This window comes from Pantherophis guttatus, chromosome 2 (genome assembly GCF_059756535.1).
Source record: "Pantherophis guttatus breed Tessera chromosome 2, ASM5975653v1, whole genome shotgun sequence".
NCBI lineage: Eukaryota > Metazoa > Chordata > Lepidosauria > Squamata > Colubridae > Pantherophis > Pantherophis guttatus.
The window spans coordinates 205,505,344-205,566,291 of record NC_142064.1 but is presented as its reverse complement, the minus strand read 5'-3'; the positions used below and the strand labels follow the sequence as shown (position 1 = coordinate 205,566,291).

The following is a 60,948-nucleotide window of genomic DNA, read 5'->3' as shown; positions in this document are numbered from 1 at the left end:
GAGGGCTGTAAAAGCACTATGAAGCAGTATATAAAACTAAATGCTAATGCTAATTTGTAGGTACGCATTTAATTACAGTGTATGATGCAACCTTCACACACATATATATCACTTTGCAAATTTAAGACCATATTGCTGGATCATCATCTGAGATCTTTTTTTCTTTTAATTTTGCCTTGTACTCCTTTTTCCTTACAGCAGCCTGACTGGACTATGGAAACTATAAATGGCTGAAAGCATATCCAACTACTGAATTGTTGGATCAACAATGCTGGATTTATCTGGACTTATCTCATCTTTGTTGTTATGTCAGAGGGTAATCATGGTACAGTATTTAACAAATATGCATTAACATACTTGACTTCATTTTTAGCATTCTCATGTTTTGTTACACAAAGCAGTAAACTTTTATTTCTTGCAGCTAAAATAAATGGTCTAGTCAATGCTTTAAAATTGTCAGAATATATTAACACAAATGGATTTTTAAATTTTTATTTTATTTATTTATTTTCCACTTTTACAAATAATGTAAGGCAGCAAATATATACAACGTATCTTCCTCCTTCCTATTTTCTCCATAACAATAACCCTGTGAGGAGGGTTGAGCCGAGAGAGTGTGACTGCCCAAGGTCACCCAGCTGGCTTTCATGGCTAAGATAGGGACTTGAACTCACTGTCTTAACCACTAGACAAAATTGGTTGTCTAATAATTTTGTATATCTCTTCTGAGAAATCTCACTGAGATAAATGAAAACTACCTTCAGGCATGCAGGCATAAGATTCCAGCTTTGGGAATCAATTTAATTTCAGAATGAGCTAGGTAAATGGCTTTTCCCATTTATATGTCCACACCATAGCTACATAATCTATTTTAAGTAACAAGGTAGATCTAAGAAAATCCATCTGTAAGAAAATGGTGTATATATGCCTGTATGCATTTATTTGGGCAGTTGACAATGACAACAACAACAAAAAAAATAACACAGAAACAGCAAACACATATAAAAAGCAAGGAAATTAAAAAGATAAAAATGGAGAAAAGTGTGGTATAATGATAATGTTTTAGTCTCTTGGGCATAGAAGCTGGATGACTGATTTTGGGCCACACTCTTTCTCAGCCTTAAGTAAATACAAATACATCTGTCTGTCTGTCTGTCTGTCTGTGTATCTGTCTGTCTGTCTGTCTGTCTGTCTGTGTATCTGTCTGTCTGTCTGTCTATCTACCTATCTATCTATCATCTATCCCTATCTATCTATCTATCTATCTATCTATCTATCTATCTATCTATCTATCTATCTATCTATCTACACACCTATCTACCTGCACTGGACTAGCATGTTAGATAAATTTTAATGAAGACAGCTTCATCTAGAAGTGGATTGATTTGGACAGATAATACAGTAATAATATATGCATATAAACATACACAAAGATAAATTCCCCTTCAAATTAGCCTCATAGATGCTAGTGTACCCATTATAAATACTGTGCATATTTTTTCTCTCCTAGTCTGGGCAGTTGCCAGGAATCAAAACTGACTTGAAGACATACACATAAAAAAGGGAGAAACTACTTTATCGGGGTATATTTAATACACTACTGTATCAATGCAATAATTACACATTCACCATTAGCTTTCACGTTAACACCATTAGAACAATCATTTAAAAAAAAAAAAATAAGCCAGGAAATAATTGAAGAAGAGTGAGTCTGCACTTGCAACAGCATTTGAATCCAAAATATGGATCAAAATCAGATCCATATTTGCTCAGCGGCTACAATGCTGAATAGCAAAATGTTCAAGACTTAATTTTTTTTTTCGTTCTTCAAGGATTAGAGCTGCAAGTCTGCACGCATTCCAATTCTATCTAAAGCAATTCTTCAAAAAATTGATTGGGGCTTGTAAGATATTTACTTCCATCTCTGAGATCAGGCTGTTGGCTCCTTCTGTCTTACTCAATAGAGATACTTTTTAAGTTACACAAGTAGCCAATTTTCAGTTCATGTCCATGTTTATACATGTTCATGTCCATGTTTATACATGTTCATGTCCATGTTTATATATGTTTTCTCGTACATGTTTGACAAGGCTATTGCTTAACGCATTGTAAGCCGCCCTGAGTCTCCGGAGAAGGGCGGCATATAAATCAATTTTAAAAAAAAAAACTAAATAAAATAAAATAAAATAAAAGCCTTGAAACCTACTCGACATTCCGATTCGTCTATAGGCCAACTATACGTGATATTATTGTTTCATGACCTCTGAAGCTACCTGTTACTCTCTGATTAGCAACCTTCGCAAGCAATTGCATTTTGGGGGGAAGAAGTTAAGCCCAACCCTTTCAACCAAAGTCTTTGCCATGATGACCCGACCGACAGCTCCCTTTTTTTTTTAAGAGCTTCCCCCCGCCTCGCGAAACAGTGTCAGCCAATCACCCTGCGGCCCATGCCTTCTATGTGGCTTTCTTTTTTTTTTTTTCTTTCGGTGACCAATGAGAAAGAAGGGCAGAGTGGAGGCGGGGGAGTTCCTCGGGCCATTTAGGGACCGATGCGGGCCATGCTGGCGCGGGGATTGGTCGGGTTGAGCAGGCAGTGGGCGGGCTAAGAATGGAGGTACAGTAGCTGGGTGCCGGACCAAGCGGTCGGAGGTGGGGGGGGCGGAGGTGAACGTGAGCGGTCGGGTGGGAAGAGGTTGACAGCAGCGGCGGCGGCGGCGGCGGCGGCGGCGCCTCGGGCTGGCTGGCCCCAATGGAGCTGGAGAATATCGTGGCCAACACTGTGCTGCTCAAGGCGCGCGAGGGTGAGGACCTGGTCTCGGTTGGGGAAAGGTTTGGGCATGACCGGGAAGGAACCCCGGGCATTCTCCGGACTGAACCAGGGCTGGTCCTTTCTGGCCCAGCGTCCCCTTCTCATGTCTGGGCACCGCGGTCCTTATGCAATGCACGGCCTCTTCGATGCAAGGGGTAGCCGGCGGAGCTGTGCTCTGGCCGGCCGGCTGGCTGGTAGGTAGGGAGGTAGGTAGGGAAGTGGGCGGAGGACCCGGTGGTCTTCAGAGGCAAGGCGGCTCTGGTGGAAGATCCCGAGGGCCAGCCCGGCCGGCGTGAGTGGTGAGGCTGGGCTGGCAAGGCGATGATACTTGTTTGAAAAAGCATCGGCGTGAAGGAAGTAGTGGCGCGGTGGCCAGAGAGCTCTTGCAACCTCGGCTGCCCTGCTGTCGGAAGGACGAGGCAGCAGAGCTTCTGAGTCACCAACTAGCAGCCAAGAGAGGTGGACGTTTCCTAGGCCTGGCGGAGGAGCTGTCCACGAAGTGGTGAAAACAAGTATAGATACTGTAATTTGAGAAATAGATCAAAGGGGCTGTATTGGTTATGGGGGTGGACCTGTAGTTTGGGGTGAGATACTATGGAGATGCTCTGACTGACTTCTTCTTTTTTAAAACTATGAACTTTTCTGGACTTTAATCTGGAGGCGAAGAGGGTCTCCTCAGAAGTCTTGCATCAACTCAAGAGTGTATTTCCCATGCTTGAGAGGAGCTTAGAAATGCCTCAGTGTACCACCCAATTCTAAGGGAATCCCTACAAGTTTGTTAAACTAGTATGCTTCTGACAGATAAGTTTCATTTTCATATAACTAACCCAGAATTTAATCATGTTTCATTGAACAAGCTATAGTAGTCTGACATACTATATTTACCAGATGAAACTTTTAAGGCTTAGTGATATAGGTGGATCAGGCCACAACAATTTCTGTGGGTGCCCTTGCAAATCTTATCATTATCCTTTTATAGGTATGATAGAGGTATATGCATATAACATATGTCCTCTGTAAAAGGTTTGATATGACTGTGAGGCTTTGTGTGTAAATCTGTATAGATCTATGAGTGTGGATTTACTAAACTGTTTCAGTTCTGCTTATTGTGGGGGAGGGTTTATTGACTTGTGAAATTCTTGGTTCTTCTGATTCAATTCCTATGGTCACAAGTAACACATTGAATGCCAGTTTGAATTCTGAATTTAGCAACAAAGTTCTTATAGCTTGATGGCAAGGGAGAAAATTTTTGGAATTAACTTCTATTAAGGCAGTGACTTTGCATTAAAGGCCATGTTGATGTTTCCTTTACAAGTTTATTGCTGGAAAATGTTTTTTTAGCATTCTGCCATCTACCCTTAAGCATATTTTCTTAAAGGTGCTTCTGCTTTTATATAGGATTTATATTGTCTTTATATAGGATTATTTTTCCTGTATGTACAATTTGTGGGCAATGGGAATCAGTTACTCAGACTAAGACAGCATACTAATCTTTATTTTATTTAGAAAATGTGCCACATATCATTGGGACTTGCTCTCAGGAAAGTATGGATATCATTGCAACCTAAGCAAGACTCCTCATACTAATTGAAAATTCCAAGTAAGCACATATAGGAAAGTGTCCAAAATGTTTTAATTATTTAAATTTAAAAATTTCATTGAAATACTGCAAACTATTGTGAAATAAAGGGGAACTTCTAAGACAAAATCTAGATTTCTTTTAATCAGAACAAGTATTTCCTCATTTGGTAGCTATTTTGATAGATAAGCTGTATAAAAATTAAGATTCTGAAGAAGTCTCTGCTTAGACTTTTAAAAAAATCTTGAAAATAATCATAAAATTTATAGAATTGAATATCCCTATTAATTAAACCACCTGAATCATAGGAAGGGATTGACATATATAATGAACAATTGCTGCTGAAATGCTTTGGGATAGTAAAGAGAAATGTGGAAAGTTAAAATCTGTAGAAAATTGAATTGGGATAAGAAAATGTCTGGGTCAGTGCAAGAATGGCTTTCTTATCAAGGTATAGAATTGTATAGTACATAATTTTAAGTTGATTATAAAGAGGGAATAGTTTGTATTATGTTTGAAATAATAGCTATGGCACTATAAAATGCTTAGGGTTTTTGTTTTTTGTTTTTTAAAGAAGACATCATGCTATTAGGTCTGGAAGATTTTCAGGCAGTAGATTTAGATTACTTCTTTATTGTCAGTCATTGTCCAAATACAGCTGGATATAATTTAACCTGTGTCCATTAAAAGTGCAGCAGAAAATGTCTGTGACTGACTAGGCATTTATGTATTTATCAAGACTCAAGACCTTAGTTAAATATGCAGTCTTATAAATATGTGTTTCATAGTAAATCCACTGAATCATACAGTTTGATAAGTGTATGGGGTGCAGTTTTTTATGTATTTTAAAGTTTCTTCTTTTGTGTAGGAGTGTCGTAACAATGAACCTTCTAAATTTGACAAAGGAAAAGATAGAACATTAGTTCTAATGGGGCAATACGTTTTATAAGACATAGTTTTCTGAAAAAGTATGGATGCATGTGAGGCAACCAGACCCGGCCCCTGCCATGTGCATAGTGTACTCTGCCAGGAGTTGTGTCTGAAATCCATAAGCTTGTTTATAAGGAGAGTTATAAAGAGTAATGTAGACACAATAACATTAGGTCTCTATGTACAGATTGTCTCATAGGTACAACCATTTATCTCATTGAAAAATCACCATGCTACAATTCTAACAGAAATCACTTTATAGGGCACAGAGATCTACTATTTCCATATGTTTTATGCAGTGCATTGAGATGGCTCAAGTAGTTATGTAAATAAGCTTAGAATCCTTAAGATATTTGAGAAACTCCAATTTCAGTCCAATATGAAAACTGGTAGTTTGTAGGAAAAAGCATCCGAAGACCTTGGAGGCCTGTTTTATTTGTTTATTTATTAGATTTATATGCCACACATCTCACTTTGCAAAGCAACTCTTTGTTTTGTTCTGTTCAATCAATACTCAATTAGAATAGAGCTGGAAGAGACTTTGGAGATCTTGTAATCCAGTCCTCTGCTCAAGCAGGAGACCCTATGCCATTTCAGACAAGTGACTGTCCAGTCTCTTCTTAAAAACCTCCAGTGATGAAGCACCCACAACTTCTGAAGGCAAGTTGTTCCACTGGTTAATTGTCCTCACTGTTGGGAAGTTTCTCCTTAATTCCAGGTTGCTTCTCTCCTTGATTAGTTTCCATCCATTGTTTCTTGTCCTGCCCTATCATGTCCCCCCAGTCCTTCTTTTCTCTAGACTAGCCAAACCCAAATCCTGCAATCATTTTTCATATGCTTTTTGTCTGAAGGCCCTTAATCATCTTAGTTGCTGCTCTTTGCGCTTTTTCCAAAGTCTCAACATCTTTTTTGTAATGTGGTGACCAAAACTGGATGCAGTATTCCAGGTGTGGCCTCACTAAGGCCTCACTTTATAAAGCGGTACTAATACTTCAGGTGATTTGAATTCTATGCCTCTGTTTATACAACCAAGGGTTGTATTAGCTTTTTTGGCTGCTGCCGCACACTGTTGACTCATGTTTAAGTGATTGTCCACTAGGGCGCCAAGGTCCCTGTCACAGTTACTGTTTTTGAGCCAGGTTTCGCCTAATCTGTACTTGTATCTTTGGTTTTTCCTGACGAGGTGTAAAACCTTGCTTTTCTTCACTTTAAATTTCATTTTGTTGGATAAGGCCCATTGTTCAAGTCTGTTCATTGAGCACAACAAACAGTAGTACTATACTAGTTCAGCTGGCTATAGTTTTTACGTACAGCAAAATAAATACATGTTTGGTTATTATATAAGATATACATGTAAATTCTTGACTGATTTTTTTTTCTAATTTAAAACATTTGTGTAGCTGCCCATCTTTCAAGTCCTGGTGGCTCTCAATCAAACTATTTTTCTGTATGGGACGTCTTTATTAAAAATAACCATCAAGGCTAAACACGTTCTCAAATTCTCTTTTGTACAGACATATTTTTAAGAAAACTAACACTTTGTTCTGTAGAGATTAACCTCTTCTTTACCTTTGGTGCTGGATCTGTATGAAATTTTCACCCTTTTATGCTAAAGTACCTATAATCTAATGTTCAATATTGGTCAATATTGTAGGTCTTGGGTGGCAGCAATTTTGCACTGCAACAAGGCTAAGCAACCTCTGAGTGTTGTATTTAATATTTTGATGAAAACAAAAGAATAAGATGGGATAATCATGCAAATAAAAAGGGGTTGGTGTTTTTTTCTTTCCTGGGCTTGGGAGGAAATTAAAGTTTGCCTATTTTTAAAAGTCAAAGAGCACCGTGAGAAAAATTAAATATGGAAAAAAAAATCAAACTAATGACAATAGATACAAAAACCAGCCTTAAAATTGACAATGAAGATGTCAAAAGGGTTGGATAGATTCTGCCTTGTGGAATCAACCATCAGCAATAAAGGAACAAACAATCATGAAATATGCCGTGTTCTGTCTATACCCGTGATGGTGAACCTATGGCATGCATGCCAGAGGTGGCATGCAGTGCCCTCTCTTATGGCATGCGAGCCGTCACCCCAGTTCAGCTTCGCTGCGCATGCGCGCACGCCTCATGCCGGCCAGCTGGTCTTCGGGTCTCTGCTGCACATGCGGGGGGAGCATGTGGGGGGCATGCAGGGGGCACGCATGCATGTGGGGGGTGCATGCACAGGACCACGCGCGCATTGCATTTGGGGGGGTTGGGCGCACGCATGCACTTTGGGCACTCAGTCTGGAAAATGTTAGCCATCACTGGTCTATACTTACAGAGCAAGCTATGGTGTTCCCTATGGCACTCTACGGAAGCAAAAGTTGGACTTTGAAGAAGCAGGATAGGTAGAGTATTGACACCCTTGTACTTTGTTGTTGGAGAAGACTCCTAAGAATACTAAAGACAGTCAAGAAAATAAAGATTGGCTCATTGAACAAATCAACCTGGAATTTGCACTCGAGGTACAAATAGCCAAGCTCAAATAATCTTATACTTTATGTAAAGACCTAGCTCACTGAAGAACACTGTAATAGTGGGAAAGATGGAAGGAAAGAGAAGTAGAGGACAGCCAGCAGTGAGGTGGTTGGACTCAATTACAGAGTGCGCCATCGGAAGAAAGACTGGATTAGGGACAGATTATTAAGGAGAAAATGTGTGTGGTCACTTAAGAGTTGACAATAAATCAAAGGTACATAATCAAGCCTATTATAGAGCTTACAGTAATATGTTTCCTGCTTCAAAATGGCAGATAATTACACTAGCAGCCATATCAGTGAAGACTCTGGGAGGTAGGGGGGAAAATTAAAATTCCCAACCTTGAGATGCAACAATATTAAGATGGAACTGAGGCAATGGCGTTCCAAACAGTGTAAGATAAGTGATCTTCAATATAGCACTAGTAAATCCTATAGATGTAAACCAACATTATATGATGGAATGTAGTGTAGATCCCCAGGAGGGAGGGGGGGAAGCATTGCAGAGGAGTAAGAGGCAACTCAGCCCAGATAGCATATGTGAGAGAAAAAGGGTGAAGACAGCCTTTCTCTAATAGTTAACAGAGAATATTGTAGATATAGCTACTAGAGTGCTCAGTCTGGCAAGATTTTGTCTATCGGTTTCAAACAATAAAGAATTTGGCTTGGGAGAGTTATCATGTCATACTTGGTTTTTGGCCTGATACAATCATGTATCTATAAACGTGCAAGGAATCACAATTTGAAGGAGACTTTATGATAGCTAAACATTCTACATTTTTTCATATATAAATATATATTCAGCAATATGTATACACTCTGATTTTACAGCATTCTCCTTCTGCTCATCAAAGAAAACATTAATTTTGTACATCGTTATGATATGCCTCTCTTTGGCTCTCTTCTCATAAATTCCCTCTAGACTTCAAAATAACTTACAAAAACTAAGCTGCTTTTATTCAGCTGTGCCTCTTTGCAGTTATGTACATAGTGAATCCCATTTGCAGAACAAATGTTTTCTAAAGAGAATTGGTAAGGATTTTACTAGGGGAGAAATTGGAGGACCTTTTCCCCTTTTTGAGCAATTCTGCCATGGTAGATGATTGTTCTACAGAGATAAGATGAATAGAATGGCTGAGCTGCTGTCTTCTTTTTTCTTTGCACTGGATTTCTCCTGTGGAAGGAAAAAATAATGATCGGTGCTGGGCTTCGGTAAATGATCGCACTGGGAGCCTTGCATTGGTAAAACCTTTACAACATAGACCTTTATAAGGAATATTTACTTCTGGTGCTAGTTAGCGTCTCCCTTCATGGAGCTGCAGTTGAGAATATTGTACAGCTGGCTACCCATTGCCTTGATTCACTTCCTTCCTAGATTTGTATAGTCAATCATATGGTACAATTGTTTTGTGCCATTTTAAGCAATGTTTGTTCTCTAATAAGAAAGAAAAGGGTTTGCTTCACATCAGTCTTTTGTATTCTTCTGTCCCTTTCCTGCTCTCTGTATTCCATGGTTAAGTTTCCAGGAAAGGTAAAGATGCCCTCAAGCTCAAATCATGGTGATTTAATTCATACATTTTTCTTAGCAGTGTTCAAGAAGTTATTTGTTATTGTTCCAGGATCTCTTTTTGACTTCCTAATCTAGCCAAGACTCTTAGAATTTGAAGGTAGTCCCCCATTTAAGCAATAACCAGGGTCAACCAATTCAATTCCTGAGATCAGCCACAGCAGTAAAATGAGTCTCAGAACCACGATGTGTTAATTCTAAATATCATCTCTAATGTCAACACTTAGGCTTCTCTTTTCAATATAATAATGTGATCTGTACTGTAACTTCTTTCAAACATGGAGCTTTATTTTCTAGAAATGTTGCTCATCTTCCATTCAATCAATTTCAGTTGATTACATAAGGGATGGACTGAATGCTGGTGGTACAAAGAACTGGTTTTTCTTTATAAGCTGCAGAAATAGTAAACACACAGTTTCTTCAGTTAACGAGATAGTTTCTAACTTCTGTGCAGCTGAGCTGACGGTTGTGTTTCTCTACTCTATAGATGCATTTAAATTGTCTTGTAAAAGAGTTTCACCGGAAATCTGGCCAACCTGTTTCAGTTTAACCATACTGGTTCATTACTAAAGGTTTAGGCTGACAGATATTTCTTAAGAGTAAACTTCCCTTTTGCTCCCTTCTTAGAAGTATAAGCATTGCAAGAGAAATTAATATTAGACTTAAATCCTGATTTATATTCTGATTACTGTGTTTCCCCGAAAATAAGACCCTGTCTTATATTTTTTGAACCCTGAAATAAGCGCTTGTCCTTATTTTTGGGGAGGTCTTATTATTTTGGGGCACGTGGAGCAAGACGGGGCTCCTCTTGCCTGATTTCCAGCTCTGTCTCCCTCACCCTAACCAGAGGAAATGGTGGGGACCGGCTGCGCATGCAGTTAAATATTTTTGGGGAGGGCTTATTTTTGTGGGAGGGCTTATTTTCAGGGGAGGTCTTATTTTCGGGGAAACATGGTAGATGGTCTTGCACATCAGTATTTCTCAGCTTCTGATTCCTTTGCTGTAAGAATATTAAGGCTATAACAACCTGTATAGTTTATACCAGGAGTGTCAAACTCAAGGCCCACGGGCCGGATTTGGCCCACAGGGTGGTAAGATCTGGCCCGCAGGGCCACCCTGGAAACAGCAAAGGACTGGCCCACGGTGCCGTTGCCAATGAAAATGGAGCTCATAAGGGCCACCTGCGGCCCTCCCGAGCTCTGTTTTCACTGGCAGAGGGTTGCAGGAGGCCATCACAGCTGAAAACAGAGCTTGGGAGCCCGTTTTCGCTGGCAGAGCGTTCGGGCCGCCACAGGCGCCTCTGACACGAGCTATGTCGAGCTGGCTATATCCACCCCAGCCATGTCCCCCCTGTCCCCCCAAGGTCAAACACAACCCTGATGCAGCCCTCAATGAAATTGAGTTTGACCTCCCTGTTTTATACTGTTATGGAGGTGTTGGGGGGGAATACGGGGGAGGAATCTGTTTTTCTGCAAAGCATCTGTATGGGTCAATGCTGTCTAGGTACTCAAGGCAATAAAAAGGCCTAAGTGGGGAAAAAGTGGTTGCTGGATACCTTATGACAAATTGCTGGTACATATAGAAACTTAAGTAGTTTTAAATTCCTATAATCCATCATAGCACCCAAGAGCATTTTAGAGGAATTCAGCAATTTAATTTCTTTTTATTAGCATTGTAAATTATATAATGCTACTTTGGTTTAGGCTTAGGCCATATCCTTATTTAATGTTCAGACTCAAGTGATCAATATATTGGTAACCAGTGGTGGGATTCAAGTAATTTAACAACCGGTTCTCTGCCCTAATGATTTCTTCCAACAACCAGTTTGCCAAACTGCTCAGAAAGTTAACAACCGGTTCTCCCGAAGTGGTGCAAACTGGCTGAATCCCACCGCTGTTGGTAACCCATAAATTGACTTCACAGGCTGTGCAAAACACTTTGGATTAGGTACCCTGAAGTATGTGACTATAGCATCAATCTGTAATTCTTTTAAGAAGTGGCATCTTTTCCCAGAATCATACGGCTTCCATCTGTGACTGTGCTACTCAGTCCTAGAGACGTGATTTATTCAAAGAATTTCAGATAGGTGCTATATTTATGCTCCTGTGCAGTCCACATGTGACCTGAAACTCTGCACAGCCCTATGAGGTAAAATCTTACAGGTTCCTGTCCTTTGGCACTTGTTCTTTTGTAAAGCAACGTCATTCGCGTATTCAGGACTTGGCACTGAGTAGAGTATATTGTTTACCTCCAATTGTGATATGGAAGAAAATCCTGGAGATCATATTTCAATGCATTGTGTCACTGAAGGTTATTTACAGGGATGATCCATGATCTTAATGAAGCTCTTCACAGTTGCACTTTCACCATTCACGTCTACAGAGAGTTCTTTGGAAATGTTATAGATAATATATTGCTCAGAAAAAATGTTGGGGTAGATTTGATCACTGATTGAGTTCTGATGGTGAGCAACAGTTCGTAACAACAGGATATGTATAAATAGTGCGTTCTGGTTTTCTCACTATTTTATTAGTGTTTTCTTTCTTATTTGTCTCACGTAGGTGGAGGTGGGAATCGGAAGGGCAAGAGTAAGAAATGGCGTCAAATGCTGCAGTTCCCACATATCAGCCAGTGTGAAGATCTTCGGCATACATTGGGTGAGGAGTAAGATTTTGCGTGTTACTTTCTTGACCCTACTTTACTAGTACAAGGATTGCTTGGTTGTAAGTGAAAAGACTTCAAATGCTTGGAACCAGTGGTGGTTCTGGTTCGGCCTGGTTCTCCTGAGCTGGTAGCGGTAACGATACGATGTCACCGAACCTGTTCTGCCCCCTTTTATTTGGCCCCACCCCCAATCTATTGTTGCCTCCTGAATCCCAGCTGATGGCTAGAGGGGAAAAAACTGTTTAAACTTTTGCCTGGGGGCTTCAAAGGGCCGCCCTACAGCTGATCAGTGTTAAAAGAAAACAAATAAGTAGACCAGTGCCTGCAAAAATACATGAGTAGATCAGTGCCTGCAAAAAATAAATGGGTAGATCGATACAGCTCTGCAAGCAGTTAAAAGCCTGGTAGACCAGTACCTCTGCTAAATCCTAAATAATTGTCACATGACCAAGCCACACCCACAAAATAAGCCACACCTGCAGAACGGGTAGTAAAAATTTTTAGAACCCACCCCTGCTTGGAACAAGATCATGCTCATTCATCCTCGGTGAACTGTGTTTGTTCATGTATTATTTGCATGACTATGTTGGATTTTATAATGGTGCCACTGTAATGAAAAACATTTCTGACATGGAATTATGACCTAACTTGCCTTGTACAGGTAGTCCTCAACTTGTGACAGTTCATTTAGTGACCGTTTGAAGTTACAACATCACTGAAAAAACTGATCTATGACTGTTTTTCCACACTTAACAACCATTGCAGTGTCCCCATGGTCACATGATTTGCATTCGGATGCTTGACAGCTGACTGACGCTGCAATGTCCTGGAGACATGTGACCTTCTGACAAGCAAGGTCTTTTGTGACCTTCTGACAAGCAGAGTCAATGAGGAAACCAGATTCACTTAACAACCTTGTTACTAAATTAACAGCTGCAGTGATTCACTTAACAAATGTGGCAAGAAAAGTCATAAAATGGGGCAAAACTCACTTAACAAATTTCTCACTTAACAACATAAATTTTGGTGCTCAATTTTTGTGTACAAAATAGCAGAATACAGGTAGTCCTCAACTTACAACAGTTCATTTAGTGACTGTTGAAAGCTACAACAGCACTGAAAAAAGTGATGTATATCCGTTTTTCACACTTAATGACCATTACAGTATCCCCATGATCATGTGATCAAAATTCAGCGCTTGGCAACTGACTCATATTTATGATGGTCACAGCAGCCCGGGGTCGTAATCACTTTTTGTGAACCTCTGACAAACAAAGTCGATGGGGAAGACAGATTCAGTTAACAATCCTTTACTAACTTAACGACGGCAGTGATTCACTTAAGAACTGTGGCAAGAAAGGTTGTAAAATGGGACTAAACTCACTTAACAAATATCTTAGCAACAGAAGTTTTGAGCTCAATTCTGGCTGTAAGTCGAGGACTACTTCTATAGGAGGGAATTGCAAAAGCAAAATTTGTCTTTCGAGGAAGAAAAAGGGCCTGGCGGCTCAGCAGACTGATAGCATTGTGCTTAACACCAGCTGTCTGCAATTACTGTAAGTTCGAATCTTGCCAGGCTCAAGGTTGACTCAGCCTTCCATCCTTTCTAAGGTAGGTAAAATGAGGACCCAGATTATGGGGGCAATAAGATGACTTTGTATAAATATACAAAAGTATGAAGGCTATTGCTTAACACATTGTAAGCCACCCTGAGTCTCCGGAGAAGGGCGGCATATAAATCAAATTTAAATATATATATATGGCGTTTCTCTTGTTTTGTCCAGAATACTAAGCCTAGAAAACCATAAACTGCTTTCAGAAAATCTCCAGACTATCCATAGTGTGGCTCAGTTAGCATGGTCCAGAAAGGAAATGGACCACTCCAGAGTTCTGCTTAATATTCTATTCCTGAAATGGTAAATTTCGCACATCTGTACTTTACGGTCCGCTAGATTCAGAGACAATCTCAAGTACGAAGGCTAGCAGGGGGAAAACAACCTTCTGCTTGAATTGTTTATGAACAACTGCCATTCAGAGTAGGCTCAAGCATGTAGGTTCATAAGTTAACTAAAAGGGTCACTGATCAAAGTGTCACAGTCACACACCGCCGTCTTCAAAAGTTCCAAACACAGCTGTAACACATTAAATGTGCATAATACTTTTAAGTTTTTACAGCAAACTCAAATAAAGACCATATGAGAATCAATGCTGGTAGAAAGTTTTGAACTTTTTGATAAATCTGGAGGATGTGGATCATCTTTTCAGACGTGTTCAGGCTTGGATGCAGCACTGGAAAACAGCATTGCTTCTGCTTGTTGAACACGTCTACTGGGACTAAAATGAGGGCAGTACAGTTCTCCTGGATTTATCTCTCATCAGCTTTCAGTGCAAATGCTATCCATCATGGTAACCTTTAGGATTGGCCTCAGGGATCAGGAGGAGAATTTATATTGCAGTGGTTCTCCTTCCTCTGTGGTCAGTTCCAGTCAACATTGGTGGGAGGGAGGGAGCGATTGAATCAATGTCCTTTGCTTTCTGGTGTTCCTCAGGGTGCAGCACTTACTTCTTGCCTATTTAACATTTACATGAGGCTGTCAGTCAAGGTGATCTGACAGCACAGTCACAATATGCTGAAGATGCCCAGTTATGTCTCTTGGCCTGTAACCAACCAAGGTCAGTCTCAGTCAGGGGTGGGCTGCCTGAGGTTCGCAAGGGTTTGGGAGAACCTCTAGCTAAAATTCTGTGCAGTTCGAAGAACCCCTAAATCCACTCCTGGCTGGCCCCGCCCACCCGGCCCCTCCCAGGAGTCCCCACATGGCCTGTTTTGGATGCAGGTAAGTGCAGGGTGCACACGGAGGCTTGGGGAGGGCGAAAAACGGGCTTACTGGAAGTTCGGGGAGGCCCGTTTCTGGCCTCCAGAGGGCCTCCGGAGCCTGGGGAGGACAAAAACGCCCCCTCCCCGTCATGGTGCAGGAGGCCAACTAGGCCACGCCCACCCAGCAACCGGGCAGAGAACCCCTTGCTAAAAAAATTTAAGCCCACCCGTGGTCTCACTGTTGGAGAAGCTCTTAGGGTCTGGGTGTTAAGAAACAGGCTTTAAGCTTAAGTCTGTACAGTTCCTTAAGGCAGCTTTAAAAATCTAGTAACCATTTCCCACTTCAATAGGACATGAGGTGGGCATTTGTGAGATGGGCAGTTATATAAATTTGTTAAACAAATATTTTTGATTTAAAAATTACTACTATTTTTTGTTTGAAGAAATCTATTACATGAGACTTGACTTTTTGTCCCATGTTTTATGGAGAGTTGACTGCTTACAGTGTGTGCACCATACTATTTTGATACTTTTTTCTCTAAAAAAAATTAATAACTTTGTAGTACTATAATTGCATTAAGGAAAATCAAAGGCACTGGTAGTTTGGGTGAATGCTGATCCTTAATTGTTGAATTGAATTTTTCCCCTCTGGCATACATAGAGTGTTAATGGAAGGAGGTTGGGCAGAAATTTCTTTGCACAGAGTAACAAAAAGAGAAAAATAATGTGAGCTCCTATCACTGCTCAAAAAGGAATTTTATTACTTGTTTGAAAACCGCAATCTGGTTAGTTTTGGGGGTTCTGCTTGCCTAGAATCTGAAAACATTCTTCCTGAAAAATGGATTCATGGATACCTGTATGTGAGGCTTTTTGAACCTCAAATAAGGAATCTGAAAGAAGTGGCACCAGTTGATAAATTTACATTGACATAATTAGGCTTTGGTGTAAACTTAGCTGAAAAGAAGAAGCTCATCCCCAAACTTGGTTTTTTAACACACAGAATAATGGCGAGTCTGTTTTTATTTGGAAGACTGATGTTCTGAATGATTCTAAATGATGTAGGCTATAGATTGAGTTGGATTGTTGTCCATCAAACTTTGCAGTGATTCTTTGGAGCTCAAATCAAAAAATTGAATATGGAACCTCCTGAATACAGATCATATTATTATACCACTGACTCATTAAGTCCAGTTTCTCTTTTGTTCCTGTTTAACCATTTTTCTTGTTGGTGTATTGAATTAGGGCTTCCGTGTGCTGTCCACAGTAATGTTTGAGCTTTTTCCTTGAGTGGTTTTACTTAATTATTCCTTCTGATGCATTATCTCGTATTTGATGGAAGAGGAAAATTTAGTTTTGGATCTCGGCCAGAATTTCAATGTTGACCCTAAAAACCTGAATGTTTTCTGCGTAGCTTAGCTATTTGTTCTCTTAGGAATTGTAATATTGACCTGAGTTAATTTGAAAAGTACACTTTTCTCTTCCCCATCTTGAAATTGGAGTAATATCTAGCTGACTTATAAAAGGCTTGTTTTCTTTCCAATTCTTTATAGCAATAGCAATAGCACTTCGACTTATATACTGCTTTACAGTGCTTTACAGCCCACTCTAAGTGGTTTTACAGAGTCAGCATATTTCCCCCAACAATTTGGGCCCTCATTTTACCCATTTTGGAAGGATGGAAAGTTGAGTCAACCTTGAGCCTGGTGGGATTTGAACTGCCAATTGCAGGCAGCCAGCAGGCAGCAGAAGTAGCCTGCAGTACGGCACTCTAGCCACTGTTCCACTGAGGTTCTTTTAATGCCCAATTTGCAGTTTACCAAAAATATTGATGACACAATGAATTATTGTGTATGTAGAGATGGTACACATTAAAACCTTGATGTTCACCTAGACCAGGGGTGTCAAACTCAAGGCCCGGGGGCCGGATCTGGCCCATGGGGCCGCCCTGGAAACAGCGAAAGAGGCCCTCCTGAGCTCCGTTTTCGCTGGCAGACGGTTGCAGGAGGCTGTTGCAACCGAAAACGGAGCTCAGGAGCTCATCTTCTCTGGCAGAGCACTCAGGCCACCAGAGGGCCCCCCGACCTGAGTGAGGTCAAGCTGGCCACGCCCACCCCAGCCCCCTGAGGTCAAACACAACCCTGATGCGGCCCTCAATGAAATCGAGTTTGACACCCCTTGCCTAGACAGATGCCTTAAAGATTGTGAGTTGGGCACAGAATACAATGTAGGTTTTCAAATCTCTGCAGATGTATTAACTAATGAGCAAAACTGTGTGAAATTGGCAACCTGTGGTTGAAAGATTAGAGAAAAGCATGAAATTTCCCATCTCACAGGAAATCTATTTTTCAACTATGATGTGTTAATTCCCCTCAATTCCACTATGGAGCCCTGGGGCCAAATCAACCTATAATATGAAGCTTCTGTCTAGCACGTAACTCTTGCCTATATTTGGCTTGACCATGTTCTTGAGTACTGAAGAAAAATCTTGCCAGGCTCTGAACCCCTCACCTTCCCTTATTCAATGCACTCATTTCCTATCAGAGGAAGAAATGGTTCGTTGGCATGCGGCCCCTCCCCCTCATGTTTCTGGAGTTGGTGTTGTTTTTCTTCACAGATCAGGAAACCACAGCTTCCTTAGAGAAACTGCTGCACAGAGAAGGAGAGTCTTACAACATGGGCCATGACAGGGTTGGGGCAGGCTGATTTATGGGCAAGAGGCTTCCTGGGAAATTATGATTAGTCCTGATTCCAACAATGCAGCAAGATAATAAAACAACACCACGAATTTGGGGGCTATCTGGAAAACAAACCAGGCCACTATGATTATTATGATTATATTTTTGCTCAATACCGACTTGAAAAATCTTTAAACGTTGTTTTACTGGGCACAAAACTATTGATCTGCCTTTACTGGTTTCTAACAAATTGCAATGGCTCTTTCTTTCCCAAAATCCCAGCTTGGAAGTGTATAGAGAAATGAGGTCCATTGCATAACTGTGTTAACATGTTTCTGAAAACCAATGTCCTCAGATAATGCTTCAAGCATAATTTGAAGCCGTTTGTTTGTTTATTAAATGTATTTGCCACCCAACTCATTCCAAAGCAACTCGGGGGGCCTTATAACATAAATAACCATTGTAGTCCATTCGCTCTTGATAATACAGTTATGCAGTGGTCCTCATTTATGGACTTCAATATAAAGTCTAATTACTAATGAAATGGAGGTACGTAATACTGGAGGAAAATCTCTTCAGATAGGATGTTGTACTGACCTTTGTGGAGAGAAAAAAAGTGGCAGAAAAGTACAGAGTTACTGATAATGATAGAAATGATGTGAAGGATTACTAATCACTTAAAAGAGGAATCTACTGCTATAAAGTACATACGGAATGTTTGATATATTCAAACTCGACTCTGTAATTGTTTGAATTTGTGGGATATCTGTAGAGTAGCTACTGTGTAATAATAATTAAGGTGTTAAGGTAGGACCAGGGAGATCTCAGTTCAAGTCTACATTCAAAGAAGTGCTACATGAGATCCCAAAGGATAGAGGATATAATTCCAACATATAAATTGATAAAAGTTGGAATTTCTCAAGATTATAAGTGTATTGGAACAATATTCTCATTGTCTATATATTTCAGTTCAGTTCAGCTAATTAGCAGGCATTCCGACTGGGAAAAAGTCTGAATATCTTCACAAGGATTATTAAATAATGTATCAGTCCCTGGATTATATAAAATCTGTTTCTCAACCTCATTAAGTTTTGTGTATCAGCAGTGAATTATCAAGCTAGATGGTGGGCTAGACACCTGTGAGGCTGAAGTATACACCTTCAGATAAAACTGTTTATTGCTCTCTGCTCAGTTTCATAGTAATAATCTTCTTTTTCTCACTTGATATGGGCAAATCATCATGTCATTGCCTAGTTAAACCTGATGCAACAGAATCTTCATTGAAAAGCTATCTTGTTGCCTTTTGATAAAAGTCACTCCTAAATATTTGCCTCCTTCCAGTTGTATTGACATGCCCAAAGCAGGAACAAAGACCTTGAGAGAACAATTCAACAAATGAACTGAATATTTATTTTTCTCTCCCTCTATGCTTTCTTGGATGATGGCAAAGATTGGAATGAGGTTTATCTTTGGAATTAACAGAGAGGAAGAGAGAGAGAGAGAGAGCTTCAATGTCTTGAGCGTAAAAATGAACTAAAGGGCAGAAAAATAATCAATGAAAATATGGTGGTTTAATTTTGGCAAGCAATTGAGGGAGGTAGACCTCTTTTCTATGGGTCTGCAATAAAGAAACAAAAGGAGAACTGCAAAAGTCATGAATAGAGATGAGGTTAGGGTCTGAGAAAGATCCTTTCCTCTCTAGCTGAGAATAGTCACCAGAAGGTTAAAACAAAATACCAAATCTTCCCTGGGACCAATTAGTTGAACTGATTTTCTCTCAAGGAAAGCCTGCTTGGAATCTTGTTAGACAAAGAATTATTTGACATGAAATGCAAGATTTCTTTCTTGGAAACTCTTCAGTGTGAAAAGAAAGCTTTTCCAGGACAATTGTGGATTTGGTTTTATTCTTGAAATTTAGAGGTAATAAATGATGCCGCACAGCCTCCTCAAAGTGGCACATCCCCCCAAGATGTATTCAGACAGCAACTTTCAAAATTCTCAGCCAGCAGGTCAATGTGTTGGAAAGTGTTTTAAGTGTTGTCTCATTATGAAAATACTGAAAGCCATATCACAATGAAGGAGGGTTTGAGTATTTTCATAATGAGACCATGTTTATTTTGCTTTCAGAGCAGGACTACCGCAGTTTGTGTGATAAACAGCCAATTGGACGTCTGCTGTTCCGACAGTTTTGTGACACGCGACTAGAACTCATGCGCTGTGTCAAGTTCCTGGATGCTGTGGTAAGCACAATTCAGTAGGAGTACCTGATGGGGATGGGGGCACTAATTGCACATTTTTGCACCTGGGGATCCTACAGTGCATCCATTTCAAATTGTGTGCATAGCCCTGTTGCTACTTCCTTGTTGTGCTCTCTTCAGAGCAGAGTCTAGTATTATCCCTGAAATGTACTACAATTTCTCCTCAAGAGATACTGGAACACATACAGAATATTCTCCCAAACCTGTCTCTTTGTACATAGAATGGCCGTTTTGAATCTTTTAAGCTGTGCTTTTATTTCTAAGCAGGGATCTGTAATAATGGTGCTGCTTGCTCTCATTTCAGGCCGAATATGAAGTGACCCCGGATGAGAAACGGAAAGAATGTGGGAAGCATCTGATTGAAACATATTTGAATCCTAAGGTGAGCAGCTTCTCGGGTTGTAGCAGCCAAGCAAAGGAGCCAAGGGCTCATTGTGAGTTACTCTAATAATAAGCTGAGCTTTGGGAAGAACAATTGCCTTAGTGAGAACTCTATTTGTCTTTTTTCAGGGTTTTGTGGTGTGTGTGTGTGTGTGTGTGTGTGTGTGTGTGTGCAGATTGTCAGGATGGTCACAACTTGGCAATCTTGAGATGATTGTGATCATGATGCAAGTAACTATTTCAGCCCTTCCTTATTCAGTGCCTGGTCCTTGTAAAATAGCAATCAAGACTACTAATTGTCAATATCATTCATTGCCAAAGTTCCTATCCTACAACAAACTCTAGCAATGCAAGGAGAAACACCAAGAGGCTACAGTAATTTCTTCCTGTTTATTCCTGCTGCTGCCCGATTCCATTCCCTCCAGCCCCACGATAATTCTGCCAGGGACTAGTGCTTCGGGAGGGTATTTGTTGCTTTTTGCAGAACTGTGAATCCTCATTTGACACTGATGCTTTGCCCTCAGAGTGCGGACCATGTCCCTGAAGTGCCCTTGGAGCTAGTGAATCTGTGTTCTGAACAACTGGAACAGGAACCAAGTGAAGAACTCTTTAAGGAATCTACCAAGTGAGTGGAGAGAATAGGTGGAATTTGATTAATGCTCTGTATATTTTTCTGGACAATAATTGGTCACCCAACAAGATCTAAGCTTGCTCTTCACCAAAAGCATGAAGAACTTGTTCTATAGCAATGGTGGAATTCAATTTTTTTACTACTGGTTCTGTGGGCGTGGCTTGGTGGGTGTGGCAGGGGAAGAATACTGCAAAATCGCCATTCCCCCACTCCAGGGGAAGGATACTATAAAATCCCCATTCCTTCCCCACTCCTGTGGGAAGGATATTGCAAAATCTCCATTCCCACCCCACTCTGGAGCCAGCCAGAGGTGGTATTTGTCGGTTCTCCGAACTACTCAAAATTTCCATTACCGGTTCTCCAGAACCTGTCAGAACCTGCTGAATAGCACCCCTGTTCTATAGTATCATTCATTTCTCTGTCACAGAAGAGCTGCTAGGCAACATAGAGCAAAACATTTTTGTGCACATCTTAATAAGTGATATTTAGATTATTAGCAGATATGTTGAAGTTTTGATAACCTGATGGAAAAGAAGAGATCCTAACTTCATGTTTCAGACCCAGATGTTTTCTTCTGGGTCATACTCTTTGTCCCTGGAAAACACTATGCCTTCATTAGATAGCTGAGAGTGTGTAAGTCAGTTGGCAACCGGATTAGTAACCATATTAGAGATTCCTTAGACACCGTGCGTCCATTATATTGATTTCAAGAGAGGCAGGGCATATAGAAATAAAGACGTTTTATATTTCAAACCTCATATATTATCTGGAAACAAGTACTGGCCCAAATTTGTCTAGCAAAGAATTTCTAGTCCTCTATTGCATCTGTCAAAAAAGTTTTATCAAGTGGGTAATGAATCAATGGACTCCTGCTCTTTCTATAAATGAGAATCACTTTCCTAGTGCTATCTTAAGTTGAGTATTATATCTTTGGCTTTCCTATAGGGTAATGTCTTTGGGATAGCCTTGGCCACATAAATTATGAGTTTTCCTAATTCCATGAGGGTTTTCCACCTTGTGTCCAGTCAATCTTTTGAACAAAGAAGCATCTGGCATCATCTTTATTTTTCTGCATGAGGGTGACTTCAATTTCCCTAAGAGGATCTAGTTCCTTTTCTAGGCTCATCCATGACTACCTTAGCGTGGCACCTTTTGCAGATTATCTTGACAGCGTTTATTTCAACCGCTTCCTGCAGTGGAAGTATCTGGAAAGGTAAATCTTTGTTATGGACTTTGTGGTACTTGTGATCCAGCTTCTTTGGGCCTTTTGTTTATACAATATATGATTTAAAGAGCCTGTTTCCTGCCCTTAACAATTTTGCTGACTGTTGGGTGGGAGCAGTGGTGGGATTCAATTTTTTTTACTACCAGCTCTGTGGGCGTGGCTTGGTGGGCGTGGCAGGGGAAGGATACTGTAAAATCTCCACCTCACTCCAGGGGAAGGTTACTGCTAAATCCCTATTTCCTCCTGATCAGCTGGGACTTGGGAGGCAGAGAATAGAAGGTGACGGGGCCAGTTAGAGGTGGTATTTACCAGTTCTCTGAATTACTCAAAATTTCCACTATCGGTTCTCCAGAACTGGTCAGAACCTCTGGGTGGGAGGGGAAATCTTGGTTACATAATGAAAATGAATGCAATCCTCATCAGGATTTTTCATCATTAGCCTGCTAGAAATTTTTTATTCTGGTTTATTGGGCTCATGTATAAAATTTTGCTTGCATGTTGTATTGATCAAAAGAGAATAGAATTAATACTTCATCTTTCTAATGGGCAACTGATCTTTGTTTTCTCTTAGGTGGCATATAACCAAGAACACTTTCCGTCAATACCGTGTGCTGGGGAAGGGAGGCTTTGGAGAGGTATGTAATTTAACCAACCCCAAGGAAGTAGCTCCCCTGCCTGCTTTTGGGAACCTACCTTATGGAATAATTTTATGTTTCTGAATGAGAATTCCACAAGAATGTGATCTTGGTTAATTGAGCTGCTGGTGATCACAAGTACCTTTCTGAATAGCATGATTGATATGCAAAGCATTTAAAGATGCAAAGCATTTAAAGCTCTTTCTTGCTACTTCCTACAACATTTGATGCCCCAAACTTTGCAGTCAGGGTAATACTAATGGCTGCAAAACATGAAAGGATTCAGCAAGAAGTAGACCTTAACCCCATTTATTTATGTTTGATTCTGAGCTCCAGGACTATCATATTATTCTCAGCAGAAAGGTCATGAACTCTCTTCTTTTCTTTTCTTTCTTTTCTTTTCTTTTTCTTTTTCTTTTCTTTTTTTTTTTTGCAGTAAAAGCCAAGACTTTTGTGATGGAGTCAATAAACCATTTAATCGCTAAGATATCACAGCATTTTTGCTTGAAGATATCAAAGTAATGACTTCAGGATCCAATAAACCACTTAACTGATGAAGCTGATAAAATCCTGTGAACTGCCAAAACCATCACCCTTAATTTCTTCTTTTCAAGGTTTGTGCTTGCCAGGTGCGGGCCACCGGAAAGATGTACGCCTGCAAGAAGCTTGAGAAAAAGCGGATAAAAAAGCGGAAAGGGGAAGCCATGGCCTTAAATGAGAAGCAGATACTGGAGAAAGTGAACAGTAGGTTTGTAGTAAGTACATAGGAACTGCTTTACTTCTGCCCGGGGCTTGAGAGGGCGTCGGTCATACAATTACTTGCTGTCCACTTGCTCAATCTCTGCTCCATGATGGGCAGGGGTTAAAGCAGGGCTGTCAAACTCGCTGTTCTGACCCCGCCTTAGCAGAAACAAGAAACAGACTCCTTGTCTCAAAAAACCTCTCTTTATTATCTCCTGTGGCATTCACACATCAAAAAGTCCAGGCAATAATCCTTCAAAGAGTTAATTACAGTAACAGACCTTATCAGTTCTTTGAGATAATTGCTAGGCTGGGAGCTTCCAGCCGCAAAGCTGTAAATAAAGTTCTGGGAAGCAGTCTCTGAGGCACGAAACACGATGAGCCAAATCTTCCGAAATCCGAACGATTGTCTCCTACAACCACCCATCCCCTTTCCTTCTATTTATTCCCCAGCCAGAGAGGGGCCATTCAGTGTCCACGTGTACCTTGCTTCCCGAGTTGACTCCTTGTCCTCAGTTGTTCTCCTCTCCTGACAGCTCTGTGTATACGCGCATCTGGAACAGGCCCCAGCTGTTCTTCCTCCCCACTTATCTCAGCCTCCAAAGGCAGCTGTCTCTCCGGTGGATGGGAAATGTCGGACTGCCCTGGCTCTATCTCTGCTTCCAATGCAGAGCATCCATCAGTGCCTTCCTCAGACTCCAAAACTGGCCCAAGTTCCTCCCCAACCTCTTCCTCACCTGAGTCTACCGCCACCTCCACTGGAAGCTGGCGGGCCACAACACTCGCTGCCTGCGGGCTGGATGTATCATGTGCTGACCACACCCACGCCCGGTTTAGCAAATGGAAAAAAGTCATGATACGTCACTATGACACGAGTTTCACACACCTGGGTTATAATAAGTGGGATTTCCTTAGCCAGGTGGCAAGGCTATTGGGCTTTCCCCCTCCTGGCCTATAAACCTATAATGCTAAACCTATAGCCGCTACAGAACTACTAGCATCAGTTTATATGGGATTTTGGACTACAGGACTATAGATATCAGTTTATATGGGATTTTGAACTGCCAGTAAATGTTTTGTGGAAGGTCTGAATGATAATGGGCAATTTTCACACTTACAACAGTTGCAGCATCCCCACAGTCATGAGAGGGCGGGCGAGGCAAAGTGCCTCTCGACGTAAGTGACATCGAGTTGGCCACGCCCAGCCAGCCAGCCATTAGGGCAGAGAACTGGTTATTGAAAAATTTGCAGCCCATCACTGGCTACACCTTTTTGGAATTGAAACATTAGGCAAATTACAGAAAAAGAGTTATAAAAAAATAAGCCAAAATAGTTAGGGAATGAGGTGGGAAGAGAAAAGGATATAGAGTTAAATCTATATCCGGACAACATGTTTAGTGCACCTCTATATATTTCTTGTTCCCTGAAAACCATGTCCATGCAACAGTTTGTATATTTTGTGTTTTAAGCTTCTTATCTCTCTATTGTGCTAAGAATCTTATCAACTCCATTTAACTATAATTTCCACAGTCTTCATCTTGGACCATTCTTTCTTCCTTCCTTCCTTCCTTCCTTCCTTCCTTCCTTCCTTCCTTCCTTCCTTCCTTCCTTCCATTTTGCACTTGTATTTAACAAAATGATGGCAAAACTCTTCAATGGCTTTACTTGCCATTCAATGTGCAGCACCTGAAACTTAGGCTACATAACAATAGCAATAGCACTTATATACCACTTTATAGTGCTTTACAGTCCTCTCTAAGCAGTTTACAGGGTCAGCATATTGCCCCCAACAATCTGAGTCCTCATTTTACCCACCTCGGAAGGATGGAAAGCTGAGTCAAACCTTGAGCCTGGTGAGATTTCAACTACCAAATTGCAGTCAACCGGCAGTCAGCAGAAGTAGCCTGCAGTACTACATTCTAACCATAGCGCCACCACGGCTCATGGCACATAGGTAGACTTAACTGCATGGGTCCTGTCCTTCCCGCCTGATTCTAAATCAGGCCATATTTGATGGGAGAGAATACACAATTGGCCTTGCCTGCAATCTGCTGGACTTTCTACTGATGCTTTTACTGAAACCAGTTCAAGATCCCAAAGGGGATACATAGAGATAACTGAGCAACCTTACCTACCTGCAATTGTTTTTGTTTCACTGAATAGAAACCAATTGAACAGCCTCTTATTGCAGTGACCTCATTGTATTTGGCCTTTTCACTACTCCCGCTGTTTCCTCTATTGCTTTTAGCTCCTCTGCACCACTTAACTTTACATTTAACTTTATAGCAGACAGTTAGCTACTAACTATCATTAATGCCTGCTTGAGTAACATCTCGTTTCAAGACCTTTTTCTGTCTCTGTATATCCAGAGTTTTTGTAAAGATGAATGAATAGTCAGCGCAGCTCTTGATATTTGAATCTGGATGCTGTGCTTTCTGGAGCTATTTTAGGTTTGTTTTAGTCCTGAAACAACCTGATTTTATTGTAGGTGAGTTTGGCCTATGCCTATGAAACAAAAGATGCTCTCTGCTTGGTCCTGACTCTCATGAATGGTGGAGACCTGAAGTTCCACATCTACCACATGGGAGAAGCAGGATTTGAAGAGCCAAGGGCTGTTTTCTATGCGGCTGAAATCTGCTGTGGCTTGGCAGATCTCCACCGAGAGAGGATAGTTTACAGGTGAGAATGCACTTACCTTCTGGGCACAGCTGGAACTCAGCTGGGGATCAACTCAGAAATACTTTGAGTGCTGTTAATGTGAAATTAACACTTATTGTTCAGAAACTGGGCAGATGCATTTCCTCCCGAAGGAAGTGAAAATATGTGTTGGCGAAATCTAAGGAAACTAGTCCTGACTGACCAATATTCCCTTTATCCAAGATATAGATAAATACATTGTATGAACATCTTGATGACGTTATTCTTATAAATCCATGTTCCTCTCCAGGGACTTGAAGCCAGAGAATATTCTACTGGATGACCATGGTGAGTAAATGTTTTTCACAGACCAATTGATCCCCTCCATGGGTAAGTTGATGCTACTCCTCTTTTATAGCAAGTGAGGGAAATCTGTAAACAAGACATTCTCACAATTCCTTTTTCCCTAACAAGGTCACATCCGTATTTCTGACCTGGGACTAGCTGTTCATGTTCCAGAAGGACAGACAATAAAAGGTCGGGTTGGAACTGTTGGCTACATGGGTAAGTATCTAAGAAGGGCTCTGGAGTGTTGACTGGAAACTGGAAATCATGAAGCCCATCAGAGCAAGGGCAGAATATTTTGTCAGAACTTAACAGGGCAAAACAGGTGAATGTCATCCTAAAGGGCATCTGGGCTTAAGTTTGAATAACTGGTAGAAAGTGGTCGCATATACTCGATCTGCAGGGCAGAATAAGGAAATGCATTTGTCGCTTCATTTGCTTCTATTTTGACAATAACTTTGCTTGATCCAAATATTTCTCCTTCAGGGTTACCTTTAGACTCCCAGTATTGTTTGTTTTGTGGAGCCAACAGAAATATTACAGTACTGGTAAAACAAATAAATCCCTAATGTTTCTGCAGATCTGTAGGCAGACCTGTTGAAGAAGCTGAGGCAGCTCCTTGGGAAGGTGTTTTCAGGTTGCCCAGAAATAAACTTTCATTTCAGACTTCTGACTGTGGAGGATTTTTAAATATTCAGCTTCAGGATTGTGTACAAATGTAGCAGCATTCCTTCCTGAAACATCAGTGCCCAAACCCAGATGCACTAAATTGGAGTAACTCAAACAAGCAGAATTCCATTTGCTCTCAACTAGTTTTTGCACATTCTATGTCCCAAACCATCCAGGGGTTGCAGATTAGAAATACAATTGTAGTTGGAAGAAAATATTCAAACAGTTCAAATTGGCTTGCATTCATCTTCTGAATATTTTCGTAGATATCCCTAAGAGATTGATTACCTTGTACTGCTTAGATGGAGGAGAAGGACTCAACAGTTTTGTGACAATGCTGTGCAAACAGTATGGAAAGGTTGGAGCCTGTAATTACAATAGGATGCAGAAAGAGATGGCTTACTCTTGCATTTTGTGTTACATCTCTGAATCCCAAGTAAGGGGAAATAGAAAATGCAAAAGTAAAGATTGTGTCAAGATCTGGTTCCAATGGTTCTTTTTGCAGCTCCTGAAGTTGTGAAGAATGAACGGTACACATTCAGCCCAGATTGGTGGGCTTTCGGATGCCTGCTCTATGAGATGATTGAGGGCCAGTCTCCATTCCAGCAGCGCAGGAAGAAGATCAAGCGTGAAGAAGTGGAACGTCTGGTGAAGGAAGTCCAGGAAGAGTATTCCGAGAAGTTCTCACCTGCCTCCCGCTCCATGTGTTCCATGGTACGTCTGTTGCCTCTTTGACCATCAGGCACAATTAAAATTTGCAACATAAACCCTTTCCTTTTCAAAGGGATTGGTGCTTGGTGGACTATAATATAACTATAATATAATTAAAACTGAATTTGCTGTGTTGGCTTACTCCAGAATGGGTTCAGCCAAAACAAAAATCAAAGTTTTTTACTATATGTGTTAAATTGTTTTTTTTAAAAAAAAACAAAAACAGGAACAGAAGTACTTTTGATGTAGTTTGGTAGCCAGTTGTGCAAGAATTTCAGTTTATCATCAATGATCAGTGCCTTGGTTTTTACCACATACTAAATCATGGATTATTGGTTAATATATTCTAAACCATTAAAGATGGTTTACAGAGGCTATGTATCACCCGTATAAGTTGAAGCAAAACAAACCATATTATATATTAAAGTTATCTGCAAACCTGTATTTAGACCAGTATGTAGCACAATCTTGCTGCAATTGTGCTGTACATCTCGATGTATCTATATACCAACTAATCCTACCTGACATCTACTGTACCTGTGAGAAAGCAGTTAAATCATACTTCAAATCCTTTGTATCCTTGTATAAACTTGTATAGATGTTTATTCTGAAACTTTCCTTTGTTTAGAAAGCAACTTGATTTCCCAGTTTATGAAGCAGTAAATAAATAGCCATTGTTTCAGATATTCTTTCTGCACAGTTTTGTTAGAGAGAGGCATGGAAGAAGGAAGGATATAGATCAACTTCCCATTATGGGTCTCAGTTTCCCTCACTAGCTTGCACATCTGCCTCAAATCAGAGGAAAAATGCTTACGTATCAGAAATCTACATGTCTCTCACTATGATAGTTTAATACCACCATGTGATATTAAATTAATAACCCCTTTCTGACCCAGTTTTATTAGATATCCCAAGAAGACATATAAGTGATCTTAATTTTGCCTCTTAACTGTAACTGCCAGGTATGAGGAAGACTGGAAAGGCTGTTAGCTATCAAATAGTGAGACATAAATGTTAGGAGGAAAAATCTATAAGCTAGTCCTTATTTAGCAACTGCCTCATTCCATTCACTAAAACTTATGACAGAGATGAAAAGTAATTTTACTAGCAGTCCTCATATTTATGACACAAGCCTGTAAAGCAAAGGAAAGCCAAAGTAAGTTCATAAGCGCAGTTGCCATTTTATTTAGCAATTGCTTCATTTAACAACCAAGTCACCCATCCCAGTTGTGGCTGCTAAATAAGGACTACCTGTATACTTCTGTTATGATCCATGAAGAGCCCTAAAAGACTACGGAAATAAAGCAGGCAAAAGATGAAGAGGATCATCTTCACCACCTGAAGATGATCCTCCAGCTATGTTGCCCTAGACTAGACAGGCAGTGTTCGGTCACCACGATTCACGCATTAGGGAAGGAGGTCTCCCTGGGATTGGTCCGAAGGCTATAACTAAAGCAGAATGAAATGGTTAGGTTCCTCATTGGGGTGCTTTATGTGTATGCGCCCCTGATTGCCAATGAGCCAGATTCAAGGGGCTAAAATTCTAAATAGGTTAGCTAAAAGAGCATCTCCTAATACATATTAGCCTTCAGATATTGCTCTGTCCCATGATTTGCAGATTAGCAGTTGGTGTCATTGCCAAGATGGCCTCTCTCAACAAGGGCTCTTGTCATGTATAGCCACTTCCCCTCTTGATAAGACAAAACCAGAGACATTCCTGCATTTTAGATATATTTTGGTTGTCCTTTAATTTCCCCCATCTGCTTTTGTGTCTTGTATTTTTTGCTGGGTTGTTTTAAGGTTTTTTTAAAAAAGTTAAATTTTATCTTGTGTTGTAGCATATTGTGTAATTGTTTTAAATCGTGTTGGTTTTTTTTAAAGGTTTATAAACATTTAATAGATTACTATATGGTGTGCCATTTTTTAAATTTTATGGTAAATAAATGGTAAGGACGAAAAAGAAAAAGTGCAGTTTGATGCCGATTTCTAATCGGCCAAAAATATAAAATAATATAAAATGAGTTTCGGGATTAGCAAAAACCAGGACAAAAAAACAGTCTACAAAGAACACTTCAAGTTTTATGTCAGTATCACCCCCCCCCCAAAAAAAAACCAGTTTTAACAGTTTAAATGTGGGTTAAATTTATTCCCCTTTTAATGGAAGCTGTGTAACCGTATAGAGCAGTGTTTCTCAACCTTAGAATTCTGGGAGTTGAAGTCCACCCATCTTCAAGCTACCAAGGTTGAGAAACACTGGTATAGAGGCAGCTTGTGTTTGATCTTCTTGTGCTGCATTTTAGCTCTTGTGCAAAGACCCCTTGGAACGGCTGGGGTGTGGAGGGTCCGGTGCTCAAGACGTGAAAGACCACCCTCTGTTTAAACATCTGAATTTCAAGCGACTGGAAGCTGGGATGCTGGACCCACCTTTTAAACCTGATGTGAGTTGAAAATGCACGTATGGTGCAGCCATGTTTTATGCTCTTATGATATTGTTTGCTATTTTACATGGAAGAAAATAACCCTTCCATGCATTATTTTTTTCTGTATTCCTTCTAGCCCCAAGCTATTTATTGCAAAGATGTCCTGGATATTGAGCAGTTTTCCACAGTCAAAGGGGTAGAGTTAGAACCAATGGACCATGATTTCTATCATAAATTTGCAACAGGAAGTGTCCCTATTCCCTGGCAAAATGAGGTAGGTTTTCTTCCGGGAAATGATGCTTCTGAAAGGAGAATTTGAAAATGGCTTATCTGCTTTTGCCACAAAAACTGGTACTGGTAACTGATTTTGGATGTGGGCAGCTCTGAGAAACAAGTGGGTAGCCATAGCAGAACTATAGTAAGTTCTGAAATTTTTGTCATTATTATTTTGTAGATGATAGATACAGAATGTTTCAAGGAGCTGAATGTATTTGGTCCAGATGGCATCATACCTCCTGATCTGGACTGGAAAGGGCAGCAGCCTCCCCTGCCCAAAAAGGGCCTGCTCCAGCGTCTCTTCAGCCGACAGGTAATTCATCTGACAGGTGAGAGTGGGATTGCCTGAGGTGGAGATCTCATTTGCCTTGAGACGCGTTTGTTTGGTATGGTCCCCTTCAGCTCTTCCCATTAGGTGTTTTCTATAGCTCTTCATCTCAGCTTTCCCAGCACATCCTGTATTGGAGCATCTCTAGGACATAGTTAATTTACGACAGAGGAGAATATTTGTAGCTCAGGGTTGAAATGAGGGGTCCTTGGTGCTCTCTGAGCTTGGTTGTTTTCTTGCAGATGTTTCATTACCCAAATTAGGTAACATCACCAGGGCAGTACAGTTAAAATTTAGTTGATTGGCAAGATCCTTAAGGTGTGAGTCCTTAATATCCAAAGCAACTTATTCTCTGAATGATCAGAAAAGGTTTAGTAAGCAACAGGTTTCAATTTGCAAACCTGGAAGGAATTTGAGTGTGACTGGCAGCAAAATACAATTATTCTAGGCTTGTTTGATTTGGGTTGGTAACTAACAAACGGATGTTCCTTTTAATTGTATTAGCCTTATGATCCTTGACAAACAAAAGAAAAATATTTATCTTATATATATATATATATATTTATCATTTTACCTTTCTGTTAAAAGCATTTTAAGGCAATGTACAACAACTATGAAAACCAATTAAATCACAGAAATATTGTCAGATTATTATACCAAAGGTATATTGCTAGTTGTTAACCATAAAGAGCCTTGGTGGCACAGCAGACTAAAGCACTGTTAAGTAATACCAGCTGCCTGCAATTACTGCAAGTTCAAATCTCACCAGGCTCAAGGTTGACTCAGCCTTCCATCCTTCCGAGGTAGGTAAAATGAGGACCCGGATTGTGGGGGCAATAAGCTGACTTTGTATAAAAAAGAACACCGCTTGGGGGGCCCCGAAAGCCCTACTAAGCAGGTATATAAAAAAGTATGAAGGCTATTGCTTAATGCATTGTAAGCCGCCCTGAGTCTCCGGAAAAGGGCGGCATATAAATTGAACCAATAAATAAATAATAAATAATAAATAAAATGAAATTGCTAAAAGCAGTTTAGCAAGCAGGATTGAAAAGATATTTCTCTTAATTTTTTTTCCTGAAAACTAGAACTAGAATCAATTGCATCTTTTAAGGAAGATCATTTCACAGTTTAGTGGGCAGCAAGAAGAAAACTCTTTGACAAGTATCTAATAAACAATATTTGCAAATTATGTCATCTCAGGGCATCTTCTGTATATACCGATAACTAAACAAATTTATAAAGAAGCAGGGCGCCCTTTAAATAGTCATTTCATACATTTTTAAGACTACTTTAAAGATGAATTACCTTGAACGGAGGACAGAAAACATAGAGCAATCATGCAGATTTTTCAATATTTATATAATAGAGTGCTAATATTAATATTAAGTAACGGTCAAAAGCCTACATGCAACCTTTTATATAAGTTTCTGAATGCTTTTCACATGTTGTTGTAAAGAGCATAAATCATCATGCCAAATTATACCAACCCAGTAAAGGTCACAGCTGGAACATTTAAATTTAATTGTGCAAACACTTCTTGCCAAAGTTACAAGTTTGCTCTTTTGGAGGGTTGCAACCTCTTTCAAAACAAGTCCTCTCTGAACCAGACTTCCTCTTCAGCAGCAGAACTGGACTTACAAACTTGTTCCTTCTTATCGAGCCTAAGCAGGATTGAAGGATATGAGCTGTTTCCTTCATACTGATAGTTGCCTAAGAGTGATAGAGCTAAAGGCCATCAACATATTGGTGATATCTCATTCCAGAATTCCAAGCAATCTCTTCCACCCAGTTTCATGTATAAAAACTATTCGTTGAATAAGGTGGGCCACATCACAATCCTGCACGATCATCATGGGAGAAAAGCTTTGTTTATTGCCTCCTGCAACCTTTCATAATCATCTTCATTTCCCATGACATTAATCTTTTTAGCTTATTTAATTAGCAAGGAGGAGCAACCTTAGATAAACATGTAGTAGCCTTCACTGCTGTAGATTCCCTGTTCACCTCCTTAAGCTCAAAGGGTTCCAAGAAAGCAGATAAGTAGTTGCCAGCTAATATAGTAAGTTATATTAATTTGACCCATTATTAATTCAATTTAGTAATGGAGTCTCAGTCAGGGTGAACATTTTTTCATCTACCAGGAATGATCTAATTCTGCCGTAAGGGGAAGGTCAAATTAGGACTGATAGGAATAAGCCATTTTCATATTCCATACGAGCTAGCTTTGACATTCTCTAAATGAGGCAGGAAATTTCCTAAGCATCTTCAAGTGGCCATTTTGATTCATTTGCTGTTCAGAGGAAAGTCGATATTAGTATTAAGTCCGGAACAAACCATTATGATATCAGACCATTAAACAAAGATAAATCAAAAGGCTTTTAATAGCACTTTTTTAAGCTAACCAATTTTATTAAAAGGCATAAACTTTTGTCAGCTATATCTTACTTCGTATAACTCTTCTTCCTTCAGAGTATCGTTTCCAGCCATCAGACTACCAAATGAAGTGGTGTTCTATTGCATTACATATTCATTACCACAAGTTGCTGATGGACATGAAATTCTGGGTTATTCCTAAATAGACTTGGACATTTTATAGTCCCTAGGCCACATCCAGTCCTTTGGCTGTCCTTGTCCGGCCCTCATGAAATCAATCAGAAATTAGAAATCAAATGTAAATCAGTGTATGCCATTCATACAATACAACTGCATTGTTTTTATTTTGAAGGTGGTTGCTATTTTTTTTCCAATTTACATATGTGTGTGCATGCGTGCCTATGCACCTTCACAGTTCTATTGGTTCAGGTGTCCACCACAGTCCCAGTTTCTCTTATGGGCCCTTGGGAAAATTAATTGCCCACCTCTGCTCCTAACTGAGCAAACTTGATGGGTTTGTTAAATTACTACGACATAGTAATCTGGGTTGGTCCAGCATGAACCTCCAAAGTTGTTCCATGTTGCTTTAGAATTTGAAACAATTGGGCAGCAGGTCATAAGGGATATCATTGTCACCTCATGTATCAAAATTAGCAGACTGTTGAATGGTTCATCTGACTATATAGACATTTAGCATTCCTGCACATTCCTGTTATTCCTCCCAGCCTTGCTTGGTATTGGTCAGATCTCTGGGATATGTATGAGGTTTGATTTTGTCATCAAAAATCAAATTTTGAGTGAGCGATGTCTTCCCAGTAACTGATCAGGAGCCTAAATGCAGTAAGGCTATCATAGCTGAATTAAAAAATCTGGACTGCAACTAGCTGGCTGCTAATAGCAATTCTTGACGGAGGTTTTCTGGTCATCCAGAGTTTTGCATCTCAAATGCAGTAATTCTGTCTTAAGGTCATGTGTACCACTTTGTAGTTATCTCAGTTTCCTTCCTGAAGTAGCAGTCTATATGGAGGAATACGTTTTAAAGGCTACCATCTGTTCTTTGCAGTGATGATAACCACTTGTGAAGTCATTTCCATGAAGGTCCATTTAACGTAAACATTCCATTTGCTCCTGAATACAGGGGATGTGCCCGCAACCAAATGCTTTTAAAGCTCTTCCGGGGATAGCAGCATAGAAGCAGGGAGGCCCCTTTGCAGGGAACAAACCTCCTGGGCCAGCAGCATCACATTTGTAGCCCCGTCTTCAAAGGATGATGAGTCTGAGGCTGCTGAAGTGCCTCTTAAGAAATGAGAAGCAACACTGAGTCTTCTAAAAAAACCTGTTGTCCATACTGGGGCCAGAATTTCTGTGTCCCATGGGGAAAACTCCAAGCCGGCAGAAGCAGGAGAGTTCAGAACCACTTGAAAGTCCCATTGTTTTCTCCCAGGGCTGTTCCTTCTCTTTCGCATGGCTTCATGATTTAAAAATAGAGCATTTTCCACAGTGCCCACAGCTCCCATGTAGTTTTAAAAACAATACTGTGTCCTTTATTTTAATTATTTATTTTACATTGCATAGATATAGTAAACAAGGGCACTTTTGAATTGGCCTCTGTGTTCTATGGGAACTTGCTGCTTTCCAGTAAAACTCCAGTAGCCTCCTCTAGTGGCTCTGTTTGATGGTGGAGCAGAGATCCCTGGTTGGGCCTCTTACAGCGTGTTCGCTTTTTTCAGAGGTGAGGAACCTCTTCTCTCCCAGCTGTTCCAGACTCCACTGCAGGCATGACAAGACAAGGGAAAGGAATGTGGACTCCTAACCCTTTCAGTTCCTCCCTGCCCCCTCCCCTGCCCATCAAGAAATGTTGCTTCTCTGCATTAATAATCCCTTGAGTCACTATTTCTACTTCCTGCAAAACACCAAGATTGCTTTATCTCAATCATTCAGTATGGAGTTTTGAAATATCTCCGTTTATTACGGCTCCTGTATCTGTAGTCCCATTATTTGAAAATGAAAGGTTTTTTTTTTTCTTTTTCATCTCGTACCAAACATCCTGGGGGATTTCTAAGATCTTGCTAATATTTTGGATACTTGAAACTTCCTGAATTTAGGTTCCTGTGTTAATTGCTTTAGTCAGTCCAATGGAATAAGTGGCCCATAGTTCTGTATTGCACATCTTCCAGCTGTAATTTTACTGAGCTGGGTTGCATTCTGATCTTTGGACTGGGTTCACTAATACACACACCACAATAACAATTGCTTTGTTCATGGCCACTAATGGCATTTATGTTCTCCATTAATCCATAAATCAGAGTTACCGGTCCATGGGAAATGCAAAGACTGGCCAGAAAGAAATGGAATGGAAGGTCCAAATAGTTTTGGCTTCAGGAGAGTAGTCCTGTACTTGGAAAGCAGTACTTTTGGCAGCCTTGTTTTAGGTGGGGCTGGGCCAAAAAGGATATTTCTGAGTAATGGAGTTTCTCTGTGGGGAATGGGAATAAAATCCTGTGGCTCCCTGCTTGTTCAATAAGTGGACTCACACTGTGCTTGCTGTGCGCTCTCCCTTTCTCCCTTTCACTCCCTCCCTCCCTCCCTTCATTCTCCAGGACTGTTGCGGGAACTGCAGTGAAAGTGAAGAGGAACCAACTCGCTTATGAGCTGATTCAGAAAAGAAGGCCCTCGCTTACAGTCGAACACATGCCACCACCAGCATGTGTGCAGCTCGTTGTTTCAGGCTGGCAGCAGATTCTCACCCCAGAAGGGAAGTGTTCGAAGGCCGGGCAGAAGAGGAACCTCTGCAGAAACCTTCCGTGTACTGCTAGGGAGCTGTCTGTCTTGCTACCACTCTTCCATGATGAGAGAGTGTTGGTGGCAGGAGTGACTATGGAATATCCCAGGGCTGGCCCTGACCCCAGTTTTTGACCTGCTCATCTGCTGGTGTTCGTTTGTTTGTTTGTTTTTTAAAAAATATTTATATTACTATAAATGTGAATGTATGTATAAAACATACGTACATTCTTAATGATTGGAAAAAGGGTCCTTCTGTATTTCTCTCTGCACTTCCTTCTCTAGCCCATCATCACTGCTTCATCTTACTGATGAGCCTGCGCCAGCCTTCCGCTGGACATGATGATTTGAAGATGCTAAGGTGTGGCAGGTAAAATGAGAGCGCTGCCATGGCTGTTATATCTGATCTGCAAGGACAACCATCTCTGCACATGTCTTCTTCTCTCTTAGCCAAACCCTCCCCCCCCCATTGTAAGCTGTTGACTTGGTATGTTATCCCAAGGCACTGTAGAAATGATGGCAAGTTTTAAGTTTCCCTTTGAATTTGCAGATACGTCTATCATTTAGGCAGCAATCATTGATTTTTCTTGGATGACAATCTCTGAATTTTATCTTGGGAACTTGGCTTAATGAGAATAACAAATTCTAGAATATCAAGAATAGTTCCATTGCTAATGGAAGTACACTGGTTTCTGGCTTTATTTCTGTTTTGGAACTCCAATTGGGATTGATATAATCGAATAGAGTGTGAAAAGTGTTTATATCTCCTCTTTCCAGCCTTCATGGGAAACTAAGCCCACCCTTTTTCTTCTTCTTTCTCCTTCCCTTTCTTGTAACACATTGTCCTCTTTCCCCTCCAGGAAAAAAAAATGATTCCATTAACGTTAGTCCTGATTGATTTGCAAATTGCCAGCTGTACTCATGAAAGCAAATACATATTCCTTAGCCTAGAAGCTCTTGAGCAGAGAACCAAGCTACGTTGAAGTGGGAGGTTTGAGATCAGATCTTTCGACATCTTCATCTGTCTTGGAAAGCAGTTAGAAGTCTTTAATTTTTGGAGCAACACTGCTGAGTTAATCATGTTCGCTTGCGCAACTTCCTCATTCACATTTGCAATTCCCAAACTGCTGTTAGGCTTGCAATTGATTAAATTGTTAGGGGAAGGGATTAACAAGCCCTTCTCCTGTCATGCAGAGGGGCAAATGCAGCTTTGGAGGATGAATTAATTTGCCCTTTGGCCAAGAGCACAGTAAAAGCGAGAGATCCAAAGACAGATGCCCTGGAGCTCCTTACCCAAAGTCCTGATCCACTTTCCATATGGAATCTCTCGTATGTGGTCTTCCATGACTTGGAGCCCTGGGCCCACCCAGTACTGCACTTGTGCCTTCATGATGCTCCCCTGAGCAGGCCTCATTCAGTCCTGCTTAATGCTGGGATTAAAATGTTTCTAGTCTTATCCTTGACCCCTGTCCAGAGGGCAAATCGTCCATCTCCCCACAGTTATTTCCAGCCTTGTGCTGTACTTGTGCAGCTGCCTTGTTTTGGGACAGGTTAACTCCATTTTATCATTCACTAGTGGTACCTCACGCTAGTATGGCATTGTACTGGCAATACTGAAACTACTCTTACTGTGTTAATTGTTAAGTACTGACTTGTCATTGCTGTGGTACAGAAGGAGATGGCATGAATACATTCATAGGTGCTGAACAATCTCCTGGCAATGCACTCTTAAGAATGTGAACATCAACCATCCTGCCTTTCAGTTATAAAGAGCAGCCACCTTGCACAACTTACCTGTGTGTCTGACTGCTTTGGTTACTGCCTTTTACCCTTGGCCACTCTCTCCACTTCTTGATGCCTCTGAGACTGTTTTTCACAGTCTAGTAGTAGATTTACCGTCTTAATTTTTCCCTTGGAATTTCTAGCAGAATATTGTATGACCTCCTCAACATGAGTGTGTACGCATTTTGTCTTTCTTTTACTCTTTCCCTTAACTTGATCCTTCTTTCAAAATTCATTCTGGCCATCTGAAATTGTGTGGTTTTTTTTTTTTTTTTAAAGAAAATGGTTGAGAATATTCTGTATGGATTTAAATGACTAAGCCTCAAGCAATATCTTAAATCAGAGAGTAAGGTTAAAAATAGAAAAGTATGGTGCAATCATGCTTGCGTAGACGTTAGGGGAACAAGAGTTGCAGATCTATTACAGGGAATCCCAGTATTTAAATTTCTGTGTATTGCACAATTAGTAATGTTGTCTATAATTTTATCATTTAAATTGTGGTCGTTTTTGAATTTTTTAAAAATGTGAGTTAAGATTTCTTAAATGTACATATTGTAAAAACATCAATGAAAGAAACAGTTTCTCAAGTGTGGAATTACTTGATTTAATAAAACTACTATATGTTGCTAAGAAGGAAATTTCATCTTTCTAGTTAATTAAATCTAGGAGTATCAATTACTTTCTGTAACTGTTTTATATTTTAAACAATGTCCCCATCAGACTATAGATGATTCTAAAGTAAAAGATTTATTTGATCATAGGCCTAAGAGTAAAAAGCAAAGGCAGAGCAGCTTTGTTCTAATACCAGTTTTGTATTCTAGTTTCCAATACAAGCTGAAAAAATAAAGTTTTCATCAAATCTGGAATTGGGGAATAACCTGAAGTAGGAGGGTTCTTCTTGAGAACAAGGTTCCAAATTATTCACTAACCAGGATTGTCTGCTCCAAGTGGCAATGGTTCCCCAGGGGTCTCTCAGCTTTTACTTCCTTTTCTTCTTTAAGAACAGCTTCCAAATACTGAATCTGGTGTCCAGAGGTGTCCACAAGTGATGTTGAGAAATGTCAAGGTGGCACCCACAATAGTTAATGAAAGCATTGCATTTTTATTAGTCAGTTTTTATTATTTTTTTAACCACACCCCCGTGGACCTCCCTGCTAGAGTGTCTTGTAGGTATCTTGTACCAACAATCTATAGACTCGAGCCTCTAATCTGACAGCCCCTCCAATTAGACTATCAACTAGCTATTTGGTCTTTATTTGATTTAATTTAAGATTAGAACCATAGTTAATATGCTGGAGATCTGTCTTTCCCTTGTATCTGTTTTCAGGCTTATGCCCTGCCAATATATAGTAGAAGCCAGATGCTCTAAAATTAGGAACAGTTTTATGTTTTGTGCTCATTTCTCTCTTTTTTTCCCCCTGCATGATTGCTAAAACTCTGGTTTCATTGGAATAGTCTCTCTCTCTCCCACTCTCTCTCTCTCTCTCTTTCCCACTCACTCACTCTCCCCTCTCCCTCCTCCCCCGTCTCTTTCTTCTTGACTTTTTGAGGGTTTAAATTCTTTTTCTCCTTTCTTTTTAACCTAATTTGCAGCTGTCTATGTTTGTTTGGCTTTCCTTGCTGCTGTTTAAAATTGTATCTATCTTTAGATTCTCCTTCGTAATAACAATCTGCTTTATCTTGGGTATCAGCACTTTTATGGATCTTTACTCTTTTTCTGACAATTGTTGTCTAATCCCTGTGTTTTTGTGTCTACATAGCAACAATGAACAGGTGCATAGAGAAAATTATAAAACTGTGAAGATATGCACTATAATATATAAAACAAATATATCTGCAGAAAGAAATTAGAGCAATCTATTCTCTATTTTTCTTCCAAGAGTGATTGTTACTGGAACTGTTTCCTTCTATCCTCTCCACTCCATCTTCCCTTGAGCAAAATTCCATGAACATAAAAGGAACTTCTTCAAAGATCCTATTATGGATCCATTCATAAGCTGAACAGTTGCAAACATGATTTGTGAAAATATTTAAAAAGTAAGTACTTATTGGAATGGCATCTCTCTCCTAAATTATTTGGAGGATTAATTATACTAGAAATCATACATCGCTCTTCAAATCAACTTCAGAGTTTGTCTATGGAGATTCTCAATTCTCCAGGTCATGATTGACCCAAAACTGAAGAAATTTCTTAGATGAAAAGTGAAACATTTTTAAGAAAAAAAAACCTAAGAAAGTCCAGTTACAATGTTTCAAAACGTGACTTTGGGACAACTTCAGAGTTTCTAATGCAACTCTGTATCTTTGAATGCCATACCTTTATCTTAGCTATGAAATAAGATTAACTGAAGACAAAAGAGCTTGGTTATTCATTTTGCTGGAATTATCCATGTCTTATATGTTAGGTATAAATCAGTGGTAAAATCCAATTTTTTTACTACCGGTTCTGTGGGCCTGGCTTGGTGGGCGTGGTGTGACTTGGTGGGCGTACCTTGGTGAGTGTTGCAGGGGAAGGATACTGCAAAATCCCCATTCCCTCCCCACTCCTGGGGCCAGCCAGAGGTGGTATTTGCCAGTTCTCCGAACTGCTCAAAATTTCCGCTACCGGTTCTCCAGAACCTGTCAGAACCTGCTGGATTTCACCCCTGGTATAAATTCACTTTTAAAAGTCTTAGTTTTACTGTTGTTTATAAAACAATCTTGAGCTGCTGTTGGGAAAACAGCAGTCTTGGAAAGACTTCAGATGTATTAGATGTTCTTTTTTAATACAAACCAAAGTTCCATCAACTGAATACATCTGGGACAACCTATTCTTGGAATTAGTCTTACCTAATCCCACGGTCCTTTAAATCAAGTCCATTCCTAGTTAGAGCAAGTGTTTTCCATTTCAGCAGTCCTATTTGCTGAAGACAAAAACAATGTTTTTTTTTTCAGTTGTTAAAACAATCATCAAGTCAACAACACTGGTTGAGCTACAGCAAATCATAAGTCCCAGTCTGTTTCCTGCCCACTTCAGCTGTAATACTTTGGTGTTTTACATAAAACTAAAGCTATAATCTGACCTTGGCCAATGGACACTTCTGCATTTTCTCTAATAGCATAACAAATGGCATTATCTAGCTTAAATTTTTTGATCTCTTAAAAACATTAAGTAGAATGGATCTTATTAGTGTTTGGATGGCAGAGTATCAGGAAATCAGAGGGCTGTATTTCTGGCTAGTAAGTTAAGAAGGCAATGACAAATCATCTTTGTATTATTATCAGGAAAACTACCTGTCCCCTTTCTTGAATCAAATAAGAATCGGAATCAACTCCAAATAGCATTTCCCTTCATGACTGAACTGATTCTATTCTTATTGTACAGAATTAAATTCTATTTCTTACACATATTAATTATTAACTGAATAGAATACTTTGGTTGTTGGCAGAAGGTGGTTATCTTGAAAACTATTGTCAGTACACTACATGTAGTTATGAACTGGTGAAAGAGAGGCAACAGTTTATTCATGCATAGAGATAAAGGTTCCCCTTGCACATATGTGCTAGTCATTCCCGACTCTATGGGGCAGTGCTTATCTCCGTTTCAAAGCCGAAGAGCCAGCGCTGTCCAAAGACGTCTCCATGGTCATGTGGCTGGCATGACTCAACGCCAAAGGTGCACGGAATGCTGTTACCTTCCCACCAAAGGTGGTCCCTGTTATTCTACTTGCATTTTTTACGTGCTTTCGAACTGCTAGGTTAGCAGAAGCTGGGACAAGTAATGGGAGCTCACCCCATTACGTGGCACTAGGGATTCGAACCACTGAACTGCTGACCTTTTGATTGACAAGCTCAGCTTCTTAGCCACTGCATCCCTTTTATTCACGCATACCCAGCTCTATTTTAATCACTTTATGCCACTTGACTTGCAACTTGCAAGGTATTCTATGGAGATTCTAGCTTTACTTGCCTAGTATTATTGCATGAGCTTGCCTGGGTTAAAATCAGCTTTGGTTGTACTATGGCATACTAGCCAAAATGTTTCAGAACAGATGATCCTTCCTGTTGGCAGGAAATACTGCATGCAGCAGGGATGCGATAAGGCTGGCGATCTAGTCTACATCTTTTCTGCATTGATAAAAAATGTTATATCAACGCCTCAGTTGACTCTAGGTAATGGTGTTCAATGCCTATGGTGATGACCAGGCATATAAAAGATTGCGGCTTATGAGAGAAATAAAAGGCAAAGACCATAAGAATTTTGGATGAAAAATGTGTTACGGGTCTGAGAAAAGAAGAAAATGGTGAAGAAATAACAGAACTGAATGAAAGTAGCTTGGTCATGTAGTAGAGTGTTTTGAATGAGAGGGCTAAAATATATGTGAGAAAGTATAAAGTAGAAAAGGATGGACTACGGTAATTGTACGCTACACTCCAGTGAATGGTGATAATGGGAGACTCAGGGATGAATGTAGGGGAAATTATGGACATTCTGAATTAATACACTTCGGGGGGGAAATAATTCTGTTCAGTGACATCAGTGGACAGGTGAGAAAAAGATGAAAAAGTAGTGAAAACGTGATGGTGCCATTCTGAGATCCAAGACTGAGTAAGAATGGTGATGAGTAGAATATCTGCTTAGTAAAAGGTCTGCTTCAAATAGGTGATTTAAACATAAGTCTATTTCTGGCAAAGGAATCAATATAAATGTTAAAGCATTTGAAGCTCAACGATTGACCAAGCAAGATTTAGCAGAGGAATTCAACTAGAGAGAGAAAAGATACCGAGAGAAGAGCCAAGGGGAGAAAGAGGCTACTGGCTGACTGATGCTGCTGCTTCCTGAGTGGCTGCTGATTGCCCATTGTGTGTAATTAGAGCATTGCTTGCTATTGATCTAGTTGAGCCATCTTCAGGGTACATACTCTATAAGGAAGATGGCTGCCCAGAGATCAATCTCACTGAATAAACAAAAAGAAAAAATATATAGGAATATGACAGGGGAATACTTTATTATTGTTCTTGGTGGTTCATCAGATGATCAAGAAGATGCATAGGACGGTTCTCGTGACCTACAGGGATTTGCTCTGTTTTCTTCCCCAAAGATAGAGAGCTTTCTTGGAAGAGAAAGTGAAGAGGCTAGACACCAAATAACCTAACTTTCAGGATTTGGGAGAAGTGAGGAATTCTTGAATCGGATGCAAGAGGTACTTAGGAAGTGGAAAAAGAACAATTTCTGAGAAGATAGAGGAAAGCCAGACAGATGAGATGGAACAGTGAAACACATCGGTCAAGCAAACCTCCTATACTTGGGATTTTGATAACAGATTTCTGAGCCCAACTATTAATGTTTCAGAAACAGCAGCTGTCCAGGTCCAGGGACTGAAGACGAAGGCCCTACAGGTCATCCAAAGGGAAAGATTCGTGCTTCTGTCCCAAAGGAGAAGCAACAAGCAATAGTAATAGGAGATTCTGTACTTTTATGCTGGCAGTTCTAATGTCAGCATTCCAGAACAACCCAACTCCAATTAAAAACTCCAAGACAATCTTCATCGCAAAATCTTCATTTATTGGAATAGGTATACCTGCACATCTGGGGAAACCCGAATCTGAGAGTTCCGGGTTTTCCCTCAATAAATCAAAACCCCATATCCAGCCCCTGCACCCATCAGTCCATCACATGGCCCAATCACCATCCGTCCCAACTTGAGACACCTCTGCAACCACTCCTCCTCCAGATGCAGGAGCACCCTGACCTTGACCGAAAAGAAGAATGCTATTATGTCTAACAAAAATTGCTTTATCAAATCCCCCCTCCTACTTTCCCAAGTGCAAGAAGGTGGCAGCGTGGACGCTTCCGAGGTTAATATGGCTTCCAAAGCTGACATCTAAAATATACAGACTTGAATGTTCTTGATTGATTGATTCAAAACCACAAAAGTTTTTTTTTGTGTGTGTGTTAGTCCATTGTTGGAATCAGCAGAAATTTATGGCAGTTTCAAAAGGATTGACTTACACCTTCAATTCCTGTCTGCCTTGGACCCAAAGTATGGTAGGAAATCTGTCTGCACCAAAAGTGTGAGGTGGAAAGAGATAGAGATGGATTATGGATTATCAGCTTTGGTGTCACTAACTGGTAGCAAGAGATCCATAGGTTTTCTGCTGTCAGTCAGTTCTCTGATCCCCGGGAGTGTTTGCTCTGTGGAATGTCTGCTGCTCCTTCCTGTCCCAGGACAAGAGAGATGAGAGGAAGAAGAGAGTCCTTCCTCCTTTGCCCCTCACTTATTTTCTTGCTATGGGAAGAAGCAGAGAAGCAGGTCTTCTGCTATCAGTTCTCCAGAGTAAATCACTGTGGGACTGGAGAAATGGAAGCAAAGGAAGCCATTCTCCTCAGTCCTTTCCTACCCTTTTTTTTCTTGACAGCCGTGGATGGCAGGCAAAGTTGAGGGAAAAGGGAAGCAGAAGTTTGAGGCCTGTATCTAAAAGAACCACTTCCTGCCAGAGAACAACAGCTGAAGAGCTGCTTACCCCTACTTCTGTTCCCACAGGGGGAAGTAAGGGGGAGTGGAAGCAACTCTGTAGCTGGCAGTCTCACAGGAAAGCTTGGCTTCATTGTGGGGATACAAGATGCAATTCCTGCTGATAGCCTGCATGAGCGACATGCTGGTGGTTTCATTGCAAGGGTGCCAATGACAGGTGTTCAGCTGGCAATGCTACAGTGAAGTTGCCCATTCCCTGGGATTTAGATGCTGCAGTGCCAAAGCTGCAGGGGGACACGGTACAGGTAGTGCTCGATTTATAACAGTTCATTTACTGACCGTTCAAAGTTACAATGGCACTGAAAAAAGTGACTTATGACCATTTTTCACACTTAGGATCATTGCACATCCCCATGGCCACATGATTGACATTCGTATGCTTGACAACTGACTCACCTTTATGATGGTTGCAGTGTCCTGGGATCATGTTGTCACCTTTTGCAACCTTCTGACAAGCAGAGTCAATGGGGAAATCAGATTCACTTAACAACCGTATTACTAATTTAACAATTGCAATGATTCACTTAACAAATGTGGCAAGAAAAGTCATGAAATGGGACAAAACTCACTTAACAAATTTCTTATTTAGCAACAGAAATTTTGGGCTCAATTGTGATCATAAGCTGAGGACTACTTGTATACATTTGTCTAGGATGCTGGTGTGGCTTCAGTGTTTGGGAGAACTGGCATCCAAGAGACCCATCTCCTTCCATCGCCCCATGCTTCTCCGGCCACTGAGGGTTGTCAAGAGAAGTGGAAGCAAAGGATTTTCATTTTGAGGAATAGCCCTGGCTCTCTTGCTGCCAAAAGGTGAACAAAAATCAGTGACCAGAAACTAAAGTGGGAATCCATCCACAATAACCTTGGATGGCCAAAAAGAGCAAGACAGGTTTGCTTTGGAAAAGTTATTCCCAGACAGAATGCTTGGCATGGCATGATTGTGCTGAAAGGGGCTGAAAGAACATTATTTGGAGCAGAGCAAGGAAAGATGACAGCAAGCTACTTTGTGGCGGTCTGAGGTGAGTTAAAATGACATTGCAGAATTATGCCCTTGAGAAACAGTTAATGGTGCATTTTCACCCTGGCGTGAACACAAAATTTGAAGGAACCTTTAGAGGTACAGTATAGAATAGAATTCTTTATTGGCCAAGTGTGATTGGACACTCAAGGAATTTGTCTCCAGTGCATAAGCTTTCAATATACAGTACGAGCAACAAGTAATAAATCATGATCATAATCATTATAAAATACTTATCATAGAAGAATAGAATAGAATAGAATAGAATAGAATAGAATAGAATAGAATAGAATAGAATAGAATAGAATAATAGAATAATAGAATAATAGAATAATAGAACAGAACAGAACAGAACAGAACACAGAACAGAACAGAACAGAACAGAATTCATTATTGGCCAAGTGTGATTGGACACACAAGAAATTTGTCTTTGGTGTATATGCTCTCAGTGTATATAAAAAGACAAGATATACTCGTCAAGAATCATAAGGTACAACACTTAATGATAGTCATAGGGTACAAATAAGCAATCAAATCATACTACGAAACAATATCAATATAAATTGTAAGGATACAAGCTAGCAAGTTACAGTCATGCAGTCATAAGTGGGAGGAGATGGGTACTAAGTAAGCAAACAACAGCAGCTATCTGTTGGCTGGAAAGCCCTTCAAGAGAAGCTCTTTCTAGATCTGGATCTGCCAGAAAGTCTCCCAAGACAATTCAAGCCCACTGATAAATATCCCTTTCAATAGATCCACCTGTGAATAAATGATTTAGCCTTGAAGACACCGCAAGGGGCTGTGAAGCAGTGAGTGGATGGAGGCCCTACAGGCACAAGTGTCCTTTTCTTCACTTTTTTATTATCAAAGAACATAGTCCAGAAAAATAGAGGGTACTGAAAGTGAGTAGTTGGCCAAGCAGATGGTGCCAATGGGAATAACTGATGGGACTCCTGGCAAAAAAATAGGCTATGCTCTATTGCATGAGTAGTAGAAAGAACATGTCTGGAAATCACCTTGCAAGCCTTACCTGGACAGTTTTAAACTGAATCCAGGAGGTGGAGGGAAGAAAGCAAAAAAATAATGTGAGGCCAACTGCTGAGAACAGGACTGAGAGGAGGGCAAAGAGATTTTCAGTCATCCAGTTGCCTCTTGAAAAAGCACCTTTGGGAGGACACAGAAGGTTAAGGCATCTGATAATGTCTTTATTCATATAACAAGGAGAAGTGGTCTACCATTAGCCACCATAAAGCTAATTAATTATTTGATTTCTATAGCCACCCAGAGTCATTTGCTGAGATGGGCGGCTATAAAATCAAATATATAATAAATATATTAAGTTCTGTCACACAATATGAAATTATGACTTTGTGGTTGTCCCTAAAATAATTGTCCACCTCCAGGATTCCCCTTTATTGTTGCTGCCAAATTTAGATGCCTGCTTGCTTTAGGTGGGCAGCTGAGGTGACCTTCAGTGCCTTGAGTGACCTGCTGAGAATACTTGTCTTTGGCATACGCTCCTGCTGTTCTCTGCACATCTCTCCCAGGACATACCCTGCCACAATGAGACAGCAGCATAGCAGGGCTTTTGCAGTGTGAGGAGTTATTCTATATTTTGCCAAGAAAAGCACATGGATAGAAAATATAAATAAAACAATAGTATTATTTCTTATATTAAATAAATAATGATTAGTGATCTAGTGCTGGATAAGCTCTGACCCCTCGGGTCAGAGCTGAGAATCTTTTGTAGAGCGAATGGAATGTTTATGACCTGCCAAGGAAAAAAGCCTTTTTGATGGATGATTGTTGATGTTGCCATACAGGAAAAGAAAATCCAAAGCTGCAGTTACAGTGGGAACGTGGAAAGTAAGAAGCCTGAACATGGAAAAGCTCAACACGATGAAAGATGAAATGAAACAACTACAGGTTGACATCTTAGGAGTCAGAAAATTGAGATGGATGGGACTGGACATTTTCAGTCAGAACATCATACTGTTTTTACCACTCGTAATAGTAAAAAAAGAAGAAAGAATGGCATAATCAGAAAGCATAAAGTAAAGACAGTCCTTGATTACAATGCAAGCAATGGTTTTATGAGATCAACTAGATTTCATGTACAACCCTTTAATATGGCAGTCTATGCGCCAACCACTGATAAAGAAGATGAAATTGACAAGTTATATTGCCAAGTTCAATATGAAATTGAAAGAATGTGGCAAGAAGATGCACTGTTTGTGGTTGGACACTGGAATGCCAATATTAGAAATACCGAGGAAAACATGGCTTGATTGTATGGCCGAAGAAACAGAAATGAGAAAAGAGAGTGACTTATCAGTTCCTGCCAACCTGATGATGTTGTCATTGCTGACACTATTTTCCACAAGCAAAATCACAATTACATACATAGCCTTCACCAAACAGAGTGCATAGAAATCAAATTATTGATACAAAAGGGTAGAAGAGCTCATTTATAACAGCAAAGGTATGGCCAGGGCTGACGGTGAAACAAATTCATGTGCAAGTCAAGCAGAAATGAAAGAACTAATTCAACCAGTTTCCAAGATATGATATTGAGCACATACTCACCATTTTCAAGGAGAATATCAGGAATTACTTAGAAATTCTGAATTTCATTGACAGAGAACCAGAAAAATTGTGGAATTAAATCAAAGTTGTTCAAGATGAATGTCAAAAGAGACTGCCAAAGAAACAGAAGAAAGCCAACTGTATGTCAGAACAGATGGTGGAAGTTGCTAAGAAGAAAAGAAAAGCCGAAGCCAAGAAAGACATTACTAAATTAGTAGATTATAGGAATTGGTGGAAGATCTTGAGAAGTATGGCAAGCAACAGAAGAATCAGTAAAGGTTCTAACCAAACTGTGCCAGCATGAATGGAGAACAGGATGGCCAAGGGACTACAGGCCTTTCACAAGGCCCTGAAGATCTGGTTTTGCTGATCAGCTTGGGGACCTGAGAGTACGCTTGAGATCTAAAATATGGTTGTGCTAATTCTTGTTGCTTGCTGTCTTTCTCATTTATTACTTTTTTATAATTGTTTTTACCTTGTTTTCATAATTATGAGTCACCCAAAGTCATGTATTTGACATGGGTAGACCCAAAAATTAAATAAAAATAGTAAATGGATAGATAAATCTGTTTAAATACAACTACCAAGGAAAGGTGACTTAAGAGAATGTCTAAACTATCACACAATATCCTTATTTTTGCTTGCTAGCAAAACAATGCTTACAATCTACCAATGCAATTAAAGCCCTACATGGAACGAGTGATGCCAGATGTTCAAGATGGTTTTTAAAAAGCTAAGAAAGAAGAGACCATGATGCATACTGGATAATTCAGAAGGCCAAAAAATACCCTCAGAATGTCGATATGCGCTTCATTGGTTACAGAAAGATTGTTGGCCATGTCAAGCTGTGTAACATCCTTAGGAAAATTGGAATCCCAAAATATCTCTTGTCCTCCTATGAAATCTATACACAGGACAGAAAGCTACCGTGTAGATGGAACATAGCCAGGAGATTGGTTCTAAGCTGGTAAAGGACTGAGCTAAAGTTATGTCCTTATTTATTCCACCTTTATATTAAACATATATTAAGAGCAAATGAAAACTGAAAGAAGAAACTTCAATAACCTGTGTTCCAGGGATGAAACCGGTTCTCCGGTGCTCCCGGTTCAGACCAGATCACCTGATCCGGTAGTGATGGTAGCGGGTGGATCGAAAGAACTGGTAGCAAAAATCCCTGCCCCCCCCCACCATGCCCAGCTGAGCCACGGGATCATCAGAGGGTTTTTTTTTACTTTTATTTTTTTTTTTACTTTACTTTTTCTTCGGCTGAAAAAATCAAATCTTGTATTTGATTTTTTAAATTGTCAATAGGTACTCCATGAAACCCAACACATGCTCCAAAATATCCCAAAGGTGCTTTTTCAAGAGGCAACTGGACTTTCTGGTTTTTCTTTGAAGACGTTTCACTGCTGATCCAAGAAGCTTCTTCAGCTCTGAAGAACGTTTTCAAAGAAAAACCAGTTGTCTCTTGTAAAAGTACCTTTGGGACAACCATGACCTGAATGACTGAGAATCTCCACAGACATGCTCCAAAATACTTTTTTCCCTTTTGAATATGAAGAGTTTTACAGCACACGCTGACTGAATGCGAAGAAAAGTGAGTCCTTAATCCCTTGGTATACTGTAAAACAGTAAACATGTTATTGTATAAATGAACCATATAAGTATAAATGAAGTAGCATGTTGCATATAGCACACAGGTTCCTGAAACAGGAGACAAGATCAACATCCCAGAGTTAAACAGTAAATATTGGAAAGCACGTACTGAAACTAACTATCAACAAACTTTTAAAGTCAAGCAGGTTTATTGCTTTATGCTTCCAAGGATTGGCTAAGTTTGAAGAGAAGTTGATAAGACAAGAGTTTGAAAAGCAAGGGACAGCAACGAAATTAGGCTCAGAGCTGACACATCTATTTATTTGAGATGTGATTGAGATATCATTGAGAATCATAAGAACAATTTGTTCCTCAGTATATGCATGGGAAAGCAGAACTCTATTAGATAATCCTGCTTAATGTTCTGTAGCCCACCAATTCTACCTGGCTTGGGAATCTGTATCACTGAGACCACCTCCTCCAAACTAAACCTGCCTCTACAAGACTTGCCAGCAGACAGGACATCAGTCCCACAAACTATGGTTTTGTTACGCCACTTAGATTCCATGGACTGAAGCAGCATGATAAAAGCACCCGCAAATTAAGTATTTACATATCTGTGTATGTGCAAGCATACACATATATCAGAGACACTTAGCCTGGAGACAGTACCATACTAATTAAGGCAAAGGTACATATGGGCTGGCTATTATTTACCCTGATGATGGTATTCAGTTCTACATTTTAAAAAACATTATTTAAATACCAGTTATGGTGAAGTAACAATTGAGCAGGCCTTCTCTTTGTTCCTATCTATGGCTTCCAGAAGGCATTTGGTAGACAGGGTGACCGAGAATGCTGAACTGAAGGAGTCTTTGGCCTGATCCAGCAGGGTCCTTCTCATGTTTCCTGTGAACTTTATTGCCATATTTTGCACTAGTAAAAGGCAGCTCCCTTTGGCAGATACGATATTCTCAGGGTTATTGTTATCCAGGTTGTTAACAGCTGATTCCTCAGAGATGGAGGGGGAAGCATTTCTCCTAGGTTCATGGCAATGGTGGGTTGCCCCCGGTTCGCACCGGTTCTATATAACCGGTAGTAAAACCAGCGGGAGGCCCCGCCCACCGACCCCGATGTCACCAAAGTGCTTCTGTGCATACGCAGAAGCTTCTGCACATGTGCAGAAGAGCGAGCACGCATGCACGGCCCCGTTGCGAACCAGTAGTAAAGTTAAGTAGAACCCACCCCTGGTTCATGGATGTATCACAGCCTGCAAATTTGATCTTTTGTGATCCAATGTAAAACAATACCAGATACATATAGCATTCTTGTATGATTTCTTATTTTTATTTTAATTGAGCTTCTGTTTTTTAGCCCTCAGCCAGCCATTTGTTACTCTAATGCCCTCGTTTAGAATGAAAGTAAGAGATAATTAGGAATTGCCAGAGTAGAAAAATATTAGGCTCAGCAGTTCCCAAGAAGTAGCTTCATAAAATGTTTTTGAGCTGAAAGCGACTTCAAAGAAATGTAATATACCTCCTGCTGTCAAAGGGAATTCATTTCTATACCTTTTCTAATACAGCATGTGGTCATGCTGACTCTGTTTAAAACACTATTTATTTTTAATTATTTGTTGGATTTCTATCATAGTTTTTCTTGAAGGGCATGACGCAGTTTATAAGAGGAACTCCATTTATTTTATCCACACAACAAGAAACTTCTTGGATAGGTTAGACTGGCAGAGACTGGCCCAAGTTACCCAGTGAGTTACTATAGTTGTGGTTAGACTTCAACTGGGTTTATCCGGTCCTTGTCCAAGACATTATCCTCTGACCACATTGGCTCAGGTCCTACATCCAACACACAAATCTTCCACAATATTTAACTTAAAACAGACTAACGTGTGTTCTATGTGATAGACATATATTTATTTTTATTGTGCACCATTTTATTGATATATATTATGCAGACTACATACATCAAGAAAGTCTCTAACTAACTCCCTTTTACTAATTGACCAAAATACTTTCCCTTCCTCTTATGGTATTTTTTTTTTAAAAAAAGCATTTGCTAAAAGTTAAACTGTTTAAAATTGACTTGATTTAATGCAAGAATTGCTGTTATGCTAAAAAATAGACAGTCAGGGCCTATAATGTTTTGTCAGTATTGCACTTTATCACTATTATTGGAAAAAATTAATTGCACTATTGTATGAGGTGATTCGTTCTCCGGAACATTTTTTCCCCCAACAAGCAAGTACACAAAGTATCTGTGTTGACTGTAGCCAATGATGGAAGCTTTGGCATTGAAAGAATCCATTATAACTAAATATGGGCTGACTCCTCTTTAAACATTATTTATTTATTAATTTAGCCATTGCCTCAATCCTAGTGGACTCTGGACAGTTTATAGATATCAAAATAACAATAATTAATAATACATTATACTGAATCATTAAAACTACAGCAACGCATACTAGGATGCCTCTGGCTCCACAGTCAGACCCTGAATATCTGAAAATCGCTGGCATATCTAATATGTATAAATTGAACAGTGTAGCTGTCATTACAGAGCCTTGTGGGAAACCATTGTTCAATCTTCTGACCTTACCTATGTTGTCCCCCATTATTATCTGAAAGGACCTATCACTCAGCATGTTATTAATTAGTCAAGATTTTTGCAGGGGGATAATATGGCACAGTTTGTATAACAACTCGTCCTTCCAAACTGTGTCATATGCCACAGATAGGTCTACAAACACGGCCACGGTTTTGAGGCCTTGTTGGAATCCTGTTTACTTAATGAACATAACTTTTGCAGTGCTGCTTTGGTTCTTTCGTGGTTAAAAGACTAGAGTTGGAGTACATTTTACCACAAGAACTGGGACAACATTTTCAAAAACTAGCTGTTTGTGGTATTCAGAGTTTGATTGTTCCAAGTAACACCCTCAACGAAAGAAAACTCCGAAGCTTGGATTTCCTCAAAGTTCCATTTTATTAGAGATGTCAGATTGGCACATCTGGGGAAACCTGAATCTGAAAGTTTCCAGGGTTTCCCCACCCAAAGAAAAGTTCAAGTCCCCGCCCAACGCCCACAAGTCCATCACATAATCCAATCAAAGCACCGTCCCAACTGGAGATGTTGGATCCAGGTCCAACCTCCCAGGTGCAGGGCAAGATGGCCTTGACTTTCTGAGAAAGGAATGTTATTATGACTACAAATCACCCATGCTCCATACAATCCCCCCTCCAAATTTCCCACAGCAGTAAATGTGGCAGGCCTTAGGGCCCAGATGTAAAAGACGGCTTCCAGATCTGACATTGATTGTGTAACAAGAGAGGGTTGTTCTCTCCTTTTCTGTTTCTCCTCCCCACCACCACCCCGATTAGCAGATAATGCACTGTGGTGGCAAATGTTTCTCCTCAGATATATATGAGCTGGATTCACTACCAAAACTATGAGATGCTCCCCCCCTTCCCGGTACATGTAACCGGTACATGTAAATGGTTTGAAGTGCCCTTGGGGAAAAAGCATTCACAGCAAACTGACGTGATCCTGATTGGTGCCAGGGGAAGAATCAGTCAGGAACCTGTGGCCCAGAAATCCAAATTGTTTATATTCATTGACCAAATCTCAGAGGTAGTATGGCTGCATGCCAACTCAATAGGAAAGGATAAATTATAAAAACATCACCAGGTAGGTTTATCAAAAACATTCCAATGGCATGTGGCAATATCCATTGTGTTTGCCTTTGTCTTTGTCATACCTTTGCAATGTAGCATGCCAAGGGTAAGATAAGCTCTGGTTCTGCCTTTGTTCAGGGCTACCCGACAAGCTGCCAATGTACACTGTATTGTTTGCGTGCTTAATAAAATTATGTCTTTTATTCAAAGAGATTTGGCTACTTTACCTGAGCCAGGTTTTGGACACAACAGCACTTTTGCTCCTTGAATCATCTTTCCCTAACAAACCCTTCATGTTGCATATTTAGAAAAATAGTTAAAAAGATTGTGGCTAGCCAGCCAACTTACTAAGAGATTGGACAACCATTTGTCTGAAATGGTATAGGATTTCCTGCCTGAGCAGGGGTTGGACTAGAAGACCTCCAAGGTCTCTTCCAATTCTGTTATTCTATTCTAACCAATATCTCTCTCTCCTCCCTCTCTCTCTCTCTCTCTCTCCCTCCCTCCCTCCCCCCCCTCTCTCTCTCCTGGCTAACTATATACGTGCACACACAACAGTGAAACACATACACTGAATTTAATAATGAGAGTGGTATGTAAACCACCAATCAGCTATTCTGAATCATGAGTTTTTCTTAGGAGAGCATGCAGCTTTTAGGACTACAAGGATGGGCAAACCATGCCACATAAAGCAAATCATCTAGAACAGAGGTGGGTAACGATGGCCCCTTTATGACTTGTGGACTTCAACTCCCAGAATTCTGAGAATTGAAGTCCATAAGTTGTAAAAGGGCCATCGTTCCCCACCCCTGATCTAGAAGTATCACAATGTGAATTATATTATTGAAGGTAAAAACCCTGAAATGTTAGGTTCAGAAATTAGATGAGACTACTACCTTTATGTATGATAGAATCTAGAAAAAGCTACTATTAAAATATCTATTGCTGATTTAAATATTACCAGTAGTACAATCTAGTACAAAGAGCTTCAGTTCAGATACATCACATTCTTGAAGGGCATCCATGCACCTGTCTGGATAACTGGTTCTCTAGCTGAACTAAGTTTCCATTAGGGAATTCTTCCCTGCTTGAGTCAGAATGAGAATCTGCTAAGTGTAATAAACTAAGAGAAGGGGGAATTATTTGGAAAATACAAATGAAAATGGTCTGTGCTTGTGGAGTGGAGTAAACAAAAGATATGGATTTCATTATGAATGGAAGAGCTAAACTGGATTTCCAGAGGTATCAAATGGTGACATCTAGATTTTTCTGATGGATTTATATGAAAGTAGGAATTCATAGGTTGGTGATTCTTACATTTTATGTCCCAATGACTGGCAATGAAAAAAGCAAGATATGAGTTTTGGGGGAAATTATAGCAATAGCAATATCATTTAGATATACCGTTCAAGTCCTCTCTAAGTGGTTTACAGAGTCAGCATATTGCCCCTAACAATCTGGGTCCTCATTTTATCCACTTCGGAGGGATGGAAGGCCAAGTCAACCTTGAGCCGAACAGGATCGAACTGCTGGCAGTCAGCAAAGTTAGCTTGTAATACTGCATTTTAACCACTGTGCCACCACAGCTGTAGATAGGAATGAGAAAAGAGAATAAAAAAAAATATTGTGCCAGTTGGAGATTCAAGAATGATTGAGAATGGTGACACTCGGTTAATAGCTGCTTAGAAAAGGGTCCATCTGTTTCATAAACATGGTTTAATTATAAATCTGTTCCTATGTACATTTTACAAAGGAATGAATCAAAACATGGTATTTTCATTGTCATGATGAAAGACTAAGAAAATTAATGAAGGGTGACAAGAGCTTCCAAATATGACACAGACTTTTTTTCTCAATACATCAAGAGTGGATCTTGGGGGGAGGGGGGAATAAGAATGAAAGAAAGGAATAAAGAGAAAGAAACTAGAAAAAGTAGAATGACTGCAGGAAGTATACCACCTGTATAAAAAAAGATTAACCAACATAATCAGTGGAAAGTGAATATGTATGGAAGCTGCTTAGACCACAATGAAAAATTTATGTTTTGGACTGCAATAGAAGCATGTGAACTGATAGTTGAGATATGATAAATGATACTTGATGAAATTATGAAGTAAAATATTGTGGATGAGGAAAAAATTGTAGATGAGGAAAAAAATTGCATTAGAAAAAGATTTCAGCAAAAAAGAACGATAGAAAAATATGGTACAATGTGTTTAGACAGAAAAAGATAGCTGCATAGAATGTAATCAGAAAAAAAGAGCAAGAAATGGAGGTGGAAACAATGCCGAATTATTTTGATGGAAATAAAATATTTTTAAACCCTTTTACTTGTTTTTACAGCTTCCAGACTTCGCTTCCAACAGGGAACATAATTAAAAACAGAAGTAATGAAATGATTTACAGTGAAATTGAGGTGAGGAAATGCTGCAGGGAGTACTTTAGAATTTTTATATGGGAATTATTGCAATATGTCAAAAAGTAGAATGGAAATAAGTGCTATAATGATCAGTGTGTAAGAAAACAATGAAAACAGGAAGCCCAAACTGTGGTGAGAATGGTTGAAACTGATAAAGCTCCAGGTGTTGATGGTGTAACAAGAGAACTGTTGCAATATAGATGTGGCTTTTGCTTATGGTATGTCTGCGCACCTCATTTGATGTATGTGTGAAGTCTGCCTCACTGTCTGACAACGAGAAGAATGCAATATGGAGGGAAAACTACAGTCCCTATATCCATTTTAGTGCAAGCAGAAACACTACTCAGTTAGTGAATGTAGCTTGGTGTTTATTTTTTAAACATCAGCAAGCATTAAAAAGTTATCTGACAAAATGAGACAAAAGGCAGGCAGAAGTAGGAAAGAGCGATATGACCAAGAAACAAGAATTTTTGTGAGTTACTTATCTGTATCTACAGAACATTCAAAAACCACTGAAAATGGTATGTCAGGCAGTTTGCATGGACATCTCAAAGAGGTAGGCCTTTTGGTTATTCCCACACTAACCCCTTTATAAGTGTAACTGTAGCAAAACAAAAATGGAAAGTAGGACTCCAGGTGATTATTCTGCACCATGAAGAAAATAATTTGGTGGACAAAAATACAAAGAATGTGCCAAGTATTTGCTTTTCAGCAGATCTTTGCCAAGTGTATGACTGTGAGAAATAAAGTTAATTATATGTTTGCTGTTCTTAGACGACATGATAAAGTGAAGAGGTTTGAATTATGAAATGTTTTATGGGAATATGATGCTGAAGATGGGTTGCTGAATATGATAAGAACAAATATATGATGGAAGTTCAGCATTCATAAAAATAAATTTAATGCTTAGCAATTGGTTCAATGCTGAGCAGGAAATAAGACAAGGATGTGTGACATTGCTTTGGCTGACTAATATATTTATAGATAATTATATAAGGAGTGCTTGCTATCATTTAGAGATGTATTAGAAGCATTAACACATATGTACATTTACAGGCAGATAATTTTGTGCTATTAATTGAGAACCCAAATGATTTACAACAAATGTTAGACATATTGTATGATGCAATAGTATAGATCTCAAAATTAATGTATCAAGGTTGCTGTGTTTGATAACATAAAAGGCTTACCCTGGCTTCTTGTTTAAGATGAACTGGAAACTTTAACTGCTCCAAAATCTAACTGTCCATCTAATAATGGATGAGACCTGTGTTACGTTATACCTTCATTACTGGAACTACATTAGCTACCAGTTAGCACCCAATGCAGTTCAAGGTGTTGTTTTTTACCTATACAGTCCTCCAGGGCTTGGGACTAGGATATCAGAGCCGAGGTGGTGCAGTGGTTAGAGTGCAGTACTGCAGGCTACTTCAGCTGACTGCTAGCTGCAGTTCGGCAGTTCAAAACTCACTGGCTCAAGGTTGACTCAGCCTTCCATCCTTCCGAGGTGGTTAAAATGACGACCCAGATTGTAGGAGGCAATATGCTGACTGTGTAAACCGCTTAGAGAGGACTGTAAAAGCACTATGAAGCGGTATATAAGTTTAAGTGCTAGTGCTAGTGCTATCTTCAAGACCACCTACTAAAGGTGGAATCGACCATCCAACATGTACAGAGCAGTGGTGGGTTCCTCCCGGTTCGGCCCAGTTCTCCTGAGCCGGTAGCGGTGACGATATGATGTCACCGAACGGATTAAGCCTTTAAGATTTGCAAAAATGGTGGCAGAAAGGAGTGGATAGCTTATGGTCTGTGGCAAGGGGAATAAATGTTTGTTGAAAAAAGTCAAAGGGGCTGTATATAAGAGTGTGGTTCTGCCTACTTTGTTATATGGATGTGAGGGATAGGTAAATCAGGAGAAACATGAAAGTTCAATGCAGCAGAAATTGGGTATTTAAAGAAGCGTGCCTGATAAAATAAGAATGGGGAAGGAATAGAGGCTGAATACAAACGTGAGTGACCAGTAGGAAAGAAGTAAGTTGAGATGGTTTGGTCATATAGAGAAAATAAATAAGAATTGAGTTTCAGAATAAATATATGAAATCTGGAGTCAATGAGAGCTTCAAAAAGAGAGAAGCAAGAAGTTTAAAAAACAAAGCACAATTTATAAAGTAGTGTAATTGACTAGGTGAAAGCAATGAAGGTGTTAGCATAAACTTGATTTATATATCCCTTTTTTCCTTACCTCAGGCCTTCAGTTTCTTTGGCTTACTTTTTTTTTTACTTTATGAACTTCACATTACAGAATGTGATGAATATGTATGCCATATTCATCTTTGCATCCAATTTCAAAGCAGTTGAAAAAGGTGGAGACAGAAATGTTCTCCTTAAAACTTTAATATAGCTACATAATTTCCTTTACGATATATTGCTTAAACGATGGTTCATTTTCTTCTGGAATTCAGATCAAATATATCTGAAATGCTATGACAATGTTAAAATCTCCACATGCTCCACTAATGAGGCAATGTGTGTAATACAAAACAAATTCATGTGACAGCACACACTGTTCAAAGATTCTGCCTACTGGGCTCACCACAGCTATAAAGAGAGAGAGAGCAATTCAGCACCTCTCATTTTGCACTTTCACCCTGCTTTGATAAGTGCATCCCCAAACAAATTTCTTATTCTATTACCTGGGGGGGTATCAGGGGTGGGTTCTACCTACCTTTACTACCGGTTTGCAACAGGACCGCTCGCACACGCGCGCACACACTCTTCTGCATATGCGCAGAAGCGTTCTGGTGACATTGGGGTCGGTGGGCGGAGCCTCCCACAGGTTTTACTACCGGTTCTATAGAACCGGTCCGAACCGGGGGCAACCCACTACTGGGGGGTATGTGGAAGTATTCAATTTAATTTACCAAAGCTGGAGTTGACAGAGTGGGGTCTAAGAACAGGGGGGGAAATCAAACCCAAATTGCCTGCTTCTTCCAGGATCATGTCTTGCCACCTAATAGGAGCATCAAGTGCCGGGAAAAGTGGGGTGCTCAAAGAAACCAATCACCCAGGTTGAGCCCCCATGTCCTGTTTATTCATCTCAAAAGGGAAGTTAAGGCTCCTGTTCCACACAGGTGAGGTTGGTCAGATCTGGGTATGAGAGTTTCTGGTGGTGTCCCTGCCCTAAGGAGCAACCTCCCTCCTGGCAGCCCCCAATCAGATCAGATCCCCAGCTTCATTCTGAAAGGCAGCCAAGATGGTGACCACACAAAAGTTGATCTTGTCTATGCCAGCTGCTCTTCTTATCTCATGCGGTACAAGTGATTGTGTCGGTTTTGCTTTTTTAAAAAAAAAATTTTTTTTTTACAGTGGTTTTATCTGTATCATTTCCCACCAAGCATCATTCTACTCCAGAGGTTTAGAAAGGCGAGAAATCATGAGCCATTAAAAGTCATAATGAGAGGCTGCCCTACCTTAGGCAGACTGGGGCCAGGAAAGGAGAACTCATTCCTTTGGGGCTTCTCCACGCCAGGAAGAGGTTGCAAATCCCGAAAGTTCCTCGTTGCTTCCCCCCCACCCCCACCCCCACCCCCACCTTCATTTCCGAGAAGGTGGAAGCTGTAGGCGCCAAGGTGGGTTAAGCCTGAAAAGGTAGCAGGCGGCGCTCCTGAATTAGGGCGCGGGATTCCGATCCGCCCAGCCCTATTTCTTGTCTCTCGCCAGCACCGATTTGCAACGCGGAAGGGTTGGTTGTTGCGGTTGGGACCGGGATTGTTTCGGGCAAGGGCTGGCTTTGTCGGGTGGAGTTAACAGTAGTGTCTGGAGTGGAAGGAAGCCCGGAGACCGGGATTGGCGCAGCACGAGGCTCGCCCAGGATCGGGAGAGTTTCAGCTCAGGCCGTGCTTTTTATGCGACTCTTAAGCATTTCCACCAGGCGGTGCTGGGGTAAAATAAAACCGAAGCGGTTCGCCTCCTGACATTTCGCTTCGCTCGACGTGCTTGCGAAGCACCTAGCCTTCAGCTGAGCCTCCCTCCTCCTCCTCTCCCAATAAATTCGTCCCCTTCTTTCTTTTGGAACAGTTTACTTACCCCCCCCCAAAGGAAAGAAAAGGGCGGAGAAATATAAACGCGTGCAAGATGGAAACAAGTTAGTAAGAACGGACTTGGATCATTTTTTTTCCACGCTCCAGGATTGGTTCGGGAACTTCGGGACAGGCTACTCCAGATCCTTCCTTTCCCGCCTGCCCTCCCCCCCCACGACTTGAGGCTGCAAAGCCTGCGGCTTCCGACCGACGTGCCTTCGCAGAAGCAGCCCGCCCCACCTTGGCCTGCGTGGAAATGCCCTAAGGAGAGAATTTCCCAATCTCGCAAAGGCCGTTTGTTCCATTGTTGAAACGGCCTTGTCCTTAACGACGTATTTCATAACCTTGGCTCGGCCTGGCTTCCTGTCTTTTAAAGTTTATTGTTTCTCGAGGGGGCGGAAAGGCCGCTTTGGGTGGCTTTGGCGTCTGGTTTTGATCCCGACACGCGCGCGCAAGGGCGCACGCACACCCTGGTCGTTGGGCCTCGACGTGGGGAGCGCCGGGAGCGAGCACACGCAACACACACACACACACACGCACAACCCGGGGGAGGAAAGGCCGGATGAATTGAGGCTACGGGACGACACTCGTTCCGACGTATCTCCAATTCAGCGTTTAGCAACTCCGCTTTTTTTTCCCCACCTCCCCTAGTCACAGCTCCGCCTCTCCGACCGAGAGCAGGTTACGTGGGGTGGAAGGCTGTCTGCTGAAATCTGGATTCATTTATACTGACTTCAGATCTGCCACCTGCGGTTGAAGAAAAAAAAAAAGTGACGATGGAAAAAAATGAGGACCAGATTGCCTTCCTTTGCTTAGTAACCGAGCAATAGCAAAGCGAGGTCTTTCTTTTTATGGCTGCTTTACCTTCCAAGAGGAAGACATTCAGAGTTTAGCTGTCTTCACTCAAAAAGCTCCTGCTAAAACAGCTAAGCCACATTCCCTTTTGACTGAGCTCTTCCCAGGCCAAGCCCTGGGGTCAAACTGCAAGAATCTGAGGAGCTATAAAAGGACAAGTCAGAAGCTTCAAAAGGCTGCTTCTCTCACCTTATGTAGGATAAGCTTTAGCCATACCTTTAGAAAGCTTGAGCTTTTTCATTGACAGTTGTTCAAAAGACAGACCAGGTAATCCAAAAATGGGGTTCAGTCTCTTGACTGTTGTGATTACTGGGAGCTAAAACTCCGATCCCCTTGGGCTCAACTGGCCTTAGAAATGCTACTTAGAATTGGCTTAGAAATCCAATTGTTCCTGCTTTTCCTTTATGGCAGAGCCTGCCCAAAGGTCCTTTGAAAATGGATCCATT

At 40.4% G+C, this 60,948-nt stretch overlaps 1 protein-coding gene across 3 annotated transcripts; it reads left to right on the top strand.

Moving 5' to 3' along the window:
* The first annotated feature begins 2,579 nt into the window (after positions 1 to 2,579).
* On the top strand, positions 2,580 to 38,384 carry GRK6 (G protein-coupled receptor kinase 6). Of its 3 annotated transcripts, none has more exons than XM_034442067.3 (16): positions 2,580 to 2,801; positions 11,966 to 12,061; positions 19,686 to 19,798; positions 20,121 to 20,198; positions 20,722 to 20,822; positions 21,949 to 22,041; positions 22,625 to 22,688; positions 23,303 to 23,443; positions 25,918 to 26,108; positions 26,377 to 26,414; positions 26,541 to 26,630; positions 27,586 to 27,794; positions 30,092 to 30,229; positions 30,348 to 30,485; positions 30,666 to 30,800; positions 35,789 to 38,384. In XM_034442067.3, exons 1-16 carry the CDS (start codon positions 2,750 to 2,752, stop codon positions 35,837 to 35,839), a joined length of 1,728 nt encoding a protein of 575 aa, XP_034297958.2. In that variant the 5' UTR covers positions 2,580 to 2,749; the 3' UTR covers positions 35,840 to 38,384. The 3 variants fall into 3 exon arrangements, with proteins under 3 accessions (XP_034297958.2, XP_087743726.1, XP_034297967.2); XM_087887600.1 differs by having other exon boundaries at positions 2,623 to 2,801; positions 19,691 to 19,798; XM_034442076.3 differs by lacking the exon at positions 2,580 to 2,801 and adding an exon at positions 4,314 to 4,409.
* The last annotated feature ends 22,564 nt before the right edge of the window (positions 38,385 to 60,948 follow it).

Bases quoted from the DNA above. Each gene is read 5' to 3' on its own strand.
- GRK6 (XM_034442067.3), top strand. From the start codon at position 2,750: ATGGAGCTGGAGAATATCGTGGCCAACACTGTGCTGCTCAAGGCGCGC. The intron at 20,199-20,721 runs GTGAGCAGCTTC...CTTTGCCCTCAG, and splicing joins AAACATATTTGAATCCTAAG to AGTGCGGACCATGTCCCTGA. The intron at 26,109-26,376 runs GTGAGAATGCAC...GTTCCTCTCCAG, and splicing joins CGAGAGAGGATAGTTTACAG to GGACTTGAAGCCAGAGAATA.